This window comes from Mesocricetus auratus, unplaced genomic scaffold, assembly GCF_017639785.1.
Source record: "Mesocricetus auratus isolate SY011 unplaced genomic scaffold, BCM_Maur_2.0 Super-Scaffold_4256, whole genome shotgun sequence".
Taxonomy (NCBI): domain Eukaryota; kingdom Metazoa; phylum Chordata; class Mammalia; order Rodentia; family Cricetidae; genus Mesocricetus; species Mesocricetus auratus.
The window spans coordinates 4,589,053-4,650,186 of NW_024429182.1; the positions used below are offsets into that span (position 1 = coordinate 4,589,053).

The 61,134-nt window shown below is 50.0% G+C and overlaps 3 long non-coding RNA genes across 5 annotated transcripts; 2 read left to right on the forward strand and 1 right to left on the reverse strand.

Annotated features, from left to right (window-relative positions):
• Positions 1–7,432: 7,432 nt before the first annotated feature.
• LOC121134240 lies at positions 7,433–16,635 on the forward strand. Of its 2 annotated transcripts, none has more exons than XR_005871297.1 (3): positions 7,433–7,468; positions 8,704–8,832; positions 16,347–16,635. It is a non-coding gene; the product is annotated as an uncharacterized LOC121134240 (long non-coding RNA). The 2 variants fall into 2 exon arrangements; XR_005871298.1 differs by lacking the exon at positions 16,347–16,635 and adding an exon at positions 8,920–9,157.
• Positions 16,636–26,634: 9,999 nt separating this feature from the next.
• Positions 26,635–49,079, forward strand: LOC121139227. Of its 2 annotated transcripts, XR_005876079.1 has the most exons (5): positions 26,635–26,799; positions 41,206–41,392; positions 41,930–42,006; positions 45,138–46,239; positions 47,670–49,079. It is a non-coding gene; the product is annotated as an uncharacterized LOC121139227 (long non-coding RNA). The 2 variants fall into 2 exon arrangements; XR_005876080.1 differs by lacking the exon at positions 45,138–46,239.
• LOC121139228 lies at positions 30,633–32,568 on the reverse strand. The gene is made up of 2 exons (XR_005876081.1): positions 32,251–32,568; positions 30,633–32,124 (listed from the first exon to the last, which is right to left on the reverse strand). It is a non-coding gene; the product is annotated as an uncharacterized LOC121139228 (long non-coding RNA).
• Positions 49,080–61,134: the final 12,055 nt, after the last annotated feature.

Below are 61,134 nucleotides of genomic sequence, written 5' to 3' on the forward strand. Positions count from 1 at the left end.
GGAAGAAGCCACCTGGGGATCCCTGTGTCCATTCAGAGAGGGGTTTTAACCAAGAGGTAGAGAAGAGACCCATCATAAGCTTCACAACACGGTGACCTCAGACCGCAGCCAGCTTGCCCTGGGGAGTGCTCCGAACGCCCACGGCGTACAGGACTGACTATGGCAACTCAGACAGCCAAGGGGAAAGAATGCAGTGCACCACACAGCTTCATCCCAAGGGAAAGCCGAGGGAAACCAGGCTGTACTAGCTTACCATCATACACTGTTGGGCTTCATCTTTATTTGTCCTTTTAACTTTAGTATGATTAACAGAAACGTTACAGTTGTCCACTAGGGTCACATTATGTTTATCTGTGACCCAGCTGGGCTATTTAGTCAGGTGAAAAGTTACTGACTCGCCGGGCATTGGTGGGGCACGCCTTTAATCCCAGCACTCGGGAGGCAGAGGCAGGCAGATCTCTGTGCGTTCGAGGCCAGGCTGGACCGACAGCCTCCAAAACAGAGAAACCCTGTCTCGTAAAACCAAAAAAAAAAAAAAAGTTACTGACTCATGTAAGCCTCCCCTTCCCCCCTTCTCTTCCCCCTCCTCCCTCCCCTCCCTTCTCCCTCCTCTCTCCCTCCCCCTCCCTCCCTCCCTTTCTCTCCTTCTCTTTCCTCTTTCTGTCCCTCCCCTTCCTTCCCTCCCACCTTCTCCTTCTTCCTCGAAATAAATATCCTTCAGCAACTTAATTGTTTTCTGAATGGACACCCAAGCAGTTAATCTTCCCTTCACAATAAATAGATGCTTTTCACGATATCAAATCATCCCAGTTGCCTTATCATTAAGTTGCCTGGAACGATATTAAAGTCAGTGATATGCAGTCCATTAGCTGTACCCAGCTCAGGCCTCCCTGAGAGAAAAAGAAACCGCACAAATGAGCTTTCTTCTACATTAAAGCAGCAAACAAATGAAAGCCTTTGGAGAAACCACCTACAAGAAGCCGGGGACTGTGATTAGCCAACCCTCCAATTTGACAAACAGATTGCTTTGCAATATAACCACCTACCAAACAATGGACCCTCCCCGTAGCAGGGGGGACTGTGGGTCGCGGGGGTCTGATTTGAATGTTTAAGATTCTCTGGGGGAAGGAAATTCCCACTTTTCTTGGCCGGAGCTTGGAACTGCCCTTGCAGGCTGTGAGGCTGGCCTTGGGCCTTGTGTGTCCTCTAAGAGTGTTGTTATTCCCTCACGTCTGAGGACAGTGAACTGGAGCTCTCAATGAAGTCGCCTCTGCCATCCTTTCAAGTGCTCAATGCAAAGAGAGTCGAGTATTAAGTCACAGCCTTAATGTGTGGCCTCCTTGCAGAGGACTCATGACAATCCTTTCTCTGGACAAGGAGATGACCCAGGACAGCAGAGTTGAGATGAGCCCCCATCTACTCTGCCATAGCTGGCAGAGCCCCCTCCCATCCACCCTTCCCCTCCAGGGACCTCTGGGGATCCCTCCCAGCAACTTTAACTTTATTTTTTGAGTTAAGGAAAAGCAAATCAGGGCTGGGATGTAGCCAGTTGGTGGAACACTAGCCTAGAACGCTTGAAACCCAGGGATCAGTCCCCAGGACCACATCAAACAGAGAGCTTGGTGACTCATGGCTGTAATCCCGCCAATCAAGAGGTAGGAATGGGGCGGGGGAGGTGTTAGAAGTTCAAATTCATCCTCAACTATCTAATGAGCTAAAGGCCAGCCTGGGCAGCATGTGACTCTATCTCAGATTAATTAATTAAGTAATTAATTACAATAAAAGAAAATCAGTCTCTTCCTCAAATATTTGTCTAAACCCTTGGGGTCGTAGAAGGTGCCTCTGGTAACCAGTCAGTATTTTCTTTTTGTTGTTGTTGGGTTTTTGTTTTTGTTTTTGTTTTTTTGAGACAAGGTCTCTCTTTGTAGCCCTGGCTGTTCTGTAACTTACTCTGTAGACCAGGCTGGCCTCAAACTCACAGAGATCTGCCTAGTACTGGAATTAAAAGGTGTGCACCGTTACTCCCACCTTCAGCATTACCAAGGAATCGTGAAGCTAAGCTAAGACCAGGTTGGCGATTTTCTAGGTTTCTAGAAGCCCTTCATATAACAGTGTCTGTTTTTAAATGAGCCAAGCCTCTGAGTTTGCAGGGTTTTTGTTTTGTTTTCTGGTTTTTTGTTTTGTGACAGGGTCTGGAGTAACCAAGGCTGGCCTTGATCATTTCTCTTCACCTCCCGTGTGTGAGCTGGGATTACCCAGGTGCAGCACCAAACTGGCCTAGAAAGAATCTATTTTGCATCCAGGGTTGCAACTAGGAGGTGGACATCACCTCAATAATGGCAGCATGGAATGGGACGTGGAGGGTGGAGTTTCTCTTGGCTGCCAGCAGCCCCCGTTTCCATATGCTTCTGTCTTTGAAACAGACCCGTGGTGAGGGTTTGCATGCAAGGGACTGGTACAGAAAACCCTCGAGGACTCGGAGGCCAAGACCGGAAGGAGGGAAGCCTAGTGTGGACTGGACTGGACCCCATCTCACAGCCCCCTTGGGGGATCTCTCACCTCAGAAGCACTCCATGCTTCAGGCAGGCTCTGTCTTCTTATCACTATCATGATTTGCATCTGGGCAAGGTGAGCTCTATCAGCCTCAGAGTCAGGGAACGACAGGCACATAAGAGAAAAGTTTTGGGGACTGGATGTGGCATCATCGGTGCCCAGTACCTCGTATTTCCGCTCTGAGCTGAAGGCTGACATCTTCTGTTGTTTTGTCCATCTTCCAGGGCTCCTCGTCCTGAAGTCCCGGTTGGAATCGGTGGACACTTGGTGTGTCAGATTGTGGAGTCTCTATCGTCCCATCACAGGGACAGAGACAGTGGAAGGAAGGGGCTGCTATGGCAGTTTCTCAGTGGGAAGGTTTCCCACACAGGGTAATGGCTGTTCGAGAAGTCCCAGCAGGACTCACAGGGCAAATTCTCAATCAGTTTCGGAGGAAAAGAACTGTCCACTGCCCTGCAGGGATGGAGCAAGAAAGGAAGGAGTAAGGCCTCACGGGGACCACTGCTCTCAGGAACATTCTTGGACTGGAGAGAGGCCTCAGGCATTAAGTGCTTCCTTCTCAGGCACAACGAGCTAGGTTCAAATCCTCGGAAAGCACACAAAAACCTGGGCACAGCGATTTGTGCCTGCAACCTCCTAGATGTTGGGATTGTGAGGGTGCTTGCAGGTCAGCTGGCTTGGCCTATGTGGTAAAGTTCCAGAACAAAGGAGAAACTTCATCCCAAGCCAAACACGGGAAGAGCCCGAGGCCAACACCTGAGGTTGTCCTCCAACCTCCAGGGAGTACCATGAACACCCACCCCACCCCCATGTGCAGGAACACACCCACTCGATGGGTCCAGGGTTCTCAAGTGTCTCAACACAGGCAAAACCACGGGAAACACTGAAATGGCCGCTCCTGCCAGGAGCCACAAGCTTGGTGGTAAGAAGATGGTCCCCTCGCACTGCAAGGGTCAAAATGGACTCCGGGTGCCAGTTCACCGTGCCCCATGGGCTAGGTAAGCACATAGCTTGGTTGGAGCGTGACGGCCACAGCAGGCCTTTGACACGGAAGAGAGAGAGAGCCACTCCCGTCCCCTGCTGGTTACCACCTTGAGTAAGTGCTGTTGACACTGCAGGGAAGCCATCTTGACTTCCCAGAGACCACAGTGGGTAATGGACAAGAGAAGCCAGTCTGCAGAGCACAGAACCTTAATGACTCTTAAAAAGCTCGGAGAGGGGAGGTGACCTATTCCAGGTCACATGACAATGGGGGGCGTGCGGGTGAGCCTGGAACCCCGCCCACCCGTCTCATCCTTTATTTATCCTCACGAGTGGTCTCTTTTCTCTGTCCAGTAGCGCTCACACCTGCCACCAGGAGGGGGGTTCTCTAAAGGGGCCACTGATCTGAGCCCACCCAGGCGCCTGCAAATCGGCCCTCTCAGAACTCATTTCCTCTGGCAGACCTGGTGGAGCCCGGATGCGATGAATAACTCAGGTTCAGAGAGCCTGGCTGGTGTGGGGGAATCTCAGAGCTGGCTTCTAAGAAGACACCCTAGGGGCCGCTCTCTCTGAACGGCTGTGGCCACGCTGGTCCCATCTTAGTTTAAGCTTCGGAAACCAAGGGGGGTGAAGTAGGGTGAACCAGTGGGCTCCTGGGGCAGATGAGTTCCTGACAACTCTCAGGGAGGCCCCAAGGTTACCTTGGGGCCCTCTCAGCCCCTGCCTTCCGTCCTTCCCTCTTCCCTCAGGATGGTGAGTCAGCCCGGAGGAGGAACATGTGATTGAGAGGACTCGGTTTAGACGGGGAAAATGGGGAAAGAATCGTCTGCTGGGACCTGGTCACCACCGTCTCTAAATTGACTTTCCACCTTTGTCTTACGTAACCCTCTCCACCGCCCTTTGAGGGGGACCCACGCCCCCGCCCCCCGCCGACACTGTCTCTGTTTCTTGTTTTTTGTTGTTGTTGTTGTTTGGTTTTTGGTTTTTCGAGACTGGGTTTCTCTGTATTGTTTTGGAGGCTGTCCTAGAACTTGCTCTGTAGACCAGGCTGGCCTGGAACTCACAGAGATCTGCCTGCCTCTGCCTCCCGAGTGCTGGGATTAAAGGCGTGCGCCACCACCGCCCAAAAGCGAATGGCTTCTCCCAGGTCACCAGCAGATCTAGGAGAGCCCTGTGTGGGGGTGAGGCCTGTGTAGGGGCGCTAGTATCACATGAGGGAGGGTCTGCACACGAGGGAGGGTCTGCGCCCTCTACGGCCGTGTCACAGCTCTCACACCCAGCAGTGGGTCCAGCCACCCCTCGACACATGTGAACCGCACTGCACTGGGTCGTTTGACAGCTTAGGGAGTTTGGCTCTTAACACCCCCATGACTCAGATTACACACCTGAAGCTCAGGAGAGCTTAAGAAATCAAGCCAAGGACACGCAAGCCACACAGAACAATGCTGGAGCTGACCCCCTCAACTACCCCCCACCCCCCATCCACGGCCATGGTTCTCATGTGATGCTCAGGGGCCAATTTTAAGGTTCCGAAGGAACTCAGTGGTTCACAGGACACTGCTTCTCATCCCGCCCTGAGGAAGCAGACTCCTGGATGGCAGGTGACCACCCGCATGGCCAAAAAGCGGCCAGCTGGGCTGGAAGCCAGCCTCCACAGGATCTTACCCTGCACTAGCAGACTCTCGTCCCTGCGGACTTCCACGTGTTTTCAGGGACCTGAGCAGCCATCTCTTCTGCGCCACCGGGTCTCCACCTTAGCTAGCTAAGTCTGCAATGCGCCAAGGGGAGGGGCTAAGTCGGGGCTCCAGCCACTTCGATGGAGGTCTCCGCGGGGACCCTGTTTCTAAACACCTTTTTCATTTGTGCGTGCACGCAGGACGCGGTAGCGCGGGGGCGTGCATGCAGGCATAGTCTCTGCCACCACGGTGTGCATATGGAGGTCACAGGCTGTAGACTGATTTTTCAGAAGCCAGGTTTCCGCTTCCGCCATACGGATTCCAGGGTTGGAACTCAAGCTACCAAGTTTGGCTACAAGAACCCTTCCTTATCCACGGAGCCACCCCACTGGCCCCAGAGATGATTTTGTGAGAAGGGACTCTTCTCGCAGCAGCAAGGCGTTCGTGCGTTCGCACTGTAGTACGTTGGCCACACCCATTTGGTCACCTAAGTGCGTTTTTTTCTCTCAGGTGCCACACTGCCCTGTCCAGCAGGGCGCAACGGGGGTCGAGCCCACGGGAACCTGGAATGAACCAGACGAGAGACACGAGAGAAGACTGACAGCAAGACAGACTCTCCGGTCAAGCCGCGTTTATTGAGGGTCTTGTCCAGGCTTATATAGGGGCATATGGCATTGGCCATGGGGCAGAGGCTGTTAGACTGGGGAGACGCTGAGAAGAGAGAGGCAGGGGCTGTTAGGAGCAGGGAGTGTTTGATATGCGATGGGCAGGAGATCTCACCGGGGAGTGCAGGTGTTAAGGAAGCCTTGTTAGCCATGGGTCATCTCTATGGCACCGGGCCATCTGTGGGAAGGCGCCTGAGTTTTGGGAAGCCCCTTGGGGCGAGAAATAGAGATTTACAGTGACCTGGTCCTCAACATCCCCTCCCTTACTTTTTATTAATGAAGGAGAGGGGTCTGGACTGTAGATCTGAGAGTCGATAGAGGAATAGACAGTAGGTGTTAGTTATTAGGATCTTAGTGGGAGTATTAAGATGGCTCTTTACGATGTCACCCTTATATTAGGGCTCTTAAAAAGGGCTGGCAATATTTATAAAAGGTTCTAAATAACAATGATCGCTCCCAACACCACACAACTTTGCTATGTTCTTGTTTGGAGTTTGGGCAGGACGGTAAGCAACCAGAGAGCCAAAGGGCACAGAGTATCAAGTCTAAAATTTGTCAGGAAAAAAATGTTTAGAATGTAGAGTCCAGGAATCACTAATCATTTGTTTTCTCTTATGCATTTAGATAATACCATTTTAGGGTGTGTGTGTGTGTGTGTGCACGTGCACCACCACACGTGCATGCATGATGTGTATTGCATGCTGTGCATGCATGTTTGCATAAGCGTGCATGTGAATTTGGAGGCTTCCTCAATGGCTCTCCACTTCTATACTAAGGTAGGGCGTCTCATGAGGCCTGGAGCTCCATGTTTTGGCTCATCACTAGCCAGTTTGTTCCGGGATCCCCTGCCACATCCTCTCACACCCTAAGGATACAGCCTGGCTGTCACACCCACGTGCTTTTATAAGGGTCCTGGGCATGTGGCAGTCTTCACTCTTTAGCGACGGCCTCACTTACAGAGCTGCCTCCCCAGCCCAGGTTAAAGTTGAACTGAAAGGACATTAGAAATGCCTCATTTGAATTCCTTGATTTGATCTCCTTCTCTCAGGCACACCAACCATTGCTAGGGTGTAGGTCCCAGATGGTGTCACACACCTGTAATCTCGAAGCTCAGAGGGCTGAGATAGGCAGATCGTGAGTTCTAAGCCTCTATCTCTGCCAGGTTTCCAAGGGCACCCTGGAGGAAGTGTTTAGGCAATCAGGGTAGCAGGGCTGAATTGCTGTGGCTGAAGGAAGCCCCTGGGAAGTGTGTGGGGTTGTAAGTACTAGGAGAGCTGCCTGGGAGGGAGAAATGACTCTGAGCAAGTTGGCTTCTAAAGAACCCTGTGTGATGTGGAAAGGAATTTATATTGTCTCCTGGAACCTACAAAAGACCTGCTGAGGAGGTTAAGCAGGAATGTGGCATGAGCAGGTTTCTATTTTAGAAAGTTTGCTCTGGCTGCAGAGAGAGGATGAAGTGATTCTGGGAACAAGGAAGCTGGGGAGGGGAGGGGAGGGGCTTCAACAGCCAGGGAGAGGAGCCTAGGCACCACTCACCTGTGCCCAGACGGCCGGCGAGGGAGAAATAACCCGGCATGAAGGACCCTAATGGAAGTCAGTAAACACAAAAGCAGGACTTTGAGCTGTGTGTGTGTGTGTGTCTGTGTGTGTCTGAGTGTGGTGTCTGCGTGTGCATGTGTCTGTATGTGTGGTGTATGTGCATGCATGTGTCTTTGTGTGTGTGTGTTATACTTTTTTTTAAGTGGAGGAACTTCTTAGCAAGAACTAAAATTACTGTGGAGTTGTAATAGTAATTCTTTGTGTTGCTGTGACACAATATCTGGCAAAAATCAACCCAAGGAAGCAGGGTTTGTTTCGGCTCACTCTGGAGTCGTGCTGGCAGGAACCAGAGGCAGCTGGTCGCATTTCGTCCCCCATCGGGAAGCAGAGAGATGGACGCTGGTGCTTAGCTCAGGGCCCTAGTCTAGGGGATGGTGTTGCCCAAGGTTGAGTCTCCCCAACTCGACTACTCTAATCCAGAAACTCCCTCACAGCTGCCTGGAAGCTTGCTCCCAGGTGACACTAAATCCTGTCAAGCTGGCAACCCATACCAACCACCTCAGGTATAAAGGAAGCTTGTGGTCACGCGTGGGGAAGGGGGAGAGAACAATAACAGCCCCGTGAAAAGTTTCTTTACCCCGGTAAGCCTCTCCGTCGGAGCAGCAATCCAAATCAGACCAAATCAAACCGAGTTAGGAAAAGCCCACATTAAATAGATACAATGCTCCCGGATGACTTACCAGCCAGCCCCACCCCACCCCAGAGAGGAGACAGGAAAGAGACACTGGGGAATCACTCATCTGTTTTCTGGGGGAGGGGCAGTTTAAATACCCCGGGGGAAGGGTCTCTGGGGCAGGGGTCATCATTTGGCGGGCTTTCTGAGATGCAGCAGGGTTTGAAGGAAGATGGGTGGAGGGGCTTTGGGTGGAAACTCCACCAGAACATCCCAGACTCTTTGGATACATGGACGCTGGGGGCTGGGTGAAGCTTCCACCATAACACCCAGGGGTCCCTTCATACTAGCACAAGCAGCAAGTGAGGCGTTTCCTCCCGTATTTCCCTTAGTTTGCAGCCCTGGGTTAATTTCTTAGGTGACTTTTTTTTTTCCTTGAGCGTCGGGCAGCCTACAGGCAACATCCATGTTTCTTTGAACTGTGAGGACTCACTTTAGGTCCATGGCTGTCAAGCCATCCTCATTTCCTGTTCCGAAGCCATGCTTCTCCCATGTGTAAAAAAAAAAAAAAAACAGAGTCACCTTGATCCGTAACTTGATTGTAAGCGCTTTACAGGTGCGTTGCCCCGTTGGCTCGGCGCATCCAGTTGTCTGTCCCCCTTTGCCTTCTCGGGGACCCCAGAAATGGCCAAGATGACGGGACTGTGAATGTCACTCCCAGCGGCCAGGAAACAGCAGCATTCAAGTGAGTCCTTGCACTGCTGGCATGGTTGGTGGGGAGAGGGTGCACACATTTCTTTTTTCACCCGGCACTCTGGTGTTTCCCCACCAGGGTATTCACTGAGCGTGAGTCAGCCTCCGGCCTGGAAAAGAAAAAGTCCCTGATGAGAGGCCCACAGAATAGTTGTCTTGGCACTGGCTGGTCCTGCTGGGTCAGGACAATCGCCGATTGGCAAGCCCCGCCATCCTCCCCAGGCTTGAAGGGAGAACTGAAAACCTTCTTTGGGGAAGGTATGATGTAGAGCATCAGAAATTTTGGTCTTGAATGAAAGGCGTCAGGGGGACATCCAGACAGTGGCCTTATTCTGTGTTATGAGGCCGAAGGGTGACTTTGAGGGACAAGCTTGGCAGAAAAGCGAAATCCCTTTGCTGAACTGCCATCTAGGTTAGACGGAGTGTTGGCAGATGTGAGGCCTGCTCTGCTCTCCCAACCATCCGCTGGGAAGAAATGCGGTAATTACACGGATCCAGGAGGAGAAGGAGGGAGGGGAGGAGGGAGATTAAAAGTGGTAGACATAGGGGGCGAGAGAGAGAGAGAGAGAGAGAGAGAGAGAGAGAGAGAGAGAGAGAGAGAGAGAGAGAGAGAGAGAGAGAGCAGGGTTCGCGCTACTGGCTGACAGTAAAAGCTACTACAGTCTGCTTGAAGCCCAGTGCGGGGACAGCGAGCTGAGCCCAGTGCCGTGCTCATGGCTCTCTCCGGCTAATATGTCATGACAATGGCTGCCCTGCCCTATGCCGCTTCTCAGAGTACTGGAAAGTCACTGCACACCACTGGGGCCTGGCACCTGGCAGCCAGGCTTGAAAAAAAAAAGTTCCTCCAAGGACTTCCGGCTTAGGCCAGCAACAGTCGAGGGACTCTGACTGTGTGTTACCCAGGAGGCTAGACAAGCATTTCCCCTGGCAACCCCATTGTTCTCACAGAAAGGAACCTCGGCTGGTCCCGGGCAGGACTCTCCATGCGCTCCCTAGCCTAGAACTGGGTTCTTTCATGCCCCCTGGGATGAAGGAGGGACTCTTCACTCCCCATGAGAATTTGCAAGCCAGCATGTTTACCTGGCTTCCTATGGGCCTCGCCCTTCTCACGTGTCCCCAAAAAAGCGGCTGTCTGTCCAGAGAAGGACAGACAGAAGCCCAGTGCCAGGCAGCGTCCTATTGGCAACCGCCGACGCTTGGTGTTCCTTCCACACGGTAGCAGAGCGCTTGAATTCCTAATCTCTCTAAAAAGAGATAGCGAGGATTTAATAGCTTTCTTTCCAAAGGAAACTACTGATAAGGGCAATGTGACATAAGCAAAGAAAAATGTAAGGGCTTTGGAGGCAACGGAAGCATCAAAGGAGGAGAAGCCGTAAGCCCTGACCCGTAGTGCGCCTGCGCCCGCCGGGGCCGCGCATATCTGCTCACACAAAGCAGAGATTGTGTTTTCCACTTGCCTTTACTAAGGGACACAGCTTAGTGCGGGGAGAGGAATTATAATTACTATTATTAGGGTGTTTTGTTTTGTTTCCTCTTCTTGGTTTGGTTTGTTCTTTCAAAATAGCTCTGAAGTAGAATGTCCCAGTGTTAACTTAATCTCTTCTGTCAACACGCAGCCTACACCTAGGGCCTCAGAGTCTGGGTCTCTTTCTCATAAGGAAGTCAGTCTCCTGTCAGCCCTGTCAGGACCCTTAACAGCTCACAGGCTTTCCTGGGTTACTGAATGCATGTGTCCTGCAGCCAGGGGCAGGGCCACCAAGAGTCCTTCACCCCTAGACTGGCTGGCGTTCCCCCACCTGCTTGTGAGTTAAGAATTCTTGCACAGTTAATACTGGCGTGAGGACTGCTGCCGACAGTATTCCTTCGGCACAGGGAGGTTCCGGACAAACATTAGGACAGCAGCGAACCCCAGCCCTTCTCCTGTCAGCTCGCTCACTTCTAGGAACCGCACAAGGAACCCCATCCACGGAAAAGACAATACCTTAACCCCTTGACCCACGGCTTCATATTAGATTTTAACCCTATCCGAGGCACCCCTGGGACCACCTCACCTTATGATCTCATTTACTGAAACAGAGGGCTCTTAGTTTCGGGATTTGTTTGTTTTGAGACAGGGTCTCCCTTTGAATTTTTTTTTTTTTTGGTTTTACGAGACAAGGTTTCTCTGTATTGTTTTGGAGGCTGTCGGTCAAGCCCAGCCTCGAACTCACAGAGATCCGCCTGCCTCTGCCTCCCGAGTGCTGGGATTAAAGGCGTGCGTCACCACTGCCCGGCTCCCTTTGAAATCTTAAGTGGCCTGGAACTCTTTATATCTAGAGATCTTCCTATCTCTGCCTGCCCAGTGCCGGACTCAGAGAGGTTCACCCCCTGGACTCACAGAGGTTCACCCCCTGGGCTCACAGAGGTGTATTACCTGGTCTCACAGAGGTGCACCACCTTTTATCACAAAGGGGTCTTTAGTAACTCTTTGAGATCCAACTTGAGAGTCGCCAAAAAAAAATGTCTATTTGGCTGCTTCTACAACGCGTGCACAGCTCTCCCTAGAGAAGCCACGCCCACGGTTAGATTCGTCTTTAACCTTTTCTAGAGCCTCCCTTCCTATTAACCTCACACTCCAGTCTCTGCTTAATGGAGACCCAGCAATGCACCACACTGATGCTCACTGAAACTTCGTCTCCTCGGTGAGTCAGGAATCCCATCTTCACTGAGCAGAGATCTCTGGAAAGCATCCGTCAGGCTGCTGCAGGCAGAACCCCACCGCCACCAATAGATCTTTCCCAATTCCCTTGGCGGAAACCAAAGAGGGCACGAACTGATCGCTTCAACCAGTAAAGGGCAACTTCCCAAAGGGGAAAAAAAAAAAAAGAACAATGCTGTTTCCAGAAGAATTGGGAAGAGGACCAAGGTGTGCAGAGTAACATAATGTCTACCACAGCACAAGGGAGCCTGTCCCAGCCCCTCCCCCTCCCGTCTCCCATACACCTTCTCCTGGTCTGCTGTTGTGGGTCGTCTCCTGCTCTGAAGCTCCCCTTGGGGTGTATTTCATGTTGGGGGGCACGCAGTCATTATCCCAGCTGGCTACGACGTACTCTTGGAAGACCCAGAGCCACAAAATAGGTATCACTTAGTGATCCTGAAATGGAAAGGAGGCCACAGCTTGAATCCTACCCTGAGACTCTTCTTTTTCCCCATTAGTGAAGTCAGAGTCCCAAGATTCCGAGGGGACTTCTGGCCACATTCAACTCCTCCAAAGACCTGTTCAGCGCTCGCCATACAGACTAAGGGAAGGGGCAGAAGGGGGAACTGGGTGTTTGGGTTTGACTGTGTGGATGGAGATTTCGTGGAAGAGTCCAAAGTAGGGGTCTGTGGGTTAGAGAGCGGAGACTGCGATGATTCTGGGGATAGGCATGTGACCAGCAGATTTTATCTCTTCCCAGCACTTGCTACAAATGCACACATTCGGCTGCACACCCCAGCTACACGGCAGGAGAACTATGTGTCTTATTCCAGAGCTGTGCCCCACCCCCACCCCCACCCCCCAATGCCAAGGAAACGCTCTTTTCACTGTATACACGGAGTTTCGTGGACCCTCGCCTTAAGTTCTAGCAAAGGCAGAGCCGGCAAACTCAAGTGTGCTCCTGTCAGCCTTGCCCATGAGCCGCTCTGCACTGGCCTGACCAGTGCTGTCCTTGCAAGCTCACACTCATCCTGTGATGAGGAGGAGGAGGAGGGAGGAGGAGGAGGGAGGAAAGAAGGAGGAGGGAGGAGGAGGAGGAGGGAGGAGGAGGAGGGAACACAGACAAGCTGTATCCACTTATAGATCATGATCCTAATAGAGGATTGATAACCCCAGTCTGGTGCCCGCTCTGGTCACCACTTGAAGTGAGGACACAGGTCGCTGTCAACTGGCGGTAGGCAGTTGTGAAGTAAGGCACACTCTTCCAAGAGCTCACTGCAGTGAGAGAGATTAGGCCAAAGTGTAGATGAGCATTGTCAGAGTAAGAGTTGGTGTTCCTGCAGACATGAGCTACTCAAGGAGCAATTCTTCCTCTCAGAAAAGACACTGATCCGGGCAAACAGAAGCACTCCTGGGACCCGGGGTCGGCTACCTGGTGACACTCAGGATTGAGGGTGGGAAGCTCCAGATGGTCCCAGACAGCCCTCCCAGACTGCCCCAGCCTGGCTGTCAACTCCGTCCCTGAAGCCCTCTAACTCTGTCTCCCGCCCCTCCCTCCTGCCCTCTCCTCCTTTCTTTGCTTAAGCTTGTTTAAGCGGACCTTCCCCTGTAGCCAAGGGAGCTCGGAATGAAAACAAATGCTGAATGTGAGTCACTGCGACAAAATATTTGTCAAAGAATGAACATAACTCTGAAAGCCACAGAGGAGAGTGAGAGATGGCGGGGGGGGGGGGGGACAGGAGGGGGAGAGGTACTTAGAAGAGAGTGAGAGATGGCGGGGGGGGGGACAGGAGGGGGAGAGGTACTTAGAAGAGAGTGAGAGATGGCGGGGGGGGGGGACAGGAGGGGGAGAGGTACTTAGAAGAGAGTGAGAGATGGCGGGGGGGGGGACAGGAGGGGGAGAGGTACTTAGAATCTAGGGAAAACTTCATGGAGAGAGCATGCTTGGGCTTGACTTGGAGAGGACGCACAGTAAAATGCGGGCTATGGGAGGGGTTGTCAGGTGACAGAAACAACACGAAGAAGGTGAAGGAATAGTCCTGAGACAAGGGTGGGCGCTGCAATGCTTTAGCTGTTAGGGAGAAAGAGAGGAGCCTTCACCTGCTGACTCTTACACAGACATTCTTCCAGAACGAGGGCTACTGTTGCATCTTACCCATAACCAACAGTCTCTACAATAGTTGTATAGTAGACCTAATATTGCCATGACACCGAGAAACCCACTCCCAAGAAGTCGTAGCAGGCGGCGATGACCCAGCACTCAAACTGTGAAGAGTTTTAGTGCGATTCCTTGTGGCCCCTGTCCCTCCAGGCTTTGGGAGCAGCCTTCAAAGTGCTTCCAAAAGAGGCATTTCCCAGTAACTGGAGCAGCCAGGGCCTCACTACTAACAAAGTCCACGGATCCCCGGGGTGTGGCCTTTGAAGAAGGCCTACTTATTTGTATCTAGGCTTCGGGAGGAGTGTTGAGCAGGCCCACACCGGCTTCTAACTCTGTCCTCTTTACCAAAAGCCGGCTAGCAATAAACAGTGAGGGAGGACTTGGGCGGACACACAGACAAGGGGCTGAGTGGGAGAATGACAGCTGTGGTGTGACTTCCTCTATGGAACGGCACAATCCCACCTACAGGCCCACTGTGGTCAGTGCCTAACTCGGGACTGAAGCTGAAGCTTCCATGCTTAGCGTCTCTTGTTTTTCTACCTGAAGTGCTGGGCTGGTCCAAATTGATAGCCTGTGTGGGCCGTGAAGCACTAAGCCAGCAGCCCAGTGAAATGCCTGCTTTATATAAATCCTGAGGCTACCTTTTTATTGTCTTGTGTGTGTGTGTCTCGTGTGGGTATATGTGGATGCATGACCACACGTGTGCACAGGCACAGACCCCCACGCATAGCTTTTTACAAGGTGGTAGGAATTGAATTCAGGCCCTCCTGCTTGTGCGACAAGAACCCATCTCTCCAGCTCCAATCTCACTGATTCCAACAATAAAAGTATCTAATATAAAGAGGTGAAACCAGTAAGATGTAGTGTAGTCAATTGATTTCTTCAGAGGGCATAATCTAACCGTAGACAAACCCAGACACTGAGATTTGAGCCTTCTTTCCCTTCCCCTTTTTTTTTTCTCATTTTATTTTCTCCAGAGAAAAACATGCGTTTCCCCCTACGTCAGCAGTTGAGGGAAATGCTGAGTTTGAGGCATCCGAAGGGCATGAACTTGAACTAAAACTTGAAAATATAGGGCTGTCCCAGATAACATCTCAAGATTAGGAGACGTTCTGACGTAGAGCCTAGCATAAGTCTTTTCTCTTCCAAAGCACTAGCTGCTCTCTGTTCTGGAGGCAGAGAGAAATAGTTTACATTTCCCAGAGTGAAAAAAAAAGGTAAGTCTCCAATTGGGCAAAATCAAGTTTTCCCAAGACTTACTTTGGTTCTTTATCTTGGGTCCAGGAGGAATTCCAACCCTTGGGTTGAAAGGTGAATGACCTGGGTAAAGGTGCCTCAGGGGATGGGACCTGCAGGCTTTGCTTAGAGCTTTCAAGAAATGTACACTGACCCTTGGTGGCTCGGGGTTAACACGGCTCGGTGGTGCTGGGAGCTAACCTTTAAACAGCGAAAGTCACGACCACAGAGTGTCTAAACACATCTCAGAGCCCACGGAGGAGCCTGTGAGTTCTTTCCCTGCCGGAGTTCCGGGTTTTGAATCTTCAGGATGAGCTTGTGCGAGTCTGTTGAGTAAAGCCCAATCTCACCTTGGAGGTCAGTCTGGGTCAGCTTCTAGCCCTGCAAAACCAGGGTCAGGATGTGACTATGGCTTGCAGTCCAGTTGACAAGAGCGTGTCCCTTTGGGAGATCGCAACCTTCAACCAGGTGGAGTCCAGAGTTTTAGGGGCAGACAGTAGGTTCCCAGCAAGAGTGGCCTGCTCCCCCACCACGTGGCCCAGAACTCACGCGCTTTCTCTTGGAGAAACTACCCTGTGTGGAGCAACTCGATAATGAATGCATCACGGCTTTCCTCGGGCTTCCTCTGAACTGGTACCATGGTTCCCAGCATCCTTGGGACATCCGTGTGGGTCACCACACCACACCCCGCCCCGCCCAAGCGCAGACACCCAACTGAAGATGCAGTGTACCATCAGCTTTCTGCAGATGTTTCCAGTGTTCCAGATTGATTTGGCCCCAGGGAAGGGGTTATAACGTCAGTAAACGATTTACAGCACTCTGCACGTGGGCCGGGGTGGTGGTTCAGAGGGTGAAGTGGTCGCTTTGCAGGCATGAAGACCTGAGTTTGACTTCTGCATCTGTGTGTTGTGTAGCAGTTCCCTCTCGCACTGAAACACTCCACTGAGAGCTACGCAGTCAGACCCTGTCCCAAAACAAATAATCAAAGACAGATTGTTTGACTACTTTGTTTTTGTTTTGTGTGGAGCATGTGTCAGGATTTGGCCAGAATGGATAGCTTCGGGGTAAGACATGCTCAGCAATCCTCTTTCTGTTAGACGTTACCCGTACTGAGCAAACAATTAAGGAATTAAGAAACTGGCTTAATCGGATCACAACACGGAGCAGCACTTCCTTGGCTACCAGAAGGAAAGAGACTTCCCCTTCCAAACACTGAACCTCCTGAAGAATAAAGAAAGACCAGGAGGCAAGCATTGTCCTTGGCACCAGAAACAAGCATCAGAAGGGGCTGTGATGTGTGTCTGCTGGATGGCTCTTTCCAGAGACTGGGGCATGACAACTCTGTTGTCATCTGTAAACCTTGTTACCCGTTGAGGCTATAAGTAGTATCAACATCATGCTTCAATAGAAACTTATAAAATAAATTTCATTTCAGGAAACCGCAAGAACTCACTCACAGCTGGCTTTCTGCAACCAGAAGATGCAGCCCAAGGCCACTCTGTGGACTAAGTATAACTGGAGCTCAAGTTGCCCCACCCTATCGGGGCTGCTGTCTGCAGCTGGCCTGACTGAACAGGGAAACCGTGCACAGCCAGCTGAAGTGTGGGAGCCATGGTCTGTCACCATGCATGCAGAGTGCATGGGATCCACTGTCCATCTGTCACCATGCATGTGTATATGAAATTCACTGTCCATCTGTCTCTATACATGATGAGTGCATGGGATCTGCTGTCCATCTGTCACCATGCATGCAGAGTGCATGGGATCCACTGTCCATCCATCACCACACATGCTGGGTGCATGGGATCCACTGTCCATCTGTCACCATGCATGCGTATATGAAATTCACTGTCCACCTGTCTCTATACATGCAGAGTGCATGGGATCCAGTCTCCATCCATCACCACGCACGATGAGTGCACGCCTCCTTCTCTGCATGAAGCAGGTAAAGAAGAGAACACGTGGTTCCTTCCCAGGAGGGTTTCTGGGTTTCTTTGGGAGTCATGGTTGACACCTGAAGAAGTAACACAGAGGAATAGGAGCACATCCAAGAAGTAAGGAGCACAGAGAGGGCTACTCCAGGGTGTGCTCTAACTCCTGCTGTGATAACCGTCCCGGGGAGGGAAGGCCTATTTCATCTTTCATCCTTGAGGAAAGTCCAGGCGGGAAATCCAGGCAGGCAGTGACCTGAAGCAGAAATGATGGAGAAGCAATACTTACGCATTGGCTCCTTCTGGCTGGCTCAGCTGCCTAGGCACAGTGCTACCCACAGTGGGTTAGCCCCTCCCACATGCATCATCAATGAAGACAGTGCCCCTGGGGCAGTCTGATGGAGACAGTTCCTCCGTCGAGGTTCCCTTTTCCTAGATGATTCCCGTTTGTGTCTAGCTGTCAGTCAAGACTATACCCTAGTTACACCGGTATAGGGTGATTAAAAGAAGTGCTTACCGCTGGGAAGGTGGCAAACGGGGGACAGAGCAGTAGGGCGGCCATGAGTTTCCCGCCAGATCGGTCTGCATGGTGAGTTCCAGTCAAATGAGAAGAAACACCAGAACCTCTGTCAGAGGGCGGTGAGAAGGAAGTATGATCTTGCCAGCTCCGTGCTGAACGCAGAGCTGGACTGCACAGTAGGCGTGGGCTCGCTGATTGGCACAATGCCTTTATTTAGTGACCAAGGAGGAGCAGAGCCATAAGCACGAGCCTTGCTTCCTCTCTCAAATACACAGCGTTTGCACTTGGAGCTCCAGAGGGCTTCGTGCGTGTGTGTGTGTGTGTGTGTGTGTGTGTGTGTGTGTGCGCGTGCGTGCGTGCGTGCGTGCGTGCGTGTGTGTGTGTGTGTGTGTGTGTGTGTGTGTGTGTGAACTGGCCCTAAAGAAAGCTAATGAAATGGCTAAGAGGCCTACCGAGGACATAGGATGTAGACACAGGATCAATGGAAGGTCAGCTAATTGTGGTGGGATTACCCTGCTGCCGATTTGTCAGGAGGGATGAGCGTCACACAGGGAGCAGTAATCACCCGCTTTCCCACACACTCTTCCTCAGCTTCAGCCTTCCAATCAGCCAGAATGCAAGCACTGTGCTAAAAATGACTCTGAAAGAGCTCTCCACAGCGTTGTCTTGGTGGGTCGGTGCCACGCTGCTATGCCAGAGGGATTAAATGCTCTCAGGGTTTCTGTTTGCCAACCTCCCCAGCTTCGAGAACACCCCCAAGGTCATGTTTAGTGTGGATCAATCTATTGTAATGCAAACTCCAGGGTGTTAGTTTGAGAGTGAGCTCTGGGAGCTAACTAAGAAGGGGATCACTGGCCAGCCACCAAAGAAAGGAGGACATCTCCAAGCAAGGAGAATGGAGTCACAGTTCCGGGAGCTTGGAGGGGACGGCTTCAAAAGCCAATTTGACTTTAATCTGAAGGAGAGTGCCAGGGTACAAAGCCCTGATCTGGGGCAGACACCTCAGGAGCCTTAGGCTTAGACCCAACCGGAAAAGTCTAGATTGTAAACGCAGTCCATGATCTGACTGGACAAATAATTTACTGTTACGTTAGCACCCGTGACTCGGACAGACCTGTGACCTTGTGGCCTGACCCGTGAGACGACATTGATTTAACAGGGACGTGAGAACGCAGAGGTGAGCTGTGAGCAGAAATCCTACCACTCGCTTACTTGAGCAGAGCATTTCATGACCGGCCTTCTGCTTTAAAACTTTAAAAAAAAAAAAGAGAGAGAGAGAGAATATTTAAAATTTCTGTTTCTTGTCTATTTCTTTCCTCAGTTATCACTCTTCCTTTCAAGCACAGGCCGAACTGGTCGGCTGGACCAAACAGATCTACTATTTAATATTTTCATACATGTATACATAATATATCTTAACCGTATCTACTTCCGACCCTCGCACATAAACCTCCCAACACGCCCCCCCCCCCACCTCGTGTCCACTTTTTATGTTTTTATAGCCCACTGAGTCTAATTAGTACCGCCCATGTGCACATGAACCGTGAACATCCTACCAGTGGCTGTCCTTCCGAAGAAAAATTACTCCCAGTCCCCCTGCCCCCCCAGTTGTCAACTGCCAATAGCTCCTAGCTCCTCGGCTGGGGTCTCCCGCGCCCTCCCCATCAGTGCTGGAATGTTGACTGGCTTGAGCTCCTGCGGCGCCTGTGTGCAGGTGACCATAGCTGCCCTGAGTTCCGGCCATCGAGTTCAGAAAACAGGAGTCTACAGCACCCCTCGTCTGGCTCCTATGTTCTTCCTGCCCCTTATTCCAGATGTTTTCTGAGTCTTGGGGGCAGGGTGGGGGTGACATAATGTCCTGAGCGTTGGCTGCCACTTACTCTCAGCGCTTTGACCTGTTCGCAGGCTCTGTGTTAATAACCGCTCCCGTTGCAGCCAGAGAGGTCCCTCTGACTCAGGTTGGGACAACACTAAGCTTGACTTGTGCATTCTGCAAAATAATGGTACCAGGCTGCCCTCCTGGGACTTAGGACTCCCACAGCCTTGACTTGGGACTAGGTTTGCAGAGCCAGGTATGAGGTGTACACATGAAACACACATATTATACACACATGTACAGGTGCAATCCCACGCCAGATCACAGTCCTAGAACCACAGAGCACCACAACAGGAGCATGGATCCAACAGACACACACACACACACACAGACAGACACGACTACCAGCAATCATGTACAACGGCTCCAGTCCTACAAAGCCCACACAGTCATACACTCACATGTGAATGGACACACAGATATGCACACACTCACGGGATGGCCCCTGGCACCCACTACACCCAGAGAGGCTGGAGCTGGAGCTGAAGAGACCTCCTGTGGAGTCCCAGCAGAGAGTGGGCGGTTACCTCATACATGCCCACCAACCTATAAGGAATCTTCAGTTTTGTTTTACTTAGAATGGCGTGGCTTCTTGTAATCATTGGCTTTGCCGTTTCTCCTGGGAATCCCACTTGTCACTTACCTAGAACAAGGATGCTTACGAGCCCAAGAGAGGATGCTTTACGCAAGACTACTTCAAACCAACATCTTTTTAAAAACCCAAACCATAAAGTCACCCCCATCAAAACAAAACCCAACTAAAACAAGCTGTGTCTGATGGCACAGGCCTCAAATCCAAGCTTCTTGGTAGCCTAAGGCAGAAAGATCAACTTTTATAACAGAACTCTTTTATTTTTAAATGTGGAAGGTAAGAAGGGGAAGATGGAGTTAACCTCGCATTTAAGGTTGGACATGGAAGTTAAATGTTCTGGATTCCAGAGACCTCCGTCTTCTTGAGGCTCCAGGCTCAAAGAGAATGCACCCCCTTGACTGCAGTCTCCCTGGGACCAACATTTTAAGGCCGGCCTGGATAACTTCATCTCAAACTGAAAGGTAAACCGGGGATGAAGGGACCTTAATGGGCCGATTTCTGACTTCTCATCTCCAAACTCGAAGACGTGGTCTGAGAAGCCACAGAACGGTTTCTCATCTGACAGGGAACGAGCAATTGGACACGCCCTCAAAAGCATGAAAGCAACTTCATAGGTTCTTGGAGTTTGTTTATAAATGGTCTGGGAGGAAATCTGGGACTCTTACGAAATATGGCTGAGGGTTTCCATAGAAATGGGAATTTAAGTATTTAAGGCTGAACGCTTTGTTTAAAATTTTATGCATTTTTTAAGATGAACATTTTTAACCAAAAGTAAAGCTTTTCTTAATTATATAAATGATGTGATATAAATATAATATCTGTATGTATACAATAAATGCCTTCACAGATATGTCCTTATACACTGCTTGATATGTATAGTATAATTGACATATATATAGTTCCTTCCAACTGAAGTAGAATATAACAACCTTTACTTAGCATCCTCCTGACATATGGGAAAACTCCTGACTTTGAGTAATAACTGTTATTCAACTCTGTGGTATTAATCTTGTGTTTGACCGTCAAAAAACTACCACGTGCTGCAGATTTTCTGGCAAGATCTCAATGTTAGATATTTTGTCCTCTTCCCTTATTTTTGTTAAACTACCCTTCCTGTTTTTTTTTTCCAGCTCAAATACTATGGTCAGTGGTTGTAAAATCACTGTTTTCACAATAAATGTTCCCGACCTACTGACTTAACAGGGAACTCTAAACCATGCATTTCCTTGCAGACTTTAAAAAGTAATAAAATAATTCACAGCTTCCTTCAGTTACTTTTCAACTCTGATGAAGAGTTCTCTGCACAGGTTTTTTCTTCCCCCTCAGTGAGTAAATTGACCTCTAGGTTACTGTCAGGGGAGATGAGAAGGCCTTGGGAAGGGGGCTGACTCTGGCGCTGGGCAGCTGATCTCCAGCAGAGCCATGGTGGAGACTAGATCCCTGAGCACTGTGACCTGGCTGTCCCGCCTTCAGCCTGAGTGGCAGTCCCTGAGTCTCTCCCAAGGAACCTTCAAACCAAACAAGCATCTCCCGCATAACCCCCACCACCAATAATGCTTGCACTCGGAATCTAGTATCAGAAGGACCTAAACCAGCAACGAACACCAAGCCCTCAACACAATTGTCATCAAAAGGCATTTGAGGAGATCCATGTCTGTTTGCAGCTGCCAAGGTCACCTGCCTGCTCAGAAGACATCTTTTCCGTGTGTGTGTGTGTGTGTGTGTGTGTGTGTGTGTGTGTGTGTGTGTGTTGTGGCTGGAACCAGTTCAGTTTTGTACACGGTTGTTGGTAGTTTGTCTGTCTGTGTGTGTGTGTGTGTGTGTCTGGTGGATCCATGCTCCTATTGTGGTGCTCTGCGGTTCTAGGACTGTGATCTGGCGTGGGATTGCACCTGTAACATATGTGTATAACACACGTGCTTCACGTGTGGGACTGAAGGGGAAAAGGGAAGAAGGGAAAGGTAGAAGACAGACCAAAGAGGCCCTGCAGCCCAAGTCAGAAAATAACTGATAGCTCTAAGCGACGGAGGCCAAGGACAGGGCAAGCAGTTGGAACCCAAGGAAAAAGCCTTGGGCCGGGAGCTGCTCCCCCTCTGTCTCCTGGGTCTGAAAGGCAGTAGATGCAGAAACTGGCCAGACAAACACTGCCATCCCTTGCCCTTTGTCTGTCTCGTCGTCTTCAGCCTGCGGCAGCCTCCACAGCTCTGGGAGGCGGTGCTGTCAGTTATCTCCAACCTCCTTGCCAAACCCGTGGTTTCGTTTCTCTTAACGTAGCAACATCCGACAAAGGAAGTCACCCTTGCCCTCTGCCCCAGTCTGGATGCCTCGCTTCCAGATCACGCACAGGCAGGGTCACTGCCTGGCAGGGGACATGGGACGGTGAGGTTGCAGAGAGAGCAAAGGACAACCAGGCCTCTGTTTAGCGCTGAGCAGTGACAGAGAAGAGGAGATGACTGCGGAGGGGGACACGCCCCTAGTAAGAAGGCTGGCTGCCACTGTGTGGGTGACCAGAAGGACTGGGGATCGCGGAGCCTCTTATGAGGGGGCCTTTGCCTGTTAGGTTTGGGTCTTCTTGCAGTAGAAGGGGTCACACTACGTCTGTGGTTTCCAAAGCGCTTGAGAGATTCTAGAGGAGCCCAGAGGGTCCTTCAGCGCCTGTGAATGAGGCTGGGACGGGTAGCCTGGAGTCACAGTCTCCACACGACACCAACCTAGCCTGCCTTGGCGAGAAGATCTCGGACACTCGGGGACCCCCAGCGCTGGTGCTTCTTGATCCTACATAAAAGTGGTTATTAGACGTTCTCTTCCAGAGGCCAGGCGGCAGTTGACAGCAAGCTTCAGCAGAGGACACTCCTTCGTTCATGTGATCCTGAGTGCTCATAGGATGGCCCCTGGCACCCACTGTACTGGTAGAGGCTGGAGCTGGAGAAGCCTCAGGCATCACGGGCTGGAGGAGTTTAAGTGACAAAGCCGTCTATCTGTAAAGGGTCCCAGTCTTTTAATGCCTGAGAGCCTCTGGGCCGGCCAAACTGTCAACAGACATAGTATTCAGTTCTAAAGCTGCGCTGACGGAATCAATGCTACTACATTGCCGGTGATGAGGCCTGAGAAATTGAAGCGAAACCCAGATGCGATGGCTTGCTGAGCTAGAAGGCCTGGGTCAAAGTTCACCTGTACGATGCGGCCACGCCCACCTTTGTCCTGGCTTCGTGCTGAGCTACAGCTTCTTAGACACCCAGTCCTATGGGAACATACCTCACTGGGGGCGACCCACTTGGCCAGCAAGCAGCTACTGTTCCTCAGCTCTTCATGCATAAGTCGTTGCAAAAACACTTGAGTTGGTGGTGCACACCTTTAATCCCAGCACTTGGGAGGCAGAGGCGGGCGGATCTCTGTGAGTTCGAGGCTAGCCTGGTCTACAGAGTGAGTTCCAGCGAGTCTCTGTCTCGAAAAACCAAAGCCAAACCAAAACAAAACAAAACAAAAAAACAAAACAAAACACTTGAGCGGCCTCTGACGTCACTGAAGGATAGCAGGTCAGGCCTCGGTACTGAAGGGCTTGGGTGGTGGTATTCATCACCAGAAAGCCCTCCCCCTGCTCCTGCCAGGGCTCGAAAAACCAGGTGGGTAAATGTGACATCAGTAAAATTGCATCCTGTTGCATCAGCCTGTGAAGCAAACACAGATGCACAAGGCAGAGCTGTGATACGACCAAGAAGATGCTAAATATTTAAAATGTCTGCCTGGTGCTGACTCTCACCAGAAGGGATTTTGTGGCACGAGGTTTTACAGGCAGCCAGCTTGTATACAGAGGTGTTTTTTTTTCTCTAATTTTTTTTAAATAAAAGGTGCCATGTCCGTGTTTTCACATGTACTATCAAGTTGCTTTTTGGTAAATCATTATTTACCTTAAACCCCAGGCTCCTTTTTCACACTGGAAAGTTCTTTACCAGACTTGTCTCAAAGCCAGGGAAACTCTTCCTAATTGGACTGTAGTTTATCTCTGTTTCTAGGAGCAACCACTTCAGATGGCTAGCGTGTGGGTGGTTTGCATACAGGCCTCATGCAGATGTTGCATTTCTCCAGAGGGACCAGCCTGACGGCTCTTACCAGGCAGGGCCTCACCCCAAGCTGGTGTGACCCGGGAAGTCAGCCTCACGGGGGAAAGTGGCGGGTAGGCAGTGAGAGGCCTCAAAGGCCAGCTGCTACTGCCCCGCGGGATGACAGGGCAAGCATTGGAGCATGCTACAGTGGCCCAGGTCACAGTTCAGCTTTATCTGAGACAGCTGTGTCTTTGCTCAGCCTCTGGCTCCCTCACTGTCATGGAGGGAGGGGCTGTCTCCCTCACGACTCACGTGTCTGGGAACCTGTCTCAGTTACTGCTCTGGCTCTGGAACTAAAATGGTGCCAAGATCAATGGTCTCAGAGTGCTCCCATCTGAAGGACTTTTACCTGGCATCACAGACGATCCACGCAGGTCTCACTTTTCTTCCAGTCCCTTAGATGTTCACTTTGGCGGTAAAAGCAGGTCATGGAGTCTCCTCTCAGACACAGAGCAAGAAGGCAAAGGTCTTCACTTGGGTATACCTTGACTTCAGTAAACGGATTCTCCCTAGGGTGCGTCCATTAGGCAAGGATGCGGCCACTTGCCTGATGATCCTAGCTTGATTCCTGGAACCCACAGGTGAAGGAGAGAACTGACTCCCTAATGCTGTCCTCTGACTTTATACATACACATACCATGACATGTTTGTGCCTCTACACACACACACACACATATGAAAGAGAGAGAGAGAACCAGCCACTAATCATAACAAATTTTTAAAAAAAGACTCCATCACATCTAAAACAGAACCACAAACTGGGAACAAACTTCAGATACACCAGTCTGTGGGAGGTATTTCATATTTCACAACCAGCCTGTGGCAGCCCCCATCACGGACGGACTTAAGGCTCAGGTAGGGCAGGTGTGCCAAGGGCTGTGCAGATGGGCTGCCCCTTACCGGATCATGAACACCATCTGAAATCCACTCGGAGAGATTCAGTGGCCTGAATCACAAAGTTGAAACACAATGCCCCTTATTATCTTATCAGCTGCTAGCATTTTCATGGGAATGTTTTTTTGTCCCAAGAGCCTGGTGTGACAATTAGTCCGGGAAGCATTGGATGGGGTCAGGGAGGAAAGTTAAGACCGGAATAGAAATGTGGGAGCAGACAGCTGTGCCATGGCTGAGGTGATATAAGAAGCCATAGCCAAGGTCTGGCTTCTCCCCGAATTGGCCAGTGAGGGGCTCTCACGCGCAGATGTGAAACGTCTCCCTCAGGCTCGTGTACTTGAGTGTTTTGTTCCCAGTTGATGCTGCTGCTTTAGGAGGTTGTAGAGTCTTCTAAAAAAAAAAAGGATATTAACATGTGTGGGTGGTGTTGAGGAGGTGTGCCCACTTGCCACTCTGGAGTGCACGCTAGGCCAAAGGATGACAATGTTCTCCTGCCCCGGGTTCCGGGAATCAGACCCAAGGGGTCAGACTCGGGAGCACATCTACATGCTGAGCCACTGTCTGGCTGTGGAGCCTTTAGGGGATGGGGTCCCCTTGAGGAAGTGAGTCACTGAGGGGTGAGACTTGAAGGTTATTGGTCCGCCTGGTTTCTGGCCTGAGCTGCTTGCTGATCCAAGGACATGAATGAACTATGTGACAAGCTCCTGCTTCCCCGCCTTCCCACGGCAGACCGTACCCCCTGAACTATGAGCCAAACTGAACCCTTTCTCCCTTGCGTAGCTTCTGTCGGATATTTGGTGACAGTGGGTAGAAATGTGACTACAGAGGAACCACGGTAGCGTAGGCTGCCCCAGGTTAATGAGACCCAGTCTGGGGTGCTCTTTTCTAACAGGCTGATCCCTGCTTCTTCTGCGTCTTTTGCCTCTTGGACTCTCTTCGGTTCTAACTGTCAAAACCCACTTCAAGTCTCACTCAAAAATCGTCTGACCAGCGGAGCCTAGTGTCACAGGCCTGCAATCCCCGCTGTCAGGGAGGCTGAGGTAGGAGAGTGGAGAGGTGAAACCCTGCTTGGGCTACAGAGGGAGTGCCAGGGGGCTAGCCTGAGCAACTAGTGAGACCTTGTCTCAAAAACAGACAGCAGATAGCTCGGGGTGTCTCCTGGTCGGAGTACTTGTCTGCCGAGCTCAAGGCCCTGGCTCCGATCCCTAGCTCTGCTCACAGCAGAGAAGGAGGGAGTACGCTCCATTTGCTGTGTTTGGGTCTTCTAAGGTCTACAGGATGATGAAGGGCCAGAGCCAGTCAGCTGTGAGCGAGCGGATCTTACCTGAGCTCCACAAACCCTGATGGCACCAAGAGGAAAAAGGAGTAAGGTGGGTGTCTCCATTGCTGTCTAAGTGTCACGCCGCTTTACACAGGTTTCCATACAGATTAATTTCAGAGTAATTATCCTAGCTTCACTGTACTGTGTAAAACCACTTTGGGGAAACATGATGAGCTTCCTGAGTAGGCAGCCAAGACCCTGGCAATGGCAAGGGTTTTAGAATCGCTCCTCCAAACTCCTGTGTCTCCCCAGTTCGGGCAATTAGGTCTTAATCCGTCCTCGTTTAGATGAACAAGACAAGCTCTTATAATTAGCATACTGTCGTCAACTTGGAATATCTGCCCAGTTTAAAAAAAAACAAACCAGGATACAGAGGGGGTAGGGAGTAAATTAGCCATAAATCCAGAGAGCTGGCACACTGTAGACGCTGAGAGAACTTGCAGACAGACAAAAGGTCAGCTCCCAAGAGGCCACACAGGAGGAAAATGTACTTCCTGTGTAACTCCGCTGCTGGGTGAGAAGAAGCAGTGGAATTAGGGGTGTTGGGCAGAGCTGCTAGGGCTTGTGGTCTTTCTAAGGGACTGGGGAAAGACCCAGTGGGGTCCTTGGAGCTGAAAAGGGCCCAGCGGGAAGCTGAAGGAAGCCATCAAGGTTAGTCTGTGTTGTTCTCTAACCTGACTCGCCAGGTAGCTCAGAGGCGAGGGGTCCTGGGAGGGCTGCTGAGTTTGGAGCCAATGCAATCTGCATGTGTGGCGGGGGAACACTATGTGGTTCCCTTGATGTTACCGTACTGGGGGGACACTGTGTGCTTCCCTTGATGTCACCGTACTGGGGAGCCCTATGTAAATCCGAACCCTCGGCCCAGAGCACAGGACAGCTCTCCAGGGTGTGGGTAATGGGTCCCTTCAGGATACTCCCTGAGACTTCACTTTCACTGCCGGCCAGCTGAGCCTACAAATGGTTAAGACTGGGCAACTTCCTTCCCACACTCCTGTCTTCTGGGGACGAAGTAGACAGACCCAGCTCTAGTGCAGCCAGGTGGGGTGCACAGGCTGTGGCTAAGCGTGTCCTGTTCCAGAATGGACTCGGGGTGCCTTGCAGTGATGCCCTGTGGGGTGACAGACTTGGGGTGCCTTGCTGTGATAACACTATGGGGTAACAGATTTGGGGTGCCTTGCAGTGATAACTCTGTGGAGTAACAGACTCCTCGGGGTGCCTTGGTGTGATACACTGTGGGGTAACAGACTTGGGGTGCCTTGCTGTGATACCCTGTGAGGTAACAGACTCGGGGTGCCTTGCTGTGATACCCTGTGGGGTAACAGATTCGGGGTGCCTTGCTGTGATATCCTGTGGGGTAAGTGACTCAGGGTGCTTTTGCTGTCCAGTGCTAATAAGAAGCAAGTAACAGGAAAACAAGAGAAAAGAGCAAAATATGGACCAAGCCTAAAAATAGAAGGCGGATTCAATCTATTCAGTGTAGTAGGGAATGGTGCCATGTTTTCTGGGAGGCCAGTGGCATGCTGTCCCATCTCCCTTTTAAATTAAGAGTTAAATAGTGTCCCTCTCCATGTAGGGGCCTGCATTTTGATGAGTCTCTTCTGGTTTTGCCCAGGAGGGTTTTTTTTTTTTTTTTTTTTTTGGCTCTCTAACCCAAAATCTCCATTTCAACAAAAGCACTCGTCACAGCCTGTGGACAGCTTCCCTGTGACCACCTTCCTCTGTGGGTCCTTTCCTGGGGCACTTGGCAAGCCCAGGGAGCGTTAGAGGGGTCAGAGGCCAAGAACAAATCAGGCCACTGCTTAACACAGGAACCCCCACATTTCGGAAAAGACAATTCTGCATGACACATTTTTCCATGTCTTCTGCATTTAAATGATTCTTGATGAACGGGTTTTCGGGAAGGGAACAGGACTAAGCGAGTGCCCTCGCCGCCGATAGCAGCTCTAAACCAAAGCAGGACTGTGTGCTCCATGGACCCAGCTCCTGGCCTGGCTCTCAAGGCACAGAGGGACAGTGCTGTGCATATTCAGGGCCGGGCGTCTTTATTTGGAGAACAAAGGCTATCTTTCCTTCCAACTCCAAGACTGGTTTGCCCAGATTACCTTCATTTAAATGCTCTGTGTTAACCGGCAACACCTCCACCCTCTCACTCATGATAGGCATTTCGCCCTCCAGAGTCAAAACAGACAGCACACACACACACACACACACACACACACACACACACACACACCAGAAGAATGAGGGGGGAAGCCACAAGGGCCATCCGGGGATCCCCATAAATCAGCAGGGTCAAGTTCAAGGACAAGACTGAGGGGTTGATTGCATTCTGAATCTTCTGACTTGACTCCTCTACCTTCCCTCCAAAGGTCCTTATGCCTTCCTCCTTTGTGTGTTTAAAAAAATGTATAACAGGTCTTACGTATCCCAGGACTGCCTAGATCTTTGATGTAGCTATCAAAGTAACTTTGAACTCCTGGTCCTCCCGCCTCCATGTCCCAAGCACTAGGATTACAGGGGTGTGCCACCATTCCCAGATTATGTGGTGCTAAGAGGTTAAGGAAGGCTTCCTGTGTGCTAGGCAAGCACTTTACCAATGGAGCTACAAACCGTTTCAGGGACCCTCAATAAGAACCTCAGAGCTAGGTGCCTGGATCTTCCACCCCGGGAGCGCAACCAGAAAGCAACAGGGAATTAGTGCCTCACCAAGCGCCTTGTCAAAGGCTGACTAAGCCTCTGCAAGTCTCCCTCACCTTCAGATGAGGGCACTTGAGGGCATGTACACAGACATACATGCACATGTGCACACACACATGTATATATGCACACACATGTGCATGCTAAATTAACACACACATGTGCATGCGTACATGCACACACACAGACACAGACTCATGCACACATGCACATGCACACAAATAAAACAGAAATAGGAGGTAAACTAGTTGAGAAAAGAACGGGTCCAGTAAGAGCGGGAGAGGGTTAATAGAATGCGTGGGTTGCTGTGAATGTGATCGCACAATATATCATATTCAGGCATAAAATCATTAAAAACAAACAAACAAACAACAAATCCAAGCACAGACAGCAAATGCAAAGTTAACACCACAGTGAATTCGAGGCCTGGCTGGACCGACAGCCTCCAAAACAATACAGAGAAACCCTGTCTTGTAAAAACCAAAAAAAAAAAAAAAAAAAGTTAACACCACAGAAACTCACAGCATGAGGGACTAAGAGGGGCTCTGGGCTAAGGAGAAAGCCCTTGGAGAAGTCAGGCTTGCTCCGCTTTGGTCTTCAAGCCTCCACTGTGAGGAGCAAACACGTGTGGCTTCAGCCACCATCAGTGGTCTTTTGTCAGGGCAGCCAAGCAGACGAATGTCCTGGTCCTCTGGAAGATTTCCCTTTCGGCTGATGCCCCACCTCTGCGAGTTCATCCCAGCTGTTCCCTGTGTCGTTGATCTGGAAGGTGAAACTTGTTATCCAGTGATTTCCTCTTCCCTCATTAGCTGTGTCTGCACATGGCATCTTCATCTGATTGACCTGGAGCCTCCTGGGGCACTCACTACCTACTCGGCTTAGGGTCTTTCCTAAGGAGGGCTGCCAAGCTTTCCAGCTTGGCTATGGATTCACCAGACAACCAAAAACCGCCCCTAAGCCCGTGGGACCTACAAAGGCACAGAGAGTTTCCTTTAAAAGTCATCACTTTTTTTTCTTTTTACCTGAAAACAATCCATTTATATGTAAATATGTAGATGTCCAGGAGTGTGGTGTGTGGATCAGGTATGACTTTCACTATAAAATACTGCAGTGTGTGTGAAGGACCTTTGTAGCTTAGATCTCACAGTGCCAAATTTCAAAGAAGAAAAGGTTTTATCAGACAAACCTCCTGTAGAGTGTTGGAAAGTCTATTACAACGTTCTCAGCTTTTTGTGGCCGTTTCCTGATACTGAAGTTGCATTTATCTATGTGTGCACCGTGGTGTGCAGGAGGCTAGGGGACAACTTGCAAGAGTTGGTCCTCTCCCTCCAACAGGTCAGGCGTGGCGGCAAGAACCTGTGCCTGCTGAGTCATCTTGCTGGCCCATCGTTTCTCAACTGTGATATAATCAGGAAGCTTGCCTTAATGAAGACATAGAGAGTGGGAATTACTGAAGTCCACCACAAAAGAGGGAAGGACTCTCGGCAGCCACCTGCCCAGCTTATGGAATGCTGAAACTTCAGTCTGAGGAAGTGGATTTCTCAAGGCCCCCGTAGTTACTAGTGAGGGCTGATGCTGGTGTTCAAATCTCCAGAGTTCTACTCCGAGAAATCTCTCTTGAGTACCAAGCTATAGCAGCACATGGAAGTATGATACTCCATCCCCCCCTAAATACTTCCCACCGGGGCTGTCCCTAATCTAACTGCTAATCAATGGCTTTCCAGGCACTGTGTTAACTGTCTTAGGGTTTCTATTGCTGCAACGAAACACCATGACCAAAGACCGAGTTGGGGAGGAAAGGGTTTATTTGGCTTACACTTCCAGATTGGAGGAATTGAGGAGAGGACCTCAGCCAGGGCTGGAACCTGGAGGCAGGAACTGTTGCAGGGGCCATGAGGGGTGCTGCTTACTGGCTTGCTCCCCCTGGCTTGCTCAGCCTCTTTTCAAATAGAACCCAGGACCACCAGCTCAGGGATGGCCTCACCCACAGTAGGCGGGGCCCTCCCCCATCAGTCACTAACTGAGAAAACACCCTCCAGCTGGATCTCATGGAGGCCTTTCCTCACTGGAGGCTGCTCCCTGTCTGGTGACTCTAGCTGCGCCAAGTGGACACAAAACCAGTCAGTACCGTTAATTACTCGAGCTGAGGTTTGTAACGGGACAGGAGCCCACTAGAGGGGCTACCCACATGTAGACTTAGGAGAAAAATGAGAATTCAGTTCCTTTCGGAGCTGTGGATGGATAAGGGCTCTAATTTTGACTCCCTCCTCATGACGTTTGGAACTAACAGCCGCCTGAAGTGTAGAGTATTGAGGGAAATGCCCTGAGGTGTGTGAGGCGGGTGGGTAAGGTAAGACAAAATGTTGGCCTTTGTAGTTTGAATTTAGGGACTCAGAATTCTAAGAAAACCGAGTCCTGTACCGGAGGTAGGCAACAGAGCACAATATGAGCTGTGTGCATAACTGTTAACTTTTCTATTCATCATATTAAAATTGTGATTTTAGTAATATAATTCTACTTGAACCTTTATATCCCAAATATGATCATTTAAACATGGAATCAATGTAAAGGTGATTACAGGATTATTCTTCTTGCTGGAGGAAGTCACATGAAGTCTTCAAGATCCTGGGCATATTTTGCATCTCTAGCTCATCTTAGTTTGGGTTGGCCACATCTCGGGGGACACAGTAGCCATATGTGGCAAGTGGCCTCTGGGTTGAATGGAAGAACTCTCCACAGCAGAAACCAGTCTGAGCTAGATCTCCACCAAAGCCGGAGTCCCTTGGCATGAAGAGGATGGATGTCGGTGGCTGGGGAGTTGGATGAGTGGGTGAAGTACCCGCCACGTAAGCACGAGGGCCTAAGTCTGATGCTAGCACATATGTAAAAAGTCAGGGACTGACTAGCACCTGTAACCTCAGTGCTGGGAGAGTGGAGGTGGTGGGTATCTATCTCTGAGTTCACTGGCCGGCCATGCTAGAGAGTGGAGATGCATGGATATCTGTCTCTGAGTTCATTGGTTGGCCAGCTTAGAGAGTGGAGATGGATAGATATCTCTGAGTTCATCATCTGGCCAGCCTAGAGAATGGAGACAGTAGGTATCTATCTCTGAGTTTGTCTGGCCATCCTAGACAGTGGAGATGGATGGGCATCTATCTCTGAGTTCATTGGCCAGCCTAGAGAGTGGAGATGGATGGACATCTATCTCTGAGTTCATTGGCCAGCCAGTGTAGCCAAACCGATGCGCTCCATGCTCAGTGAGAGACTCTGCCTCAGCAACTGGGTGAAGAGTGATGGAGGAAGACAGCTTAGCTTCATACTCTGTTCTCCACATGCACATTTGCACATGTGTGCACACCCTTATGCACACGTGTACACCACAGACAAACAGGAGAGGGGGAGTACCTTGCGGTTTCCATTGCTGTGAAGAGACGACCGCAGCAACTCTTACAAAGGAAAACATTTAATTGGGGCTGGCCGTCAGTTCCGAGGCTTGGTTCATTGTCCTCACAGCAGCGGGAAGCATGGAGGCGTGTGGTTAGACACGGTGCTGCAGCAGCTGAGAGTTTGAAGTCGTGATCTGCAGGCAACAGAAGAAAACTGTGACGCTGGGTGCTGCTTGAGCTTATATGGAGACCTCAAAGCCTGCCTCCACAGTGACACTTCTTTCAACACTTACTCCAGCAAGCCACACCTCCTAATAGGAGCACTCTCTATGGGTCAAGCATTCAAACACATGAGTCTGTGGAGGCCTTATCTATTCAAACCACCAGAGAGAGAGAGAGAGAGAGAGAGAGAGAGAGAGAGAGAGAGAGAGAGAGAGAGAGAGAGAGAGAGAGAGAGAGAGAGAGAGAGAGAGAGGAGAGAGGAGAGAGAGAGAGCAGGTCAGATAATCTCTCTCTCTTAAATGTCTACCATTAAATGCCCAACCTTATTTATTCATTTATTTATGTATGTATTTATTTAGTGGGGGGACTCGTGCAACACCACACACACGTGTGTGGAGGTCAGAAGGAAACGAGAGGAAGTTGGCTCTCCCCTCCCACCTGTGCGTCCTGGAGACTGTCAGACACGGCAGTAGTCCCCTTCACCTGCTGAGCTTCCTCATCAGTCCAGGATGTCCAACTCGTTGACGTCTGACTTGATGCCATCTACAGATGCTTTGGGCCCAGTTCATAGCTATCCTGGGATGCATCCAGCCAGCCCCGCAGGTTGGACACGCCTGGAGGTTGTTAATAAGAATCAGTGCCTAAACAGAGGGAGGGGGAGAGATGGGCAGGGAGACATAAATTAGTCACAGCTGGCACTTTTTACATGCTTGGCTGGCTGTTTGAATTCTCGTCCCATTCCAAAACTTCACCTACCGTTGACCTCGCAGTCACTACCTGAGGGCCATCCAGCTCACTGTGCCCCGCCCCTGGTGGCTGCTCATTAATCATGGGCCAATGAGGCCCGGCCTGGGCTGCAGAAGCCCTGCTACAGGATGCCGGCCACCGTTGGCAGCCGGGTTCTCTTATCAGGGACTCACAGTGAGGAGAAAAGGCCTCCGTGGGCAGAGAGGGTGGCTTTGTTTGCTTTTTCTTTTCTCTCTTAGCTGAAGGGAATTCCTGGGGAAAAGGATGCCAGAGAAAAGGACATGCTTGCCAATAAGAAAAATTCTTCCCAGCCAGACTCCTGCCCCACCCGAAGGACCGTCCCAGTTTCAAAGGGTTCGGCAAGTGTTCTTCACACAGGATCAGTCCCAGGCCACAGGAGCTCACTTGCAGGGAGGCCGGCTCCTGGGTCCCTTTGCTGCCAGGGCTGCGTTTAGATCAAGGAAGGCCAGGCACTCAGCCAGCCCTTCCCCAGTTCCCTAGAGTAGAGGCCTAGAAGGACCAAGGAACCTGGAAGTGACCTAGGGACCTCCCTGTCCAAGAGGAGGACACAGAAGGCAGAGGGTAGTGCCACAGCCTCACAGCTAGACTGGAGGACAGGCAGCGGGCTGGCTGTGCGTCAGCCTGGCAGCTGGCCTCGAGTCCATACGGCCTGTGTGGCTTGCTGCAGAGACATCGCCTAGTATTGGCGGCTGTTGCAAGTGGAGGCTTAGCACAGGGAGGCAGGGGCGTGGGTACTCAGACCCACCAGAGTGGCATTGGTCGGGGTTTGCCTCTTCCTCCTTTGAGGGATCATTCCTGTGTCCCTACTGTGTGCCAACCACTGGGGAAGTTGATGGAAAGAACTGGTCTGGAATTCCTGCTCTTACTCCCTACCATACTGGAGGAGGGCAGCTAGGAAGAGGTTCATGGAAGGAGGAGCATGATTTAAAGTAGGATGAAGATGAAGATTTCTTTCCCACCTTGGTCCAGCAGTCGTTTAGCCCCAAATAAACACACAAATGCTATATTAATTATTAAACTGTTTCGCCAATGGCTCAGGCTTCTCATTGGCTAACTCTCTCTTAATTATCAACCCATTCCTGTTAATCTATGTATTGCCGGCATACTACTCCTTCGGCAGCATGGTAGCCCTCCTCTGCTTCCTGCCTGGCTACTGGACAATAAATGTTTTATTCATCAACCAATAAGAGAAACATGTATACAGAAGGACGTCCCTCATCAGTAGGGTGACCAGGAAAGACCTTGCTGACAAATGGCACTTACGTACAATCTTCTGGATGTAGGCTGTTGAGGCAAGCTCCTTCTCCCTCTGACTCATAGCAGTATGGAAACAGCATAGGTGAGATGACTTCAGCCCGCTGCCCCTTTCCCGGTCTTTATGCGTTAAAGTCATCTTGCTTCCCGAGAGCCTAGGTGAAGACGCCACACCCCTGTGCAGGAGAGTAGGAAGCCTGGACAGGGGAAAGTGCTGCACACAGCAGCTGGGCCATGCAGGCAATGCCCAGGCAGCAGACTCCGCTCCTGTCTCTCACATCTGGAGTGGATAGACTTGAACACAGGGTATCCAGTTCAGACAGGAAGTCCCCATTTGAAAGTTGACAAGACTTGCCCGACTGAGAGATTCATTCATCTCCACTTTTCCTCCTCCCACGTTGTATAATAAGCTTTTTTATTCATTCATTCCTCCATTCATTCATTCATTCATCTCCACTTTTCCTCCTCCCACGTTGTATAATAAGCTTTTTTATTCACTCATTCCTCCATTCATTCATTCATTCATCTCTACTTTTCCTCCTCCCACGTTGTATAATAAGCTTTTTTATTCATTCATTCCTCCATTCATTCATTCATTCATCTCCACTTTTCCTCCTCCCACGTTGTATAATAAGCTTTTTTATTCACTCATTCCTCCATTCATTCATTCATTCATTTCCACTTTTCCTCCTCCCACGTTGTATAATAAGCTTTTTTATTCACTCATTCCTCCATTCATTCATTCATTCATCTCCACTTTTCCTCCTCCCACGTTGTATAATAAGCTTTTTTATTCACTCATTCCTCCATTCATTCATTCATTCATCTCCACTTTTCCTCCTCCCACGTTGTATAATAAGCTTTTTTATTCACTCATTCCTCCATTCAGACAGGGTCTCTGTGCTAGATGGTTTTATGTCAACTTGACACAAGTATAACATTTGGCTATTTCAGGACATTTTCTTTATTAGTGATTGATGGGGGAAGGTCCGTGGTGGGGCGGGGCCATCCCTGGGTTAGTGGTCCTGGGTTCTGTAAAAAGCCAGGCTGAGCAAGCCAGTAAGCAGCACCCATCCATGGCGTCTGCATCAGCTCCTGTCTCCGGTTCCTGCCCTGGCTTCCGTCAATGATGGGCTACGGTGTGGAAGTGTGAGCTAAACCAACCCTTCCCTCCCCAGCTTACTCTTGGGCGTGGCTTGTGATCACAGCAACAGAAACAGTCTCAGTACGTGGTTCCGACCGGCTTCAAACTGATGGCCCTCCTCCCTCTGTCATTCTAGTGACACCACGCCCAGGTCTTGAGTGCCAGGAACGAAGAGTTCTGTCACGTCGAGCGTGGACATGTTAGACACACTGGATGGAGTATCTGGCGGGCATCCGGCCCTCAGCGCCGGTCTTTGTGTGAGACAGATTGGGCACGATGGGAGACAGCGAATATGGTGGCATTAGTACAAGCCCAGTCCCAAATACCAGGTCTTTGCATCAGACAGACACACCTACAAGGTGACCTACAAGGCTGCAAAACCAATTCCTAGGGAGGTCAGAGGGCCAGGGTTGTGGAGCCACCTGCTGAGCCCAGCGCAGAGGCTGGAGGAGAGGGTGCAGTCTGCTGGGGGGATGTGCCTTGGGAGTGAGTCGGGGAGACCCTGCAAGGCAGGATAGGGTGTGGAGGACCAGGGAGTGGGTAGAATGCAGTGCAGAAGTCACGTGACAAGCATGTGATCAAAAACACACTGAGCTGGGGAGAAGGCTCAATGGGTAAAGCATTTGTTGTGCGAGCCCAAGAACCTGATTGAGTGCGGCTCCCAGAACCCATGCTAAAGAAGCAGAAATAGCATTGGGAGGTTGGGGAGTGCATGCCTTGAATCAGGGGGCAGAGGCAGGTGGATCTCTGTAGCATGGGTTCTAATTGCTCTTAATAATAAAAACCTGGAGTCGGACATTAGGGGGTGGAAGCTGAAAGATCAGAGAAGTAGAGCAGCCGGCTTCTAGAGCTCTTCCCTCTAGGAAATCCTCAGACCGAAGCGGCAATTCTGTCTCCTCCCACCTTCTATTCCTCTCTCGGCCCAGCTTCGTCACCTCCTGTTTCCTCCCCCCCAGTGCTGGGATTAAAGGTGTGGCCACCACTGCCTGGCCTCTGTGGTTAACTAGTGGCTTAGCTCTGCCCTCTGATCTTAAGAAAAAGCTTTATTTGTTAGAGCATAAACAAAATATCATCACAGATCTCTGTGAGTTCAAGGCCAGCCTGGTCTACAAGGCAACTTCCAGGACAGCTAGAAACTCTGTCTTGGGGAAGAAGAGGAGGAGGAGGAGAAGGAAGAAAAGGAGGAGGAGGAGGAGAAGGAGCAGGAGGAGGAGGAGAAGGAGCAGGAGGAGGAGGCGGAGCAGGAGGTGGACACAGAAAGATCTCTGGGGCTTGGTGGCCAGCCAACTTAGCCTAAGATGAATGATGTTGAAGGAATGACACCCAAGGTTGTCCTCTGACCTCCAAAGCATGTACACACACACACACACACACACACACACACACACACACACCACAAAACAAAATACCAGCACCCTATGCTGGAGCCTGTTTTCCAGAAGGGCTAAGATTTCCCAGTAGGGCCTCTGCCTAGTCCTCTGGTGTGAGTCCTCCTGACAGGGGCTCACTGAAATGCCACGCCCACACGTGTAATTATGTTCCAGGAAGAAGTCACGGCTGTGCCCACCTACTGCCCCTCTTCTCCACCGGTTCCCGTGGGGACAGTCACTGCCCATGAGTCCAACCACACCCCAAGCCTGTGCCTGAATGCCGAGTCAGCAGGGCTTTCATCTTGCAGGGGCCTCTGGGGCCTGAGCGTTCTGGTCCTGCTCACCCTGCCCTGTCCACCCAGGGGTCGTCAGTTAATTCCCACTGCACTGCCTGGGTGACCTTTCTCAGGGCTCCAGGAGTTCCGGGCACAGGATGAGAGCTGGGCGCGGTTCAGGCGAGCACTGCGTAAAAAAGGCGCGTGCTCTTGGAAACTGTCAAGGGAACGAATCATGAATCCGTAGTTTCTTTGATCAACAAAACTGAAATAGAAGCGGAGGCTACTCATTATGCTACTAGATTTAGAGCCTTTAACAAGAAACACACTCGTGCCTAGAGACAAAGACAACAGGTCCTCAAAAGTCAGTCTTGCTCTGGTCTCTGGCCGACGAGTTGCAGAGATTCGGTGCCTTTGTAAGTGGGGTCAGGACAGCACATCAGAATGTTCAGACTTTCAAAATTTTATCTCTCTGTCTGAGTGGGTGCATTTCAGTCCCCATTCAGAGTTCCTTTGAAGATGTAAGTAAATCATCAAATTTCCGTTTGAGTCCCAGTAGTCTGATTTTTCTAAGGGTGGAGTTCTCCCCTGTGTCCCACAGGTCTCTTACAACAACAGCCTGGGCCACTATTGCTTGTGTTGGTGTCTTTGTGATTGTGTAGCAGTTACAACACTTACGCCTAGTTAGGCCCCCTTACTTTGACCAGGCAGGCGAGCGTTGCTCCAGAGCGGGACTGAAGAAGTCAGGGAGGGGAGAAGACCCAGCTGAGGCTGGGAAGTAAGCCACAGAACTGTTCTGTCCAGTGTCCCCTGTTCCCAGGGGATGTTAGCTTGGGAATCTGTATGCACACAGACATCCAGAATCGGAACCAAGGGGCCCATCACCCGGCCCAAGCCAGCACTGGCAGGGGGTGGAGGCAGGGGCCTGGGGTGGGTGGGGGGTGATGGAGAGGGGTAGAGGGGGCGGGATGCCTAACCAAAATCACATAGGTCCCCAAAGGAGGACAGGGCCAGGCCAGAACATTCAGGGTTGAGCATCAGGAAGTCTGTTCTAGACAAAGTTGTAGGGGAGCGCGAGTGAGTGAGTTTGTAGGACAGAACCCAGCACAGATTCCTGCAGATAGTACCACGGCAGGTTGCCCCTCAGAACAGGAACAAATCTTACACATCAAACAGGGAAATGAGAAGTCACTGCTACTTAAAGTGGGGGTCCCAGCACGGGAACCCCTTAAATCCCTGCTGGCCTCTGCAGGTCATGACAGGAATGAATCTGGAGGGTAGCTACTGACCAGACCAAAACACCAACCCAGCTTTCTTAGCCTGGGGTCCAATGGTTGCGTTAATTGAAGCCCTGGTGACTGAAGGCTCTAATTCCGCCACCCCAGGTCAGCATGCCTCAGGGGACCAGCACTGTCTGTCACGTGGCTCTTTCTGGAGGTGACAAAACGGAAGAAACCAGCGGGTTGTTTATTAAGCATTTATGGAACTCTAGGAAAGTACAGCGCACTCTTCCAGGGGCCAGCCTGAGTCAACAGACGGCCTTGGCCGTGTGGAGAAAAAAAATCGTCTTTCTCCAGTTGAACCTGTGAAGTCACGTGAATGCAGATTCCAGCTTCTCTAGGTTCTGCTGGCATCTTGTGATGGCAAATATTGACTGAAGTTGGTGGGACACTGGTAGGGTCTTCTCAGTGTTTGAGTTCTCTGGAAGCTCTGCCAGGCTGGAGCGGAGAGAACAGGATTGGTTCTGGCCTGGCCTCTGTTACCAGCCAGCAATGTGTCCCTCCCTGACCTCCGTGGATTCATGGCCTGCCTGGTTACCACAGCTGGAGAATGATGGGTTTGGACTGGATCTTTCCCAGATCTACAGATGAGTGATCTTATGACGTAAAGAGGGGGGCACCATGGCTGAAATCATCTGATGGTAATTTGGACTTCAACCACATTTTGATAAATGTTTTCAGGCTTAGGAGGTGGCCTGAGGTGCACTTTCAAAACCCAAATTGGTCTCTTCCAAAGCCCAAGTCAACAGAAGGCTTGTGGCCTCTGAGAGCTACTCGGAGTTCCAGGCTGGCCAGATGGTGCAGAGTTTGGTGCCCTTGACAATGAATGAAGTTTGGGTCACATCTGGCTGGATCCTGCAGCAAAACCAGATTGAGGTTTTCGTGTTCCCATTTCTAGCCAGATAGGCACAGTTCAAATACAGCTAAAAGCCTCCAATCGAGAGGGAGTGGGTACTAGAATTTCCACTGTAATCTCTCAAGAACATTAGAACCCTACCAAGGGATGCTCTTAGCCCCCAAATCCCTCTGGCACAGGCATAATCCCAGCAATCTGATGAGTCTCAAGCTGTAGATACTAGAGAGAAACAGGGCAGCTTCTCCTTGTGGACTCTCACAGGGACCCTGGCTGCCCCATCTCAAACATCTGTGGCCCCCCCCACCCCGTCTCAAGTAAGAGGCAAAGTGAAAGAAGGTTTTCTTTGGTATAGAGGACATCAAAGCAGCCATGACCATAGGCGACCTTCCTAGTGGTCCAGACTGGTCACACCTATTTGGGGGCTACAGGGGGCTATTTAGCCTCTAGAGCAGTCCCAAGTTTACATATGCAAGCATTTCTGAGTAGAGAAAGCTGCCAGTGTAGACCATGGAACAGTGGTCTGGATTTGCGTTGCACCGAGTAGTAGTGCCCAATGATTGCTGGCCATCCTTGGGTGATTTTCTGAGGAACCAGCTCTCTCCTGCAGTCCCTGTAGGACACATCCCTTTCCTGTGCCTAACCCTTCACATACACATTTGTGACACAGAAGAAAACTTTTTGTGGCTGTTAAAAAGATAATACAGGGCACAGAGTGTCCCAGCCCTGGAAGTAGCCCCGTGAGACACCGCATTAGTTGGACCTCCTGCTTACTTCCCAGGGATGGCGGTGCAGACATTTAGATGTATGCATAACACAGACTGTCCATGAATGACTTAGATTAGGCATGGAGATTACTGCCTTATACTATATCTGGAGTCGCATCACCAACCATGTAGCTTTGGAATTCCAGGATAAACCCATTCTTCCCTTTCAAAAGCTGTGCTAACCAGACCCACACAAGACTAAGCCAGTCAAATGGATGTGGGAGGGGCCCTGAGACCCCACCGGTTATGAAGGTTGCTTTGACAGTGGATGGTTGCTGAAGGAGGGGCCTTCTTTTGGAATCCTGACGGTTGGTAGGTCGCCCATACTCCAGTGGATGGCCCCACACCCGAGTGCATAGGTGGTCAGAGCTAACCAGACACAAAAGCTTATCAACAGTATTTTTTTTCTCTTAGAGAGGGCATGATTCGTGGATGGAGATGGAGTAGGTGGAGTCGGAAGGAGGTGGCGACAGATGGATATGATCACAATATGTTATACACACGCATAACTGAAGACAGAAGCTTCTGTCCTGTCTGTTCCCGTTGCCCTTAGTCCCAAGTAAACACACAGGGGCTTGTATTAAATAGAGACTGTTTGACCAATGGCTCCGGCTTCTTACTGACTAGCTCTGTCTTAGTTATTAACCTATTTCTATTAATCTAAGTATTTCCACGTGGCCTTATCTTACCGGAGAAGGGTCTGGACCTGTTACCCCGTCCTCAGCTACGTGGCATCTCACTGTCGGCTTCTGACCACTTCCTTTCCCCAGAATTCTCCTTGTCTCCTAGCCCCGCCTATACTTCCTGCCTGGCTGCTGGCCAATCGGTGTTTTATTCATCAGCCAATAAGAGAAACATAGATACAGAAGGAGATCCCCATCATATAACTTTTTCAAATGATAAACTTTAAAGTTTGTTTCTTTAATGTACTGGAGAGTATTTGTCTCTTGAACCCCTCCCATCCTCTGGATTCTTTCCCACTTTTGCTCAGCCGATGTACAATCACTCTTTTAAATAAACAAACACATTTACTCTCATCAGGTGTGGGCCACAGCTTCGCCTCCACTAACAGCATGCACGCTATGGGACAAGACTTCTCTGGAGTGTTTTCATCCTGCAAGTCAGAGTCCTCATCTCCATGGTGGCTCCCCTCTTCCCAGACACGGGCAGCCTCATCACCTTTGAAGATGTGACACAACTTCTAGCCTTCTCCACTCCAAGTCTCAGAGTAAGCTCAAGATGAAGTTATTATTACTAAATTATTATTATTGTTATCATTTCCATTTCATTATTTCAGGCAAACTGAAGCATTAAGAGTTTATTTGTCTAACTTCACATAGGTAAACCTTGAACCCAGACCTCTAGACTTTCAGGGTATGCTGGCCTTTAGTTATGCTTTACTGGATTGAACAGCAACACACACACACACACACACACACACACACACACACACACACACACACACCTGCCCAGAACCTTAAGGTACAATGCTATTTAAAACTAGGGCACTTGAAAATGTAGTGAGTTAACTAAAGATAAGGATGGACATACTAGATTAAGATGGGTCCAAATGTGAAGACTAGTGTCCTTGTTAGCAGGACAGTTAAAGCCACATAACCACCATGGGATGCTGAGGGCGTCCTGTATCCACCAGAGACCAGTGAATTCTTTCTTTGCACCGTCCCAGGGAGTGTGGCCCTGCTGACACTGATCTCAGACTTGTCATCTTTTTTTTTTTTTTTTTTTTTTTGGTTTTTCGAGACAGGGTTTCTCTGTATTGTTTTGGAGGCTGTCGGTCCAGCCCGGCCTCGAACAGACTTGTCATCTTTAGAACATAACAGAGTAAGTCTGCACTGCTTTGAGACACCTAGTGTGTGATTTATGTGTGTGTGTGCATGAATGTGTATGCGTGTGTGCATGCATGCATGTATACTCATGTATGTGCACGCGTACTTCTGTGTGTGCATTTGTACTCGTGTGTGTATGTGTGTGTACACAAGAACACATATGTTTGTGTGCATGCATGTATACTCCTGTGTGTGTACTCATGTGTGTGCATGTGAACTCCTGTGTGTGCATTTGTACTTGTGTGTGTGTGTACATGGGTACACACACGTGTGTGTGCATGTATACTCCTGTGTGTTTTGTGCATGTGCACTCCTGTGTGTGCATTTGTACTTGTGTGTGTATATGTGAGTGTGTACATGTGTACTCCTGTGTGTGCATTGTACTCCTGTGTGTTCATTTGTACTCATGCATGTGTGTGTATGTGTGTGTGTGAGTACATGGGTACACACGTGTGTGTGCATGTATACTCCTGTGTGTGCATTTGTACTCCTGTGTGTATATGTGAGTATGTGCATGTATACTCCTGTGTGTTCATTTGTACTCATGCATGTGTGTGTGTGTGAGTACATGGGTACACACGTGTGTGTGTGCATGTATACTCCTGTGTGTGCATGTATATTTCTGTGTGTGCATGTGTACTTGTGTATGTGTATGTGTACTCCTGTATGTACATTTGTACTTGTGCGTGTATGTGTGTGTGATCGCACGTGCGTACAGGCACGCACCCGTGGGGGAGGTTATGTGAACAGCAGAGGTCAACCCTGAGTGTTGTTTTACATCAACTTGACACAACTCTGGGAGAAGGAGAGGTCTGTGGTACATTTCATTGATTGATGGTTGCTGTGGGAGGGCCCAGCTCGCTGTGGGTGGTGTCGCCCTGGGCACATGGTCCTGGATGCTGTAATAAAGGAGGCTGAGGAAGCTGTGGGGAGTTCGCCAGGAGTCACTACCTTTGCTCGACTTCTTAGCTGCCTCCAGGCTCTGCCTTCTGCTGGCCCTGGCTTTCTTTGATGGTGACCAGAGAGTTGTGAGCTGGAACAAACCCTTTTCTCCCCAAGTCAGGGTGTTTATCACAGCAATGGAAACCCCGACCAAGCCACACACAAGGTCTTTACTGACTGAGCCACCTCCTAGGCGCCCAGTGTGTGATCGTGCGCCCCATAAACTCTAGAAGACACACGCAGGCATAATCTCTCCAGCAACTAAGCTCCCAACAGCCGAGGAGTGCTGGAGGGTTCTGTGATCCAAGGCCAAGACGCCCGAGATAACCCATCTCACACTCCAGGTTAGACCTCAACTCCCTGTTCCTCCAGAGGCTCCATTTAGAACTCAGTCTTTGCCCCTGACCAACACACACACTGTCTTCTCTAGTTCTTAAGCCGAAGCCCCACCCCAGGGCTGGGGTAAGAGAAGGGACACTGCCGAGTCATTGCCTGTGATCCCAGATGATAAATATTACATTACACAGGCTTGGGTACGTGAGATGTTCTCTCTTCTTCCATGTGACAGGCCAAAGATTAGACTCTTTCTGTCCCTCTCCCACTCACCCCCCCTGACCTTGAGTGCACTTGAGCGGTTTGTTCACAGCGGCTCTGAGCGTGTCCACGTGCGTGTAGTTTTTAGCAGTCTGTGGTAGCTTGTAACAAGAGGTGGAGGCCAAGGTTCAGCTAGACGAGGGGGTGGGTGTGGTGGGAACCTCTGCGGGACATACTGTTCTGTGCATTCAAGTGGGCAGGTTCACAGGGGGGAGGTCAGCAATGCTGTGCAAAGAAGGGGGAGGCCCAGGGGGGGCATTCTTCAGATTCAATGCCACGGCAAGGGATGCTCGAATCTACAGAGCATTCGAAAAGCGAGCATTTCCTCGTGTGTGTGTGAGTGTGTGTGTGTGTGTGTGTGTGTGTGTGTGTGTGTGTACATTCACCAGAGCCCAATAACCAGGAGTCCACAGTTTCTGTCAGATGGACGGAACGCGAGAGATGCTCCCAGTCTTCTCCTTCGGCAGACTGAGAAGCCTGAGCACAGTGCCTGTCTCAGTTCCTTCCCAGACCCACTGGCCCAGCCCAGACAAGCGCACAAAGAGCTCCGCTGTTCCTTTTTCACATCTCTCTCTCCGCTATCCTCTCCTTACATTTACCTGCATCGTGTGCAGTCTTGGCCTCACATCACCTGTAGCTCAAGCTGTGGGCTTCAGCAGGGTGTAGCTATCCAACTGCCTACCCATCCTTCCCTCCGCCCGTCTTTCCAGCCACTTGCTCATCTGTGATGATTGATGTTTAACTGGCAGTTTGATACAATGTAAGGCCCCCGCCATCCCCATCCCGGGAAGATGTGGTATTGTGGTATTTATCTGTGGGGGGATTGTCTTGATTATGGTAATTGATGCAGGAAGACCCAGCCCGCTGTAGATGGCACCACTCCTTAGGCGGGGGTCCCGGACGGTGTGAGTGTAGAGAGGGGCTCGGCACACGCGTAGGCACACGCGCCTGCGTTCTCTGCTCTTTCCTGTGGATGCGAGCAGATGCTTCAAACTCTTGCCTTCCCCAAAAGGATGGACTATCACCAGCAACTGTAAGCCAAGTAAACCCTTTCTTTGCCAAATTGCTTTTAGTTACAATGTTTATCACGCTTTTAGTTACAATGCTTTATCACGCTTTTAGTTACAATGTTTTATCACGCTTTTAGTTACAATGTTTTATCGCGGCAACAGAAATAAAACCAATACGACACCCAGCCAGCCGTCCATCCCATACTCATTGAGCAGACAGCTACAGACACCCCACTGTGTGTGTGACGGTATCCCTAATGGATGCATGGATTATCAGGACAAGATTCTAGCTACCAGTGAAATGACAGTGTCATCAGAGAGGTAAATGTATGCAAGTGAGCAGTCCCAAACTCACGCCCTTCAGAGCAACAGCCCCCCATTGAGCAAAGCTGGGGAGTTCTGCTCCAGCGGGAGGGCTAGAGAAGCTGCTGTGGGCAGAGGGAGAGCACAGGCAGCTCTGCAAGCAGGGGCTACCTACCGACCGGTATAATTTGAGAAGCTTCTGAACCATATATTCAGCAACCGGACATCCTGAAATGTTAAATAAACTCTGGCTTAAAATATTCTATTCTCTTTTTAGCTCATGTGTCCTGGATGCTACTCAGGGAAAGGCAGCGCTTTTGAACTCCAACTCTCCCTGTGGCTTCGTTCAACACCTCAGACTGATTCCAGTGTAGTCAGTAGAGTAGAGCAGCCCTATGGAGGCCATATCCTCCTTAATCATACGAAGCTCAGGTTTCCATGGGTGCCACACACGGAGCTGCGTGAAGGATAAGAGCACTGCACACGGAGCTTCGTGAAGGGAAGAGCACTGCACACGGAGCTGGGGGAAGGATAGGAGCACTGCACAATTTTAGGTGGGAGGCACTGAACACTGTGAGCTCTTTCCATGTGGGCCCACAAGTGCTGGAGAGGAGGTGGGCGAGACCTTCAGGGGATAGGGGCAGCCGGAGTGTCCTTTTCTCCCTGCCATTACTTGCCCTGGCATGAACTGTGCCAGCCCAGAGCTCAAGGGCTGGGGCATGAGCACTTAAAGCTCACACACGGGAGCCTGTGAAATTGTTGCAGTCCTGTCTTATCGATGGAGGAGCCCTGTTTCCTTTCCCCAACAGTTTGCAAAGAAAAATAAGTGAATTCTTTTCTGTAGTGAAATCACTTTTTTTTTTCTGTGTTTGGAGACAGGCAGCCTCCTGTAACCATGGGCAAACTCAAGTGCAGTCAGGGAGCTCACAAGTGATGGTCTGAAGCCACCCAGGCCTTCCTCCAACTTGCTAGCCCCACCTGTGTGGCCTCTGTGGCCACCCTGTTGCCATCACAGATTCTCTCATCGCCTCAAAGACCTTTCCTTTTTGGGGTCTCCATTAGAACTGCCAAAGTCATTTTGAAAACATGTCATATGCACACTCCAGATATTAATAGGCAAGTTTAGATTAAATCTATTATGAATAGGTACTTTCGTTAAAAGAAAAAAGTATGTCAACTTTGAGACCGATTGAGACCGATTTCACACCAAACACTTATGGAGGTTACAGGTTAGGTGTCCTTGGAGTGAGGAGGGGAACAACTGTCTTCTGGGAGCGAAGCCAGAAATGGGCTTCCTCCCGCTGGGGGCGTTTCCTCTCTCAAAACAAGTCTCCTGGACCTGAAGCTTATTCAACAAATCGAATCATCAGTACACACAGGTGAGTGCCCCTAGATGTCCTCACGAGGAGCCCCAAGGTGCTGGTCCAAATACTCGTCTTGATTAGTACTATCTAAAATAAGTTCAGATGCTCTGTGTGAACATAGTTGACCAGTGCTTGCCTTCATCACTCTGTGTAGAGTGCTGTCTTCCCGCCAGCCTGATTCCAGAGTCGCATCAGTCCCAAATGAACACACAGGAGGCTATATTAATTATTAAACTGTTGGCTGTTTGCTCTGTTTCTTACTGGCTAGCTCTGACTTAAGTATTTAACCCATAATTGTTAATCTAAGTATTTCTCTTACCAGAGAAAAGGGACCTGACCTCTTATTCCTCTGGCGGGCTACATTGTTTCTGACTCTGCCTCTCTTTCCCAGAATCCTCCTTGACTCCTAGTCCCAACTATCTTGCTTCCCTATTGGCCAACAGTGCTTTATTCAACAACCAATAAGAGACAGATTTACAGAATGGCATCTCCCATCAGCTCTGGGAATCATATTCTCCAATTAGCCAAAGATCCCCCAGCACCTACAGTGTACTAGGTGGTAATGGTGCCATCTTTAGCTGGGGACGGCTTGTTATATGACAAGGCTCCTGTTTTCCCTATGAGGGAGCCGAGGTCCTCAGTGGGTTAGTGACCCATACAGCTAGAAACTGCAGTCTATATGTCGGACAGTACTCCAGACCTCTTACGGAGTGTCAACACCACCCACTCGAGGGAGACATACTTCCTGGGCTCATCATGCCAGGTGGTGACTGGGCCTGGGCTTGCCCATATCTGGAGAAAGATTATACAGGATCTGTTTGCTGCCCTTGGGCTCACAGATATGACTGATTCTTGTCAGGCTCTCCTCTAGCAGAGGAAATCAGCTTCACCGTCGCACCCATGGATGCTGTGTTCCAGAGCTCCCATGGTAAAGTGTGTCTTCTAGGGTCCTGTGGTCACCTACACCTTCGCCTCTACCCCGTGTCAATCCTGGACTGCACCAGTGACCCCCTTGTCTCTGGGAAATTAAATTTGTGTGGCTTAGCTTGGTGTGTGTGTGTGTGTGTTTAGTTTTTCTATTTCTCTCCTCTTTTCCTGAGAACCATCCCCCTCTACAGGTGCCAGCCAATCCTCCCCCCCCCCCCCCCCCCTTTCCTGAGGTGTAGAAAGCTCTTATTAGAACATCTGGGAGTTCATGGTCCTCTTCAGAATCAAGGCAAAGAAAAAAGCCAGTGTGTGTGTGTGTGTGTGTGTGTGTGTGTGTGTGTGTGTGTGTCTTGACAAGACTGCTTAACTATAATCACAGATCTGTCACAAAATAAGCAGGCTTATGAGGGGTTGTCAAAGTTTCCTTGAAGTGGGAAATGTCTTGGGGGGATTAACTAAAAGGAACAAAGAGGAAAACTCAAGAAGCAAGCGATTTTTTTTTTGTGCCTTTTATATAGCTAGCATGCTGCAAGCCTCGTCTTGGCTACGACACTGCAGAGGATTCCAGAAAAAAGAGAAAACGGAAGCCGTGTATCGGAAAGGGTCTCGATGCTGCTGTTCCTGGAGGTCTTAATTCCCTCAGCCTAGTGAGACAGCCAGGGAGGGCAAAGTGTGCAATCCTCATCATTCCGATGAAGACCTTGTTCTGACGGTGGATGCCAAAGACCACTGCGTCGTCATAAACACTTAGGTGGTAGCCTGCAATGATCCTCCATCGTGACTCCAGAGGACTTATGAATTTTCTGGCATTAAAAACAAAATTCCTGTGGCTAGGAGGAAGCCTCGACCATGTGCAAGCATGAGGCCCCGAGCTGAAGCCCCAGATCCCATGTAAAAGAGCCCAGTGTGGTGGCCTGAACTTGTGATCCTGGAGCTACAGAGGTGAGGACAGGTAGCCCCTGGTGCTCCTTAGCTAGCCAGTCAAGGTGAGTTCCAGGCTAGTGAGGTGCCAATATGAACACGTGCACGTGCGCGCACACACACACACACTTATTTTTGAAGCCATTTGCATTTATATTTCAATAATAAAAAAAGAGGAAGAAAATGCTCTGGGCTCTGTAGCTGGGAGCCCTGGAGGTGTTTAGTGTGTCCCTTCACTGTCCTCTGAACCAGGGACGCCTCTCTCTCTGTCCCTCTGTGTCCTGCTATGGGCTTCCAGGGTGTGCGCCTCCGGCTCGGCCCTGCCCAGCGTTTGGAGGTGGGGCTGCAGCTTCCCTTGGGCCGTCTGGCAGGCCTGGAGTCCTGGACCTTAGGTCCCAGAGCCCGTAGAACACACAAACATCTCTCCTCAGTTCTCCCGGGTACTCCACTTCCTTGGACTAAATAGGTTTTCCCAAGCTTAAACCGAGCCTTCCTTTTCCTCCCACCCAGTCTCCCACCGCTAAGCCCTGCGTGAAAAGCCTGCCGGCAGCAGGCAAATTTGTTGAACCACGAGCCGCGGGAACGAAATGTTTCCTTTCCTAGGTTCTCCGGCGAGCTTCTCCTTCTGCTTCCTTCTTCGCACACCCAGGCTAAATGAGAGCTCTGCCTGGCGATGCAGCCTCCGGAAAGCCAGCCTACCTCCTCCAGACCAGAGCGCAGCCCCGCCCTCTCAGCCAGCCTACCTTCTCCAGACCAGGGAGCAGCCCCGCCCTCTCACCCTCCCGGTAATTGTAACGGGATTGTGGCAGACGCCCATTTTCAAACACGATGCTAGCACCGGTTCAGGTGCCTAATCCTAATGCAGACGAAGGCGGCGGCCTTGTTGGAGTTGGTCCTCCAAGACAGGCTGGTGAGGCCTCAAATTGAGTTATAGTGTACGTGCAACACGTGAGGCGAAGGCTCATCAAAGGAAGGGGTGGCGCACAGAAATAAACGCGCTGGCCGCAGACATCTGGCTTGTTGGGGAGTCTGCTGTCTGCTGCTTCTTAGGTGGGGACAGTGAGTGGCTATAATGAGACCTGGATGGGGCTTTGTCTTCTAGCTCTGCTGGGGGTCTATTTCTGAAGGCTTGTTTTAAAACAGGATTGTTTTCATTTTAATTTGCATGTGTGCCTGTGTGTGGGTACCAGCAAGAGCGCTGGCCATCCTCGGACCGCCAAATAGGGCGATGGGTCCCTGGGACTGGAGCTACGGATTGTTGGGAACCTGCCCTACACGAACGCCCTGGGGGAGGCTGTCCTGGAACTAGTTCTTGTAGACCAGGCTGGCCTCGAACTCGCAGAGGTCCGTTTGCCTCTGCCTCCCGAGTGCTGGGACTAAAGGAGTGTGCCACCAACACCTGGCAGGGCCCCTGCTTTGAAGAGCTGAGTCATCATTCTGCTATCCTCACAGGTCAGCCAGCATCACAGATGCCTCCCCTCCCTGGGCAGATGGGAGCACACACAGACTTGCTAGGCATTAAGCAAGCAGGGAGTGAGAGACCTTGGAACACTCAGCCCTAAATAGGATGTCTCCAGCAAACCCCTCCCCTCAGGGCTCAGGGAACCCTGCAGAAGCGAGTCAGAGAGTGAGAGCCAGAGGGGATGGAGGACTTAGCTCCTTTTGGAGGCTTTGTAGGAAATACACTTACTTTCATTGTTTTCAGCCTCTAGCAATCAGCAAAGAATTGTTTGGGAGAGGGTGGTATTTAGAGCTTGCTTACATGGGAAAAATAACATTTGTAGTTAATGTTGACTTTTTATGGACCCAAATGTTCTGAGTTAGCCTCTTATGTAATTTTTTTAACACGGTCTCTTGTGATCTTTTTATAGTCGATTTCTATCTTTAAAAAAGGCAGACTTTGTATTGATGCTGCCTCACTGAAGGGGTTTGGTCGCCCACGACGAAGCCGTAGCCACCACAGGGCTAGCGGGTGACTCTGGGCATGCCCTTGCCACCTCTGGGTTCGGGACGACCAAGGATGGCCTTCGTTCCCTGGTGATGCGGCAGAGATGGTCCAGCTCATAACAGGGTAGGGCTGGAAAGGAGGACGCGGAGCTGCTACCCGGGGATTTCTGAGAAAGGGCAAGCAAGGGCTGACTCATCAGGGCCAGTGTTAGAACCTGGAGAGGTCTCCGCACTCCAGACCGGCTTTCCGAGGAGGAGACCGGATGCCCGGACGCCTCCCGCTGTGCCAGCAAATGACAGACCTGCTCTCGCGGGAAGCAGGGGCGTTTTGTTGTGGAGCAGAGACCCATTCTGTCACTCTTAAGACTGAAAGGGCACCCGTTCCCCCGACAGTTCTTGAGCTGCGCAGGGTGGGAAACGGCACAGAGAGCTTCTTCTGGAACAGCCTGGGAGCCACTGGGTGCGCCCAGCGCCAGGCGGTGTCCCTGCACCTGAAGAGCCTCGGGGACTGAGGGCCCAGTCTGGGTGCTGAGCCTGCTTCTGCCTAATCTGTGTTCATGGGGCTGTAGCAAAAAACGCCCAGACCGGGGTATTTAGAAACGACAGAAATGCATTGCTCGCAGTTCTAAAAGACTGTCTTGCGAGGTGCCTGGCAGGACGGGCGTGGGGTGGGGTGGCGTCACAAGAGGTGCCTGCAGTCACATGGCGGGGGCGGAGGTAGGTGGGAGCCTCTTTACACAGGCTCTGATTCCATTTGTGAAGATGAAATCCTCACGGTTTAATCTCTTCCCAAAGCCCGGCTCTTAACACGATTGCCCTGGGGACTTAAATTAACATGTGGGTGTTGAGCCAGGTGGCTCAAACCTGTAACCCCCCTGCAGGAGGCAGAGCCGAGGGTCACTGCAGGCTTAGGGCTACTCCTGTCTACGCAGTGGATTCCAGACTATGCCCCCAGCAACAACTAAAGCAGAGGCAGCAGCAACAATAAACTTGGGTGCTTGTTTATTCAGACCCTAAAAATCACTCTGGCTTGTGGGTATCATTTTCCCGGAAGGTGTGACGTTTCTGAATTGAACCCCATGATTTCCTGAGCTCTTGGTGCTACTGGCCAGCCCTCAAGGGCTGTCATTTCCCACTTTGGAATTAATTAAGGCTTCAGATGGTAGTGTTGGGGCCATCTTAAAAACAAAAACAACAAACAAACAAAAACCGCCTATCTTGCAAAGAGGTTCAAGGCAAACGAGGACTTTCCCTTAAGTTATGGTCATGGGAAAGACCCCTTTCCATTGTGCTCTGGAGTGACACAGGCAGGCCAGCCACTACCTGACATGTCTTTGATGGGGCTGCCCATCTAGCTGATGGGTGCTGTGGCTGATGGGAGGGGTGGGGGAGGGGTCCCTACTAGATGAAGAAAGAAGCCCAACAAAACTTACTACTGACTGGGAACAACAGACAGTCTCCTAGGAGGAGTCCTGGAACTTTCCATATGTAATTCCAAACAGCAGGTCCTTGAGTGGCAGTGGCAGTGCATGCTCCGGTGACTTCCCGACCTGAGTTTCTTCACGCCAGCGCTTGCCTTTGCTCCAAGGGAGAACCATGTCCGCCCTGCGGGGTCAGGAGGAGCTTGGGAACTGAGTGTGGATCTCTGCTCCTCCTCAGACTCTGAAGCTGCCGGGCTGCAGTTAGGAGATGAGCAGCCCCCCAGCAGCGAGTCTGCAGTGAGTCTGCTCTGACTGCTTACGTGTTAAGGTGCAGGCAGTGCTTTCACGTATGAGTAGCGTGTGAGCGTGTTTGCAAACCGGTAGAGTCAATACCAGGAATGCAATTGCCCGGTAAGTCACTCCTCACTCGCACAAGCTGTCTCTCATTTTATCTTCTCACCAGCGCCTGCAACATCTGTACTAGGGCCCTGCTTTTCATCTTTCTTAGGCTTTAACAGGGCTGACTTTGTTGTTGCTTTAAGGAGGTTTTAATGTATCCCTCATTTCTCTCGAGCAAGGTCTGGGACAACAGTGAATGGTGGCAAAGGGCGATTAAAATGTTGGTACAGAATACACGGTGACCGACCATCCATGACTCAAGGACCACCTCTGCCCAGGCCCAGGGCTGGGCTACCGAGCACCTGCCTGGCTTTTGGGCTCACATTTCCGGTCTCCTCCTCCTCCTGTCCTCCAGGAGAGCAGCTCAGTCCTAGTTTGGTGCTGTGAGATATCACACATCTTTGCTGGTTACAGAGGGCGAGGCTGAGGCTGTGAGGTCTGCTTTTCTCCCCCTCTGTTATTGGCGTGGATCAGAGTCTGAGGGCACCTGGGATTTCCGGGTCCTAGGGTCATAGTACAAAGAATACAGGGGCGTGTGGACAGTGGTAGAAACTGAGATGGTGTATTAATGACTTCTGAGGCTGGGCAAGGGCAAGAGACAGAGGCCCCATCCTCTGGGTCATAGTGAGTCTTTTGTGGATCTTTTACATAGGGTCCACCTGCCTGTCCCATACTGTAAACTGCTTTTGCATTTGGGTGAGTGTTTTTCTGCACATGGTATGTCCCTTACCTATAGTCTTGGTGGAGGAGGCCAACGGGCTTCTTTCATATGGCTCTCTCTCTCTCTCTGATCTCTCTCTCTCTCTCTCTGATCTCTCCACCTTACTCTCTTGCTCACTGGCAAGTCATTGTTGTTTCAAGGTCTCATTACATAGTCCAGGCACGCCTCAAACCTGCCATCCTCCTGCCCCAACCTCCCCGGTGCTCACGGATCACAGGCTGGTTCCATCGCGCCCAGCCCTCCCTCCCTTTTATAACCCAGAATGCCACGCCTGCATTACTTTCCCATGCCGCTGTGACAAATGATCATGAACAAACACACTGACTCAGAACAAACATGCATTCATTCTTAGTTTTGGAGGTCACCGGTCCAGATGGGCCCCAAGAGAACCAACATCAAGCTGGCAGCCGCCATGAACCCAAAGGCTTCCTGGTGTTTTCTCATCCCTTGGCTTATGGCCCCTTCCAGTAACAGCTTCACTCCAGCCTCTGCCTCTGGGGTTACATCTTTCAAGACATTCTGATATCTAGGATCATCTCCCCAACTGCGAAACACTGTCCTAGGCTCTGGGACATCAGGCTGTAGACTCGGTTGAGGGGCCGTTGATCTGCTGGCCGCAAGACCCAGCTCCGGAGGTCTGGACGGTGGGAAGAGGGTAGTGGGGATGCAGGGGAGTGATGGAGGAACTGGGAGTCCTCCATCGGGAGGACTCAGAGCAAGTCCGGCACTTTCACGTTTTTTTTTATATGTCAAGTCTAACTAAAACATCAACTCAGCTGACATCACGGAGCCACGTGAGCATAATGACATACAAACTCACATTTCAAGACCCCATGTTGAAGTCGGCCCCTGGCCCTCATGGGTTTAAGTCGGTCCATTGTTCCTCATGGTGTAGGTTAACTTCTGAGCCTCTGAGGAAGTGGCTGGTGCTTCCACAGAGATAGGGAAACTCCAAGCGTGATTATAAACACAAGTAAATTGAGTTTGCACCAGGCAACAGAGTGTACTCGGGCCTTGATGGGATTTACCATTGTCTGTGTCCATTCCTTGCTCTACAGTAAATAGAATCAGGAATTCCCCCCACCCCAAGTGGACACCATTGTTGCATTTCCTTCCATAAAACAAATGGCAGCTGAGGCCACCAAAACAAGAGCTGTAGAGATGTCCCCAGCCACAGAACAATGAACACCATTTAGAGAAATGTTTTTCTTTGCGGGCCCAAATGAGGATCTTAAAGGACATTGATCTGGGAGGGGCCGGCAGAGGTCCCTCTCTGCTTTTGTCCATGGACTTTTAGGTTATCTACAGAATTCAGCATGCTTTCAGGATGAAAATTCCCAACAAATTAGATGTAAAAGAAAGTATTTGTTCTCCCCCAGGCTATGTGGATTACATCATGCTCTTATTGATAATGCTTGAGGTCATGGGGAGTCATACTCTGACAAGGTCTAATTTGATATCATTGTAATCTTTAAAAAAATTACTAATGCCTTGGGAGTTTCATAAATGTATTTTGATTGTATTCAACCCTTCATAGCTCCTCCTAACTACTTCTAGATTCTCCCCCTCACCTCTCTGCCTCTCTTGTTTTAATCTAGTTGCCAAATGTTGGTCGTAAGCGGATAATAAGTTAACCTTATTTGTTGAGTAGGTTTGGCTAACATTGGAAATGTGCCAGGAAATAAGGAAAAATAAATAAATTTGTTAACTACATGAACAACTGAAAACCATCCTTAAGTCTCTTTGCTGAGTAGAATTCTACTTTACCTTGAGCTCAGATATCTTTATTGTTGTGTACATTTGAGGCACACATCTTAGTTTCTCTTTCTGTTGCTATGATAAGATGCCCTGACAAAAGCAGCCTAGAGAAGAAAGGGTTTGTGTCAGCTCGACACTCCAGATTGCTGTCCATCATTTCAGGAAGTCACAGTGGCAGAAGCTTCGTACAACTTGTCACACCGCATCCATAGTCAAAAATCAGAGATGAATAAGTTAACGCATACGTTGCTAGTGCTCAGGTAGCTGTCTCCACTCAGCTCAGGATCCTCTGGCTGGAGAACGGTACCTTCCACAGAGGAGCCCTCTGTCTTCCCACTGCAGTTAACACAATCAAGATAACTCCCTACAGACTTGCCCACAAGCCAACACGATCTAGACAATCCCCCAGGGAGACCCCCCCACACACACACACACTGTGATTCTAGACTGAGCCAAACTGATGACTCACCATTACAGCCTTCTAATCCATGTGATATACACAGATATTGTGAAGAGACAATCACATCCATGCTAATTAACATGATCACCCTTGTTTGTTTGTTTGTTTTGATGGTGGGAACACCTAGAATCTGTTTTCTCACCAATTTCAAGTGGCTAGAGTACTAACGTGTTTTTCGCTAGGTTTCCACACTAACCCACTTTACATTATTTGTTCCCCTGACTTCATCGTCTCCTCGCCCTCTAGAACCTGGTGTCCATCATTCCATTCCAGGTATCCGTGGGTTTGATGATGCCTCCTGACTTCTCCTCATTTTCTTGGTACTGAAAACCAGATCCAGGACATCGCACATGCCGGGCAAACTTGAGTTTGACTCTTTCATCTGCTGTGTAAATAAGGCCACATAGTCTTTGTGTTTCTACAGCTGCATATTTCCCTTCACCAGCATCTCCTTCCTTCCCCTTGAGAGTCGCATTCTGTTTGCTCCCTTGCACGGACATTTTAGATCCGTGGATTTGCCTTTGGAGGTTTAGGTTAGATAGCAAATTTCAACATCTTTTTGAGATTAAAAAAAGTTCAACAAATTTGGTATTGAAGGAATGTATCCCGGTATGATAAATGCCATGCAAAGACTACAGCTAACGTTCTGTTCAATAATGAAAGAGGGATTTTGTTTTCTCTAAAAAACAATCCTATTCAGCACAGTATGGAGAATCCTAGCCAGAGCAATTAGGCAAGAAAAAGAAAAAAAAAAGCATCTAAATTGTGAAGAATTAAAAGTTTCTCCTCGGGTGGTATGATCTTATCTATAGAAAGCACTAAGACTCTACCAAAACCACTAGAATCAATAAGTGAATTCAGCATGCCTACTAAAGAGCCCCTGTGGACTAGAAGTAAGATGCAGGTCTTAACTCAAAGTCACAGATATCTAACACAAGAATGAAAACCCACTAGTGATATCACCGCTTGGCAGTGACACACCTATATGATTTTGGGGTGCTGTTTGTGTTTCTGACATAGGGTCTCTGTATGTAACCCAGGCCGCCTTAACGTGCCCTATGTCCTGCAATCTGGCCTTGAACTTTTTGCCTCAGCTGGGGCAAAGACACACCCAGCACTGGGGATTACATTAGACTTTGGGGAAACATTTCAAACCACGGCATTGTTTTTCTTTTGCTTTGAGACGAGATCTCCCTCTGCAAGCCCTGGTTGACCAAGAATTCACAAAGTAGACCAGGCTAGCCTCTCGTATTTTAAAAAGTTCTTTAAATTCAGTTAAAAGGCAGTCTGCTCTGTCCTTCACTCCACAGCCCAGTGAGGAGGACTCCAGTCCAGCCCCACCACTGCCTCGGGAACACAGGGTATCTTCCCAACTCTCCACAGAGGGGTGAGGCTTCCACATTTCTCACCTGGTCCCTAGCTACCTGTTGTGAAGAAGTTTAGCCCACTGGCAAGTGTGTAAGAGACACGGCCTCTCTCTTCTGTCCAGCCCTCACTGGTGGAACGGAGGACTACTTCAGAGAGAGCACACTTGGAAAACAGGGATGAACAACTAAACTGTGGCACACCCCCCCCCAGTAACGGGACGAGCCACAGTCATGAAGAGATTTGGGGGAAGCTGGAATGCAAGTTACTACACCCAGGAAGTCAATGGGGGTTGCAGGGAGGAGGGCTCTCTACTGTATAACTTTGACAGCCTTCCGGAAAAGGCGAACAACAAAACCACACTGTAAAGATCCGTGGTTCCAGGGACCAGTGGGGACAGGGGAAGGCTAGATGTAGCGCAGAGGGCTTTAGAGCAGTGAAATCTGTGTAACCCTAGCGGGAGACTGCAGACTCACTGAACCCACTGAATGCATAGCACCAAGAGTGCACCCTAACCTGTAAACCCGACAGTGAGGGTCATATGGGAGGATTATTACACGTGAACCTCGATCCTGGGGGAGGAGGCTGCCCATGTGGGATGCCATCGCTCTTGTCCCGTTTTATCCTCCGTAGATGAGGGTGGGATGAGAATGCTGGTGGCCTAGGCCTCTTGAGGAGCTAACTTGGAATTTGGGGTGGAGATCCCATCTTCGCTCGTAGCCACTCCTGGAGTGGAACTCCCAATGTACACATCCGGGTTACAGAAGGGAGGAGTGAGTCACGGTTGTATGGTTATAGTCCCTCAAGGATCGAAATCTCGTAGGCTTTCTTGGATCAATCCACGGTCTGTTTGCTGTATTTCCTTGGAACCATTTCTAGAGACTTTAAATGGTTACTTGAACATAATTTTCAGCCGCTATGGCTATTCACTGAAAGAGAGGCCTCAGAGCCCCGTGCGCCTCATTTAGGAGGCACAGATTTACTTCCAACACTGTCCATCTTCTCTGCAGAAGGTTCTGTTTCGTTCTTTCTTGGCTTTGCAACGTCAGGTAGCCGTGAACAGATTGGGAAGGGCTGGAAAGAGCAGCAGAAGGACAGTGTAGTCAGCATGCATATGGGAATTCCTATTAGAGGTGCTAAAGTGACCAACCTTAAACACATGGCTAACTAAGATCAGAAAGATCTAGCACATATGTTCATTGATCAACATACCAGGGTGAAGCCTATGGATTAGAGCCAAGAAACAGTCTCCTGGCAGGCTTGTCAGAATAGCCTTTAAAAGCAGGATAGACCCTTGTCTTCGTAGGGCTAACCTCGCAGTAACAGAACCTTAGTTCCTGTGTTCACACTCAGTAGAGTCTGACAGAGACATTTGCTAATGCAAATTCCTTAAGTAACTTCAGAAATGTACGTTCACGTCCAACCCTAGCCTACAGCGAAAGCATCCAAGAGAGCCTGACACCTGGTAATACTGAGACGCAAGGAAACCAAAGATTCTTGGCCATGTGGGTGTCAGCTTTTCCTCGAGGTTAAACAATGGAAGAAGCTGTTTTTTCCCTCCTTGACTTTCTGCGGGGCTGATGTGGCCATGCCACTTAAAGACGGGAGGGCATGGCAACAAGCCACACCAGCCCCCTGGCAATACTTGGAATTCTAAGGTCGGGTCAGCTTCCTGAACATGACTAAGCCATTGTCTTTCCATTTCCAGGATGGGGAGATAAACTACACTCTAAATATTTATTCTTCTTATCTCTTGTATTCTAGTAAGGGATTTGGTTGAGGTTACATGTCAAATGAAATGCCAAATATAGAACAATTTCAACTTACACAGGGAGAAATTACTCAATGGGTGATTCTTTTCAAATTAGGTCATAAACACTAGGGGAAATGGGTGCTTCTCACGTGTTGGCAGGATTCCAGGACTCAGCATTCTTCAGGGAGCCCCCGCCTGTGGCTGTGCAGTGACTCCTTCAATAAGGGAAGGAACCCCGATACACCACACAGCAATGCTGCCTGCTCGATTCTCTTAAGTCTGAAGTTAAAATAACTCATTACTTTCAAAACTGCTATTTGCAAAGTTTGATTAGCTGGCAACTACTTACTGACCTGACACTCTTAGACGAACTGAATCTGACTGCAAGCACAAGCAGCGAACCAGAAGTTGCAACACACATGCAAAGTATGCATACCCACACACATACATGTACACACATGTAAAGATAATCACACAGCATGCATGTAACTCGTGCGCCCATCACGAAAGAGATAGGAGCACACTCTAAGGGTCATGGGGATGTCTTCACACTAAGTTCTACAGAAATAGAGTTGACTCTCCAGTGCTCTGCTTTGCTTCTGTGCTGCTGGGATCGAACCCAGCACAGGCCATGTGAGCACCTGCCAGACTGCGTCTAAAGCCCTTAAAGAACTCGGGTGAACAGCACAGCGACACTCCCTGATGTGACCTCTCTCCCATCGTAGCTTTATTACACTGATTTAAAGTGGACATGAAGCAATCCCCTCGTTTATTCTAAAGGGTGTCTTCCTTTTAGCTGGCCTCTGCCTGTCCCTGGATGCTGTTCGTGTTTCACAGGGGGAAGGGCAGATTCCGGAGGAGCCTGAAACACAGTTGCCTGTCACTCTCTGAGCCGCTGGCCAAGTCTTCCCCTTAAACACAGACCAGGTGAGGAACCAGCGAGCAGCATGACAAAGGGCTAGATGGATGCATCCCTGGGCCTTGATTAAAAAAAGCAAAATCAAAAACATAGAGAAGAGCAGTATGTTCTTTGGAAGTTGTTAAGACTGATGTCACAAATCTTTAGATAACATCATTGTATGTTGGAAATAAATTATATACTTCCCCCCCCAATATTACATTTCAGCAAACTTTGAAACTATTCCGGTTAAGGATTTTGGTACATAAGAATATTTCAATGCTTTCACAAATTATTCATAAAGAAAATAAAGGGAGAAGAGTGAATGCCTCATTTCTTAAAACTCTTCTGACTGATTAATATATATGTAATATAAACATATATACATGTATATTACATATGGTATAAACTGAATTAGCTAGAGATTTGGAATTACACAAAAATTACCTCTATTAACAAGACTTCACTTTGTGAACAAAATATACTTAAAATAATTCTGAGTCCTATTAAAATTCTGAGAGAAATACTTGAGTTGGTTTGTTATGGGTATCTCATTACTGGTATCTTGGGCGCAGTGGGTGAAGTGGTTACTGTGCCAGCACAGAGCTCTGATGCCCAGGACTCACATGGAAGCCAGTGGGTGTGGTGGGCGTCCTGTAATCCCAGCACCTGGGAGGCAGAGAAGGCTTGCTCAGGGCAAGCTGGCTAGCTTTACTAGCCAATGGCAAGCGCCACCCAGGGAGACTGTACTTGTGAGATGAGTGTGATTAAGGAAGACACCTATGCCAACCTCTGGTTCACACACGCACCCCCACATGTGCATGCATACCCCCCATATGTCCCCACACCACATGGACATGCACCTACACACCCACACAACCTTACACATGCATTCCACACCTACAATATAATAAAAATGCTACGTGGCAAAATCTCAAGGCATAAATAACAAATGAGTCTTTGGAATCACACCGAACAGGCTCGGCCTTATACCACGGATGCACTCTGCTGTCTCGGCTCAGAGCCTGCCTTTACTTCCCACTGGTGGGCAAACCCTTGGGCTGACGATGTTACATCCACTGTCAGAAAATCCGTGTTTTGCGCCTTCTCAGTTCTTAATCACGTTTCTTGTTTAATCATAAATTGATTCTGGGCAGCACTAATCTGTAATAAATCCAGCTGTTCCGACAGGAAGCTGACTGCAGGAGACGGAGAAAGGCCCAGAGCCATCCTTTTGTGACGTGGCTGCTGGCGTTATGTTGTGGGCCAGGTTGAGACTCATTTCCCATCTTCTGCACACAGGCATCAGTAAGTCAGTAAGAACTAGTTCCTCTGCACACGGCTGCACCATTTTCTGTGCCCTGATGCCTTTCTGGCTTTCCTAGTCATAAATATTTGAGCATATGTATATACATACACACATTCATTTATTTACGTGTGTACATGCGTGTTTTCCCCGCGTCTGTCTGTCTGTCTCTGTGGGCACCCCTTGCTTTGAACAATTTTGGCATGCACAGATTTAGCTTCTATGGTGTAAACGGCACCAGTCTCCAAGAACACAGACCAAACTACAGTCGCAAACCTCACTGTTGTCCACAGACCACAGCCAAAACCATGCCACTTCCCTCAAACGTTGCTGGTGGCCGGTCACTCCACCTTTGACTCCTCGTGCTCACAGACAGCAATGCGTGTGGCTTTGCCACCCATTTCGTCGTGACGGTGCTCCGTGACAGCTCACGAAAGTGTTGAGTCAGAAGAGGGGAGGGTCAGCCGACATAAAACACCCTGCAGGACAAACTCGGGTAACAGCAGGTCCGGGAACCGTCATAGGCCCCGCCCGCTGCAGAGGTTCTTTGTACTTGAGATTGTCCGGCCACTGTGTGCTGTTGAAGCTGGGGTCCCACTGTGTGCTGTTTAAGCTGGGGTCCCACTGTGTGCTGTTTAAGCTGGGGTCTCACTATTTCGCCAAGGCTGGCCTTTTTATGACCCTAGTCTTGTGGCTCTTGTGCCCTGGTCTCCCACACTGGAGGAATTCTAGTGTACACTGACTTCCGGCTCGAACAGTCATTTTTGTAGTCTTTCATACCTGCAAAATCAAGGTCCGTTTACGAATGTGCGTGTATGTGCGCACGCATGCAGGGTTGGTTTTTAAAAAGTGGAAAAATGTGATACTCACATGCGTTCTGAAACACGCTGTTTGAATTGGTGGCGCACGCCTTTAATCCCAGCGCTTGGGAGGCAGAGGCAGGCAGGTCTCTGTGAGTTCGAGGCTGGGCTTGACCGACAGCCTCCAAAACAATACGGAGAAACTCTATCTCGTAAAAACCAAAAAAAAAAAAA